This window comes from Cinclus cinclus, chromosome 7 (assembly GCF_963662255.1).
Source record: "Cinclus cinclus chromosome 7, bCinCin1.1, whole genome shotgun sequence".
NCBI classification, from domain to species: Eukaryota; Metazoa; Chordata; class Aves; order Passeriformes; family Cinclidae; genus Cinclus; species Cinclus cinclus.
In genome coordinates, this window is record NC_085052.1 from 33,458,226 (window position 1) to 33,527,328 (window position 69,103).

Consider the following 69,103-nt stretch of genomic DNA (forward strand, 5'->3'; position numbering starts at 1 on the left):
ATATAAATCCTGATCTGTATTTTGGGTCAGTTAAGTGAGCCAAGATGCTGCAAGGAGCTCTGTTTTCCTTCCGTTTCTAGCAGTGGCATCCCCATGGATTTTGTTTCCTCCCAACGTGTTTGCGGCCGGTGGGATTGTCCTGGCAGCCCTGTGGGGTTTAGGGAGAGCCCTGAGCTGAGCTTTGCTGGGCAAAGCCAGGCCGGCAGGCCAGCACCAGGCTGGGAACGCTGTGAGGTGAGGATGCAAGGGGCTGTGTGGAGTCTGAGGAGTTCATTACAGCAGATGTCAGTGCCATAAAGCTGCAGGTTCCTGCTGTTTCCTATTCATTTATATCTTCCCGGCTTTAGCGATGCTAATGCGAGTGAAAACATTTGCTGGAGCAAGGTGGGGGGGTTGGGGAGAGGAGATAAATCATCAGCCCATTCCTTCTGCCCCCTCCTGCCGTCCCACCAGGAGTCTCACGGGGGAAGGGGGCATTAACAGGGGTGCCTGAGCTGCTCAGTGACTGCCATCAGCTCCTCTATGGCATTTGAAGGCCCACTGGCTCCAATTTTGGTTTTCCACAATCTGCAAAGCTGTAATTCGCTGTAATCAGTTGTATTGTGCAAGCCACCCCTGCCTGTGAGTCAGAGCACGGTGGCACCGAGCGGACACAGCCTGGCCCTTGGGATGCTGGGCTCTGTGCAGGGAATGCGTGTCTGCTGGCATGGAGGAGGCTTGTTCCTCCTGGGAGTGTTTGAGGCTGGGCTGGATAGGGTCCTGGTCCAGTGGAAGGTGTCCCTGCCCGTGGCAGCAGGGCTGGAACGAGGTGAAGTTTGAGGTCCCTTCCAACCCAAACCAGTCTGTGACTCCCCCCCGTTCATCTCGAGCTGAAAGGAGCCTGGATAATCCTTCCCCGACTCTGCCAGAGCTCAGGACCTCAGGGAAGTGTTCCGTGAGCCGTGTCTCCTTTTGGAGAGCAGAGCCTTTGTGGCATCCCAGGAACAGCTTCTGACTGACGCCTCTCCCCACATCAGGCTGGAGCACTGGAGAAAATCCTGGGTGACCTGCAGTGGGGCTGGGAATTGCAGAGCTGTGCCTTGTTGAGAGGCAAGAAAGGCCCGGAGAGCTGCTCTGATGTCTGGTTTCACACCCTCTCCCAGGGACCCCTCTCGGTGGGAGCCTGGAGCCCCCTGGCTGGATGCAGCACCCTCCCCAAACCCTCCCTCTCCCTGTCCCCGCAGCCCTGCAGGCTTGGCTGGCGCTCGGATTTTTACAGTCGAGGCAGCTCTGGAGTGTGGGTTTGCTTCCAGCTTCACGCTGGGCTCCCTGCACGGAGGGTGATGCTGTTCTGGTGGGTCCCAGCTGGGTTTTGGAGATAAAGCAGCTCTGCTCCCGTTGGGGAGCGAAGAGCTCAGACGGGGCAGAGCCAGGAGGCAAAGCAAAGCATCCCAAAGGCTGCTGCACCGAGTATTATTTTTGAAGCCTCCTGGTTTTTCGGAGGCCTGACTCACGGCACAGGAATGCGCTGGGCTGGCAGCCCCAGACCTGCTCCTCAGCGAGGGGAAGAGCTGCCGTCTCCTCCTCCTCCTCCTCTTCCTCCTCCTCCTCCTGGACCTCCTCCTCCTCCTCCTCCTCCTCCTCCTGCAGAGCCCGTTCCCCATCCCAAACCGCTGGGCTGGGGTGGTAGCAGCCACATGTTTGCTGAGCTTGGATTTTCTTCTTTTCCCCCATTCCTCTCCTATTTGATTTTTTTTGGTTGTTTTTAAAGGGGCTCACCCCTCCCCCCTTTTTTTCTTGACTATTATTTTTAATATTTTTTTTCCTTTTAATTTTTATTGGGATCGCACCTCTGCTGAGGGAAAGGCCTGAGATCAAACGCCAGCCAGGCTGGGAAAGGCTGGGTGAAGCCACGCTGGAAAACGAGGAAAGGGAAGGGAAACAGGAATTATTTAGCACGGGGCTTGCTCCAGCGTGTCCTGCACTCTGCCTTTAATCTCCTGCGAGTCCCTCCCTGCTGCAGCCTGGCCCTGCTCGGGTCTCCTCTGCTCCTTCCTGCCTTGGGTGGCTTCTCCCCCTCCTAGGGAAGCTGTTCCCAGTTTCTTCCCACCTTCTTCTCTTCTTCCCACCTTTCCATGGGCTTTGCTGGGCCCCCTTCCTTGCCTGCCTGGCTGGAGCATCCTTGGAGGTCTCGGTGTCTGCTCTCACCGTGTTTCAGCCCCTCTCTGCTGGGGATTGATGGCCATGCTCTCACTCGTTCAGAAACATCCCCTTTTCAGCTAATTCCTTGCTGCAGGGAGGAGGAATTGCCAGGTCCTAAGACTTGGGAATGGCTGTGAATCCCCGTGAGGCACGAGCATGGGCATGGCAGACATGGCAGTGGCACTGGAATCCCAAAATTGGACTGTGAGCGTGGCACTTGAGTTTATCCAAGTGGTACACAAATCGGGAGCTGCATCCCACTGTCTGCCACGCATAGCATGATCTGGGTGGATGTGGCTGACATAACACCCCCAGCGTTTAAAAATCAAATGTTTTTTGAGCTATTTTTCCCCTTTGGCTTTGCTTGCTGTGTAAGTTTAAGGCAGTACTGCTGTGTTGTGTTGTTTGTTGTCATTTTTTATACCCTGGGAGGTGAAGGGCGCGAGTTGAGACGCTTATTACTTATATTATTACTTAAGGGTAATAATATACCTGGTTATACAAGGAGAAAAGTGAGCAGAGCTTTCCTCTCCTGAAATCCAAGGTCTGGGCTGTTCCTTTCTCCAGGGAAGTAAGTCCCTTCAGAAAAGGAAGCAGACCCTATGGATTTGGGGAGCATTTATGTGGGCCTCTCCCTTGGCCCCACAAGTCCGTAATACCTGTGTATTCTCTCCCCATTTCATTCCCACATCTTATGGGAATACCAAAGGAGGAGGAAAAGGGCTGGTTTGTACCACAAGCGATCCCTCCCCAGGGCTGTCAGCCCAATCAGTGGAGCCAGACACAAAAGTCAGATCCCGGCATCTCTCCTGCTTCCGGGGGGTCCTGCCGGTGTGAATTCCATGAAGACCCCATGAATGACCTTTGCTGCCCCTCCTTCACAAGCCTCACACCCAGTGTGAAAGCTGAGGGATTGTTTCCCTTTGAAAGAGCGTGGAAAATCTCATTTTGAGACGTTTAATGCGTATTAGATCCATCTGCCTCCCTCTCGAGTGGGGGCCACCGCAGGAGGAGAGACATCCCAGTGCAGATGGGTGGGCTTGGGGGCTCTGTGGGAATGATGCTGTGGGCATCAGCTGAGCGTCCCTGCAGGTCGATAGCACAGGATGCTAGAAAGAAGTGTGGGGAGTGGAAAAAAGCTTCCACAGAAGTGGAGGAATGCTCTTGGAACTGATGCTGCTGCCCGTGACATCATTTTTGGATGTGTTGTCTTGTCCTAGGGATGAGTTTCAGCACACCTCGATGTGTTGAACCAAAGGTGGTGCAGGTAAAACGTGCGTGAGAGGGTTTGAGTGCAGGATGGGAAATGGGGAGTGCTCCTTCCTGGAAGGCAGGATGATGCTCCTCCCCACCGGGTATCCCTCCCTGTTGGATGTGGTGGCTCTTAAATGATGGGAGGTGAGGATGTGAGCAAGGTTCTCTGCACCCAGATTTTGTGCTGCTGTTGCTTTGTGAGTCCTTCCTTTTGTACAGCTCCTGGGAGCTGCCACTGGCATGGAAGTGACCCCTGCTTGCCCCCTTCTCGCCACACCAACAGCGTTTAAATGCCTCTACAGGTCCCTTTCACCACTCAAACAAGGCTGCCCACCTTTGGGAGGCTCCTGGGTGTAGCTGCACCTCGTGGGGCAGTGGCAGGATGGAGGGATGGGACGTTTCCAGCCAAACCCAGGCTTCCCAGCTGGGTGGCTTGCGGAGGAGGGAGGCTATTAAAGGGTTGTGTTGCACTGTACAGCGTGGGAGTTTTCCTTAGGCAGGAGGTTGCAGAGCCCCGAAATTCCTCGGGACAGATTTAAGTGGGAGAAGGGACACGCCTGGGATGCAGCATTGCTGTCAGCAGTGCTTTCTAGGCTGGGAGGTTCGGGGCACACCTGAGGGCATCCCCAGCAGTGGCTGAAGGCACTGAGGTGAAGACTGCTTCACTGACACTCCAGTGCACTCACGGGATGTCCAGGAAACTAATTCTTCCTGACTGCTAGCTGAAGGGCTGGGAGCAATTGGGATGGAGGACAATCCCACGGCCCGCAGGGTGGTGTTTGGTCAAAGGCTGGTCTCGGTGATCCTGGAGATGTTTTTTAACTTTCGTGATTCATACCAGGACTTTGGAGGGTTTTGTAGAGATGGTTGAACCAAAGTTCTTCTGCTGGGTTGATGGGCTCTGCCTCCCTGCCATCTTCAGGGGGTCTGGTTCCCCCTCTTGTGGTCTGGGAGCAGGGGCTGCTCTCCCCCTGATCACCATCCTACGCCATCACCCGGCTGCGTTATTGGCTCCATCTGTTTGGGTTGGCTTGGAGAACAGAAGGGAGGCTGTTTTCCAGCAGCCAGAAAGTGGTTGCTATTTAAAACAACCGAAAAAAAAAAAAAAAAGTATGTATGCGGTCTGCTGCTTGCTTTTCATCCGTGGAAGCCGAACAAGCGTCCCCACCCTCACCTGGAGGGACATCTCTGAGGGCTTCTCAGGGCCCTGCAAGCAAAGGTAGTAATTAGTGCTGGTCATGAGGGTGGATCCTGCAGTGTGGCCCTGCTGTTCTGCCCCTGGTCTGGCCTGGGGCCGCTGCTGCCTTTGGGATGGTCGCTGCCCAGGTGTGGGATCCCAGCACCTCCCTCCACCCCTGTTTATCCCAAACAGGCTGGGGGTGCAGCCTTTGCCTCCCCACTGCCACAGCAGTTGCTACGGTGTTCCTGCACTTGGAGTATTATTTTTGAGGGTTTTTCTTTCCCCCTTTGACAGATGTGAAATGTAAAGGCAGGCTTAAAATGAAAGCACGGCTCCCAGAGTCCAATTACACAGCAATTAAAAGTAATCAGTGGTCTGGGTTGTTGTGCTGGAGACAGGGTTCATGGAAGGGTTTTCTCTTCTCCCTTATCTTGGAGAAGCTTGAATGTCCTGGCTCTTCTGCTGTCTGGGCCCTGGCTGAGGGGCATCTTCACAGAGTGGGTCAAGCATTGCTGGAAATCTGACTTGGGCTGGGATTTAGCTGTTCCCAGTGCCCCCAGCTCCTCGTTGGGGCTGTGGCATCCCTGTGCTGCTCCATGGGGTCTGCTGTGAGTTCCCTCAGTCCGTGTTTTGGGGGATAAGCATTTGGTGTCGCTGCTGGGTGCGCGCCTGGCTCCGTTGTCATTGCTGGGGCTGCTCTGGGCTGGAAAGAAGGAGAGGTGGCATTTGGGGCTCCCCTGCCAGGTCCATGCAAGCGCATCCCCCAGGCCTGCAGTTCCTCCTGTCTTCCCCCAGTCTCCAGGAGGAGATGCTGACTCAGTCGTGGAAGCAGGTTTTCCTGCAGGGTGCCCGATTCCCCTTGCACATCATTTTGGCTGCTTTTCTGCAGCGAGAGCCTTGCGAATGCCTCCTTCTGCGCCCCGGCGTCGGCACTAACGGGATTTGTTACAGGAGAGGGGATTTGGCTGTGGAGCTGCTCGGGTGACTGGGATCCTGAGTGTGATGAAGTGGGGTGTGGGCTGCCAAGGGCTATAAAACTGTTTCCCTCCCCCTCTTCATTCCTTTTTTTTTTTTTTTTTCCCCTCCCTATGTGTGTCTATGTTTAATGGATTGCTGCTGGTGAATGACTAGGTTTGGATTTCAGGACTTACAGCCTCGTGGCTAATCCCTATCCTGGGTTGTGGATCCTTTGGATACCCTGATATACATAAAATACATGTCATATATATGTGTGTAGATATATAAAACAAGGCATCAAGGCACATATTTCATGTTTCTAAAATTTATACACCAAGATAAAAATGCTGGCTGTGCCCAAAGCTGGAAAAGCAAGATCCAAAAGCTGGGAAGAGGGTTGGGTTTTGCTTGGGCTGAAGAGTGACTAACCAGAGCTGAGCTTTTAAAACAAATGCTTGGTATAAACTGGTTATGCAAACTGGGGCGAATTGGGCAGGATCCTTTGTAGTTTATAGCAAAACCCCGGGAGTCTGGGGCGTGTTGGGGCCGGTCCTGCCAGAGATGGAAAAACCCACGCTCCGGCTTTGCCGATGGGGTCGCAGCCGACGGGGAAGGATCCTGAGGGATGAGGAGCAGGGGAAGCCACAGGTGATGGCAAGGCCTCCTCTGCTCAGCTAAAACCTTGAGTAACACCAATCCTAAACACAGAGCAGCTCAAAAACACAACTTTTTTTTTTTTTTTCTTTTGAAGTGTGGTTTTTAATACCTGCTAAGAGGAATCCATGCTGCAGTTGGCTCCAAGGAGCTGTTGGGCTTGCTGGTCCTGTGCTGCTGAAAATACACCAATTCAGAGGATTTGGGGTTGTTTTTTTTTTGCCTTGGACATGGCCTGGAGGCTGGTGTGGGACATGCAGGTGTGCCAGCAATGCTCGGCATGCCTTGGGAAGGCTCAAAGACCACAAGGCTTCTGGTTTCCATCACAGCCACCACTGTTTTGGCCAAGGGCATCCATCCATCCATCCATCCATCCATCCATCCATCCATCCATCCATCCATCCACCCATCCATCCATCCCACAGCCTTCCCAGGCTCCACAGGGCTCCTCTCCAGCACGGTGCTTTGAGGACACTGAGAAGAAGAAGGGGGTACAAGGGCCCTGGTGGATTTTTGACTCCAGGGTGATGCCTGGCTGTTTGGGAAGGCAGAGTAATGCTCCATAAGAATCCCACCTCCTGCTTCCCACTGGATCAGGCTTCTGGGCTGAACAAAGACTGGCTTAGGCTGCTGTAGTCATTTTGAGGGGGAAAAGCCTAGCTGCTGGATGAAGCAGAAAATTAGATGAAAACTGCCTAACAGGGAAATAAAAGATGATTTTTGAATGCAGGGAGGGGAAAAGAGGAGGTGAAGTTGCTGCTTAACCCTGAACATCCTCTGAGCACTGCTGGACCTGGTTGCCATTCCTGCATCCTAAAGGATGCTGTTTCTGGCTTTTGCAGGGGGATGAGGTTGGATGTGGGACCCCAGTGGTCCCGGGCTGGCTGGGGAAGGAAAAGCTTCCCTTGCAGAGCGAGTTCTTGCTGTGCTGCTCCCTCCCCTTTCCATCTCCACATCACCATGACACACTGGCTCTGTTTTCCTCACTATTTATGGCCTGGCCGGGGAGGGACACGGCAGATCCAGCCGGGTTGTTAATGACCCCTGCATGGAACAGCAGAGCCCACTTAGCGGTCTCGGCAGAGGGGTTTTGCTGCAGCCTCATCTCCTTCCCTTGGAGAGGGATGGGAAGGGCTGCCCGCACCATTCCTCGCTCACAGAGGGTTTGTGTGCCACGGGGAGGCGGGGAAGGAGTCTGTGGAAAGTTTACGGGGGAGAATGCAAACCATATGTTTCACCAAGGGTCGAGTTGCAGAGCTAAAAGCAGCAGGGAAGCCAAAGGAGCCGGAATCCTGCAGTTTGGCTGGGCTTTGCATCCCGGTAGGTGTTGGGGAGGGGGATCCAGCGTGGCCTACTGAAGGATGATTTCATAAAAGAAACCCTTCCTAAAAGATGATTTGGGTCCCTTGCCTGGCGTTCTGCTGTCCTGTGTGTTTAGGACTGGGCTCCAGGGTTGCTGGGGTTCCTCTAAATAAACGACAGGGATGCTGGGAAGAAGCTTGTCTGGGTTGTCCTGAGTTCATGGTGTTTGCAAGTTTGATAGGAAGTCGAAGGAAGACATTTTTTGCCAGAGGGGAGTGCCTGCAGCTCCCTGGAAAAGTGAGGGCGATGTGCCCTGCACCAGGGCTCTCCTTGTGGTCTCTTTCCAGCTACAGAGAGGAAAGTCAGGAAAAGTAGAAAAAGTTATGTGCAGGCATCTTGTAGAGCTGTACAGACACCAGACCTGAGCGATCTGAGCTGGTGAGAGTGCTTTTAAAAAAAAGAAGCCCAAAAGCAGCAGAAGCACCGAGGTCTCCCAGCAAACTTTTTTTAGCTGGGAGACATCTTTTGTTCCTGAAACTAAAGGCATGGAGACAATATCTGATTCCCTGGCTGGCTCCACGGAGCTGTTTGCAACCTGCCAGCTTGGAAACCATCTGCTCACAGCCCATGGGGACGGTGCTGCATGTGGGACACGGGGGGAGGGAGGCACTGCTGTGACCCCCGTGGGATCCAGCCCCTCTGGACTACCTTGTCCCCCACCACAAGAGGAGCTTCTGTGCCTAAAATGCCAACAATCTCCATGGATTTATCTTTGGGCTTGCTGGATTGTTTGTTTCTTTCTGTTGCTTGTTTGTTTGAGACTGGGGGGGCGGTTCTTTTTTTAGCTTCATTTCCTAAAAAAAAAAAAAAATAAAAAAAAAATCCAGACTTTTTCTTTTTTTTCTTTAGCTGCCGTGCTGGTTGTATGTCTGCATCCCTCTCCCTCTGACTCAGAAGTCGATGTCTCATAATTAAGCGACTGCCTGATTAGGAAATTAGCAATAAAGTTTTTATCTAGGCTGCTCGACCAGTGAGAGGGATTTATTAATATTCCATAAAAAAAAAATAGCAACAGCCACTTGCTACCTACTATTGGGGAACACAAATGCCACATGGGAGAGAGTATTTGGAGCAGCAGATCCATAGGAAAAGGGGCTTTGCTCTGCTGCTTAGGGGACCACAGTGTATGAGCAGAGATGAGGCACCTGGAAATAAATGAAGGACTGAGGAAAATGCTGGGAAGACCTTTGGCAAGGTGAGAGAAGTGGTGAAGGCTGCTCTCAGGGCATGACAAAAGGTACTTTTTGTTGGCAGGTGACCTTTATTTGAAGGAAATGATCCTTTGCTGCTGATGTTTGAAATGGAAGGGGAAGCAGAAGAACATCCCACGCCTGGGTCAGCAGGGAGAGGCAGGGAGAAGCTTCCTTCCAGCTCTGGAAGAAATCACTTGGCATGTTGGATGTGGGGCGTTGATGTCAACCACTGATGTCTAAAATTTGGAGGAGTTTGGGTTATTGTAGACTTCTGGGCCAGGACTGTCCTGAAGCTTTGGCTTCCCGTGGTTTTGGGGAGCAGCGGTTCCTGGCCCCTCCTAAAAGGGAGCACCAAGGGGAAAGGTGGTGGGGGAAGAGCATCTTCCACTGGGATGGTTTCTGCTGCTGCTGCAGGTGCTCAGGGTGTCCCCAGGGTTTGATCTGGCTGGTGTTTGTCCCTTGGTTGGTGTCACAGGAAACCTGGCTCTTGCCTCACTGGCTTGTCCCAACAGAGCTGCCCAGGAGATGCTTTAATCCAAGAGGAGCTGAGCCTGAGGGAGGACTGGGGTCACTTGGGTGGTGAAAGGAGTCCTTGTCCTGTTGCAGAGTCCCCTGGGTTTTAAAATGTGCTATTTGCAGAGACAGGCTTTTAATGCAGTGCAGGAGAAAGGCTTGGAAAAGCTGGAAGAGCTTCTCAAAATGCTGGTGGAAATGAGAACCTGGAGCTAGGAAGGCTGAAGTGTGCTTTCTTCCAGGACCAGGATGTTTATTCCATATAATGCAGAGAGATGGCATCTCTTTTAATTAAAAAAAAAAAAAAAAAAAAAAGGAAAAACAACCTCTATTTTGAGACTGCTGAGAAAGTGACTGCCCCTTGTGATGTTTCACAGCTGAGATCATTTCTGGCTGAGTGAATCCACTCTGGAGGTTTTAGGCTCAGTGTGTATGGGTGAGCTCAGAATCTGAATTTTTATGGGGTGTGAGGTGGGGTGAATCTCAATCACTGTGGACCAAAAAAAATAATACAATAAAACTGTGAAGATGCATCAGTGAAGACTTTCATCCACTGCCGGGGTGAACTGTGATCTGGAGCTGCTCTGGTGTGAGGGAAAACAAGAAACGAGTGTTTGCTGAGAGCACATTAGCAAAAGCTGGAAGGAATTACTCTTCTTTTCAGAAATAGGGAATGGACATCATTTTGGGAGACACTGAATTTCACGGGTGCTTATTCAGGACCAGATTCAGTCCTTTCCCTGTACTGGAGGCTTTGGGAGAAGAAATTAAGTCCAAGGCAAAGCAGGCTGCCTGTGGGAGGGACTGAGGCTCGGAGCAGGGCTTTAATTTCGGCGGTGTAGCAGTGTAATAGTGTTGTTTATAAGCTTCTCTTGCCACATGAAAGCAACGTTGCATTATCCTGGTTGGCCCTAAAAGCAGGGAAGCAGCCAGAAGAGGCCTGATTACAGAGCAAGCAGCTCTTTCTTCCCATCACTACAAAAGAATAGACAATAGAAACCAGGATCCAGTTTTAGCCCCAGTAATGCAATGCCCTCCTTAAGCTGGTGGTCATGTCACATGCTGCCTGAGTAATTCCCATCCTTGTTTTGCCTGGAAAACCAGCCTTGGAGGGAGGCAGGAAGCAATGGTTTGGGCTGGATGATGCTGGCATCAGTGCCCAGCTGTGGGTGGACCTTGTCTGTGGCCACCTTTGGGGAAGGTGGTGGCCTTCAACATCTGTAGGGGCAGCAGTGAAGCTGGTGGGCTCTTGTTTTTTGGGTCACCAGCCCTAGTTTGGCTGGAGGCTGAGCCTGAGGCGCTGCATTAGGAACTTACAAAAGCAGCTATGTGGTTGCTATTCCACGAGCTTCCCATCCCTGTATGAGGGGGGGATAAGGTGTGGAAAACATGGATTTATTTTTTTCTCCCCTCAAGAATAACCAACTTGACCGTTTTAAGGTGGTTTGGAAGCAGGATTGGGGGGGGGGGGGGGGTGTGTGTTTCCATCTCATTTTGTCTTGCTTGGCTTCCCCAGGCTGGGTGATCTGGATGGGATTTAAGAGGTAGGTGATTGCAAAGGAGAAAGGGGACCCCTCTGAGGCTGTGTTGTCATCTCCATCGTTGCAGGAGGTGTGGGTAAAAATTGCAGTGGCGACAATTTTTTTTAAAGTAGCTACAGGTCACAGCTGGCTTACTTCATGCTTTGGCATTCCCAAAGAAGCTGGATGGGAATGCAGTACAGAAAGAAACCCACAGCAGAAACCTCACAGCTCTTTGTGCCCAGGACAAAAGGCTGGTTTGGAGTTACAGGGAAGAAAAGGAGCTGTGTTTGTGGAGGGAAAGGTGTTGTAAGATTGGGACTGGGACTGGGACACAGCAGGGGAACCAAATGAGGCCAGAATGAGAAAATACATTGTTGAGGATGATTGAGGATGCTGGCCCTGGGGAAATCTTTCACCAGCCTCGTGGTGCTGTGGATACTGATTTTCCCACTTCTCTGCAGCTTTAAACATGCAGGAGACAAACTGTCCCTGGACAATTGTGTGGCAGGAGGTGGGTGCCCACTATGAGCATCATCCCCTCAGGAGTGTGTGCTGGGGATGCCACCGAGCCTCAGAGCTGCTGCTGCTCCCCAGCCTTTGGCCTCCGTGAGTTTTTAACCCCATTTCCCACTCCTTACTCAGTTTGCAGTGAGGGGCACCTCTTCTTACACCTTTTCTTTTATGCCCAAGACTAATGGTTCAGCCTGAATGTTATCAGAGCAGTGTCTGATAAGTTTTCTGCCTCGAAGCCCTGGGGAAGTGCTGCGTTCAGGGTCACTGCAGTAGATTTTCCTCCTTTTCCCCAGCTGCCTAAAAGTGCTGTGATTTTTTACTTACTCCTTAACTGAACATTATTACTTTAATCAGTGGGAAGAAAAGCGCAGGGCCCAGCCAGTGTTGTCCATAAAGGCTTGCAATGCCCCTTCCTGCTTTCATCAACCCATAAAGGTTGGCAGGATGTGCTGTTAGGAAAGAATGAATCCCTTGATTGCTTGGACCATATGAGGAAGGTGGCAAGGTGGAGGGTTTGGCTGGCTGGGTGGTGGAGCTGGTGGCTCAGTTTTGGATGTGGAGGTGATTGAGGGTGGTGGTGAAGAGGGTTTTGTGTGGATGTGGAGCAGTGGAGGCACCAGGACGTTGTGTTTTACAAGAGGAAGGGGATGCAGAGGCCCCAGTCCCACATGGAGCGGGATGCTGAGTGGGAAGTAGCCTCGTGTGCATTAATCCAGGAGCTGCCTGCAGCTCCCCTTTGCAGCTGTAATAGCCAGAGCCGGGAGAGTCAATCCATATCTATTTAAAGCACTTCAATAAATAAAGATACTAAATAAAATCACAGCGGCTCTGCACTCTCTCTGCACTTCTAGGATTTCCCTTTCCCCTCCCTGCATTTGCTGCTGGATGCATCCCGAGGTGAAGGAGGGGAAGGGACGGGAAGGACCAGCAGTCCTGCCTCGTGTGGGTGACCCGCACCTCTCGGCCGTGGTCTGGAGCCAGACACCAACCTGGGCATCTCAGGGTGGTGGCAGCGAGGATGTGCCCAGCCCCTTCATCACCCCTGATGAGGATAGGAGAGGGGGGACGCATTTCCTCAGGGGTATTTTATTCAAGGCAGAGGAGTTCCGGTGGCAGAGAGGTGACAAGTGGGAAGCTGTCTCTGCAAGCCCTCTGTAATGCTAATGGAAGTGCGGGTTGGCTTTTAGTTGTTGTTATTTGGGTTTTTTTCCTTCCCGGCGCCCCTCCCTTGCCAAAGACTAACCAAGGAACACTTGTTGGAGGATAAAATTAAAAAGCCCGTGGTGGTTTATTTTGAGGGCAGTGTGTTTGCTTTCACTTCATGCTGGAGGGAATTGCTCTGCTGCTGTCAGCAAATAAATAAAATAAGAGCTTTGTTTTAAATTAGACTTTCTTCTGGTAGCTAATTAGGCGAGCTGATACCTGCAGTTGCATTACCTAGGCACCGACTGTACCCAGCATATTTGAAGCATATGGCTGCTGTCGGCAGCTTCTAAACTTCATTAGCCCCTCATTATGATTTTTTAAAATATCCCCTTAAATGCCTGCGAATTCCCTGGGGTTCTGACGGCATCCAGAGTCCTCCTGGAGTGGCAGCCCCTGGCAGGGACGTGGTGCCTCTGCTGCTGCTGCGATGCTCTCCAGCCACCGAGGGCAAAGTTCTGGGCTCCTAATTGTGAAAATAATCTCTTTTTGGGTGTTAGGAGCATCCAGCCCTGAAGCAGGGAGGGAGCGCCAGGCTGGAGCCGCGGCTCCTGTCCCACCTGGCAGCAGGCGGAGCAGAGCCAGGAGCTCTCCTCTCCCTCTCCCTCTCCTTCTCCTTCTCCTTCTCCTCCTCTCGGAGTTCCTGTCGGTCCTGTCGGTGATGGAGATCAGCCCCGGGCAGCTCCTGAGCCGGGGGCTGAGCAGAGCTCCTCTCCAGGGAGGAAGGCTCTGGGGTCCCGTCCTCCTCCTCCTCCTCCTCCTCCCAGGGGAGAGGGTCCCCAAGCTGAGCCCCGAAGGGTTTGGGCTGTTTTGGGAATGGCTCACGGTGGGAGGGATGGAGGGATGGAGGGATGGAGGGCTGCCAGCCCCGCTGGCACGGTGGCTCCCCGGTGTCGCCTCGTGTCCCCCCGGCTCCTGCCCCGGGCGTTCCCAGCACCCAGGCCTTGCCTTTGCGGGGAAATGGGGCACGGTAATTATCCCCGGGGTTAATTACCGGCCCTTGGCAGGGCGGGGGGTGCACCCGAGCCCTGGGGCCGTGCCGGGAGCCGGGGCTGGGCACCGAGCCCTGCCCGCCCCTCGGGGTGCCCGGTCCCCTCCGCTCCTGCTCCGTGGCAGGGGCCGTGGGAGGGGGTTCTTCCTCCCCCTCCTCCTCCTCCTCCTCCTCCTCCTGCTGCTGCTGCTGCTGCAGGGGCAGCCCCCATCCCGCATTCCTGCTCGGGAGGAGATAAGGATCCAGTCTGGCGCCGGGGTTTCAATGCGCTCCCTGATTATCGGCAGGCGCCGGGCAGAGCCCCGGGCAGCGATAAGTGGGGAAGGGGAGCGGGGAGGGGGCTGCGCTCAGGCTCAGTCCCACTTAAAAGGCTTTTGCTTTACTTTCCTTCTTTTTTTTTTTTTTTTTTTTTTTTTTTTTTTTTTTTTTTTTCTCTTCTTTAGCTGGGCTCCTGTGGGGATGGAGGGGGATGAGGGAAAGACGTCCCAAGCTCAGCAGCTGGGTTCACAGAATCACTGGCATGGTTTGCGAGGGATCTTAAAGCTTAAAGGCCATGGGCAGGGACATCTTCCCCTATCCCAGGGTGCTCCAAAGCCCATGCAGCCTGGCCTGGGACACTTTACGTCTTCTCTGGGCACTCTGTGTCAGGGTCTCCCCACCGTACAGGAAAGCATTTCTCCCTAATGCCCGATCTAGACCTGCTCTCTGGCAGCGTGAAGCCATTCCCCTGTGTCCTGTCCCTCCATCCCTTGTCCCCAAGTCCCTCTCCAGCTCTCCTGGAGCCCCTTTAGACACTGGCAGGGGCTCTGAGCTCTCCCTGGAACCTTGTCCAGGCTGAACCCCCCCAGCCTGGCTCCACGCAGAGGCTCTCCAGCCCTGGGGGCAGCTCCAGAGCTTTCTCTGGGCTCTCCTCAGCAGCTCCATGTCTTTATGCTGGAGGCCCAAGAGCTGGAAAGCCACCAGAGATCATCGAGTCCCAGCATTTGGGCACAAAGATGTGACCACCAAGCGCTCAGGGAAGTGGAAAGGGGGCATGTGCATGTCCAGCACCACCTGCAGCAGTGTCCCGTGGGATGCTGCTGTGGCACACGGCTCCCTTCCCCTACCAGATGTTGCACTGCACATCTGGGCCTTCCCTACCAGTCTCTGGCAGCTCATCTCCTGGGTTTTAGGAGCCCGGGGAAGGGTCTTTATCAGCTGGGACAAAAAGCTCTTATCGTGTCTCTGTCAGGGCCGTGGCATCTCTGTGTGCAATTAAACTCCATGTGTCTCCTCTCTGCCGAGGAATCTGGAGTCGAAGGAAGAGCCTTATCTTCCTGCTGGTGGCTGGAATGCTCTTGCAGCCCAAAGGCATTTCTCTGCTGTGCTAGTGCTGGGGATAAAAACAAAAACAAAAACCACGCCACCAAAAAAAAAAAAACAAAAAACAAAAAAAAAAAAAAAAACCACCAAAAAAAACCCAAAAAACCCCCCATCAAAGACAGGGAGTTTTGCCCTCTCTTTTCACTCTTAAGCTTATAAATAACAGTGCAGCATCCTGGGGAAGGGTGGTGGGGTTTGGAATTTTTTCTTCCTTCTTTTTTTTTTTTTTTTTCTCCTCTAAGTGTAACTCTGGGCTGATATCCCAGGAATGTGATCCCTCGTGCTCGTAAAAGACCAGCTTCTGGCCTCCTCCTTCCTTCCCAAGCATTAAAGAGCCAGGCCTTGGGGATGAATTGGTGGGATCTTGCATCCACTGGGATACTCCACAACATATAGGGCCTCTGGTTTCTGGTGTGATCTCTCTGAAGCTTCCCACATTAGTATTTGATGCTTTTCCTTGGGGTGAACATTACCAAGAAGTGAGCACCACCAAAAAAAAAAAAAAACCCAAAAAAACGGTGCTTTTTGGTTTTGGTAGAGGAGAGAGAGAGAATGCAGGAGTGGGGGGAAAGCTGCAGTGCAATCGTTTTTTATGGCTTTCCGGAATGGCTTGGATGTGGGTTGGATGGCATCGGGTCAGGAGCAGAAGGAGCAGATAGCCCCTGATCCTCCCTGCCTACTTGCATCTTTCCCTTTCAGGTCGTAAATATAAAAACCACTACTTGAAAAACAAAAAGCTCGTTAAGCTGTCAGCAGGGCTGGGCTCCCTCTCGGAGGGTCGTAAATGTGTCTCTTAGCAGTGGCTTTTGTTCCTGCCATGCCTGGGCTTAGGGACTGGGGCTGGAGGGAGGTCACTGCCCATAGGAGTGCTGGATTTGTGACTCCCCATCCATTCTTGGTCTTCCAGGTGGACCTCGAGGTGCTCGGCCTGGAAAGATGGGTTCTGATGTCTTTACAAACAGCTGGGTGGGTGAGGGTCTTTAGGAGGAATGGGTGCTAATGTCTTCGAAATGGGCTTTATGTCTGTACCCAAGTTTGTTACTCGGAAACCCAGGCAGTTTGAACTCCTGAGCTTTAGGGAAGTAGGCAAATAGGCTATGGCAGAACCAGAGGGCCTGAACTTTGGGGGGAAATGACATGTTCAAGGGGAAAAATGCGTGGTAGGCTGTACCTTCCTCGTACCTCAGCCAGCAGGGAAAGGAAGAGGGCAACATGCAGCCAGGAGAAATCTCCCGGCACCCTTGGGTGGTGCAGTTCCCATCCCTGGAGGTGTCCAAGGAACTCCTGGACGTGTCCAAGGAATGCCTGGACGTGGCACTCAGTGCCCTGATCTAGGTGACAAGGGGTGGGGCAGCCACAACTTCTTTGGGCAACCTGTGCCAGAGGCTCCCCTACTCTCACAGGGAAGATTTCCTTCCCAGGATGTCGCAGGCTGGTCCTGGAGGTCTGATTCTGCCAGTCTGTGTAGGGTTGTGCTGGCAGTGACAGCCTCAGTGACTGTCCTGGCAGGGCCGGGCACCAGGGGCAGGGGCTCAGACTTCTGCCTCTGCATCACCTCATTGATCTCATCACGAGCAGCTCGGCTCAGCTCCTTGCAGCTCGCTGACACAGGTGTTAGAGATGATCCAAACAGCCCAGCAAACAGCAGGGAGGAGGAGGAGGAGGTGGGGAGAGCGTCCCGCTGCCTTCTCCTGGGAGATGCTCTGCAAAGGGGCAGCCAGGAGAGTTGGTTGCTGTTAATTGGACTGAACTAAACTCAGGTTGCTTTGGCATGTCTTGTGCTGGTGGGGTTTTCCCTTTGTCCCTAGATAGCAAAACAGCTTCCCATGCACTGGTAGAGACTGGATGTGGAGATGGATAGGGAGGGATGAGATGCAAAGCTGGCACCGGTGTGACCCGTGAGTGTCAGGTGAGTGCAGGAGCAATCCGTCCTGGTGTGGAAAGGATAACAACCTTTTATTTTGCTCCCAGGGGGAGATTTTCCATGCTGAGCATAAGGACCCCCGTGCCCGTGATCTGGTTGTCATTTAGGGCCCCGGTGATTTTTCCTCTTGCTGACACCACGTGCTGAAAACTGCAGCCGCTCCCGCATTAACATCTAATTAGCAGCAGCTAAAAAACCCCAGTGCCTGAAACGGGAGGAGAAAGAAAATGTTGAGGAATTAAAGATGCAAAAGACCTGTTAGATCATCTGGTCCTTCCTTTGGGATTGTTCCAGCGGTGTTTTGTCCAGTCTTGCTCAAAAGTCTCCAGGGCCATTACTGCTTCCCTCAGAGGGCTGCTGCATTGTGTAGGGAGAGAAACCTTCATAAATGTAAAAGCTTTATACAATTGAGGTAAAAGAAACAGATTGAGTCATTGTATTGTTCTTTGTAATCAGCTTTGCTTTTCATTAATTTCCTCCCCAAAGCCTTATTTAGGCTGGGAATTTGAAAGAAAAAGCACGTGTGAGGGATGGTGGGAACAGGCTGCCTGGCTCCGGTGGGTTCCTGTGCATCACCCTCCTCGCCCCGACAGCCTGGATGTGTTCAGACACCTTCAGCAGCCGCTCTGCCCTTGAGCTCGGCCAAATTTAGCAGGAGATGGGGACGGGTTCGGTGCTCTCAGCACCTCCTGCAGTGGGATCTGACTCCTCTGGGCAGCTCCTGATGCTGGAGCCTTCTAATGTAGCAGTTTTTAAAGTAATAGCACAAAAGACAAGGCTACAGGTTGGCATCAGCTGGTGCAGAAATGACCAGAAATGAGAAAGCAAAATGCTCCCCCTTGTGCTGCAGTGGCTCAGGAGTTTGGGAGCTGTGCCCTTTGCTGCAGGGTGTGCAGTGACACGGGATGGGACACGCAGCATCCCGTGTCTCTGTCCCTGACACATCGGATGCTTTTTGCTGGTGGCATGTTCTGGGTGAGGCTTCTTTAATTAGGTCTCCCTATCCTTCCGTGTCGCAGTGTTTTTGCTTTTTTAACCTTGCCAGCCTGCTGGATAATTTTTTCCTTTAATGTGTCTTGTTGTTTCCCTTTCCAAACACTGTCCTTCCTCCTCTGGTATTTTAGTGGAAGCTGTCCCTGCCCTTGGCAGGGGCCTGGAATGAGTTGTTCTTTAAGCAAGCTCTTCCAAGCTAAACCATTCTGTGATTATTTTCTTTCCTCCCTGTTTTTCTCCCTGACATCCCCATCCTCATCCCTAATGCTTCCCTTCAAGTCCCCTACATCGTGTCTGGGCTCTTCCAAGGGGAGATGCTCCACGTTCAGGCCAGGTGCCAGCGTGGCTGCACCACACCCCAAACGACGTGTCCTTGTCCTTCCTGTCCTTGTGGGACACCTGGGCCATGAGCAATGTCCTTGGTGGCCCTTGTGAGGGAATAGACAATGGGGAAGAAATGAGCAGCAATGCCAGATGTTGTGCAGCCAGCTGCTGCTCCCTCTCCAGCGTGGGCCTGCCTTGGACCAGCTCTAATCCTCCCCACTGGAATACCCCAAGTTCTAATCCTGGTCTCTGCCAGAGCAAATGGCAGAGGAAATGCCGAGGAGACGTTTTGGGGAGAGCTGAGGCTGCTTTGGGGTTATCTGGTGAGCTGGGGAGATCCCAGCTGGCTTGCCAGGGGTTTGGTGTAGCAGTGAAGGGTCAGCTCCAGGTGTTCTGAGTGTGGCCGTTCACGTTTCCTGGCTGGAAATGCAGCTGGAGTTGCACAGGGCAGGGGGTGGGGGAGGTAGGAGCGTTTCCTGCTGTGATCCAGACCTCTCCTGAGCATCCCTGCTCTTTTCATTACACCTTCCCTTGCTATCTAAGAGCTCTGTGGGGTCTCCTGGAACCCCCTTTTCTTGCCCCCACGTTGGCTGGAGGTGGGTGGATGTGGGCTGGCAGCTCGGGCTCGCAGCCATGGGGGAATTCCCCGGTGAGCAGAGCTGGGCAGGGATCCTGCCAAGCCAGCTCTCCTCCCTGGAACCTTTCCAAGCATCAGGCCCTGCAACCTCCCCAGGTCCGTGCATGGGGCAGTGCTGGGAGGCTCTTACATAGGGCTTTTGCAGGAGTAAGAGCAGGAGATGAGACCCAGAAGGAAGAAAATACCTCCAGCCCCTCTGGCTGCTCGGCAGCACCTCGTGTCTCCTGTGGAGGAGGATGTGGGGCATCTCTTAGGGCTGGGAAAGAGTGCCCTGGTGCCAGCTTGGCCAGCCTGCCTTCCTCCTGCAGTGCTCAGAGCCCTGGACCAGAGAGTCCTGAAATTCTCAGGGTGTCCTTTATTGCTCAGAACCTTTCTCAGGGCCAGCCTGTGGTGCTCAGAGCCCTGGACCAGGGTATCCTGCACTGCTCAGGGCACCCTTTTAGCTCAAAGTTCTATTCAGGAGATGTTCTGCAATGCTCAGGGGGTGTCCTGAGATGCTCAGAGCCCTTTTTGGGAGTGTCCTGTGATGCTCAGAGGAATATTGAGAGCCCTGGATCGGTCTTGCCCTGTTTAGGGCATCCTAAATGCTCAGAGCCCTTCTCAGAGGTTCCTGTGCCAGGCAGTCCTGTGCTGCTCGAGGCATCCTTTCCCCCAGCACGTTTTCCCCTTTTGGAGCAGAGGTTCTGGGGGCCTCCCCTGGTTGGGAACTGCGGGAGCAGGTACCCGGAGCTGTGCCGGGCTTGCGGCACAGCCGGGGCCAGATGTTTCCCAGATGTTGCTCACTTCCTGTCTGGCTTCTCCGCATTTAGCTTTTTATGTACTTGTTTGTTTTGGACTACAAACAAAATAAAAGGGGTTTTTATAACCCTGTTCCCATGGGGCTGCGAGTTCAGGATATAATCTGGAGTCTATTCACTATTGTCTCGATTCCCCCCTCGCCCTCGGTGTCGTCCCCGGGCACGCACAGACTCACACAGACTCACGCGCTGCTTTTGTTCAAATCCTGGTTTTTCCCACATGACGTCTTCTCCCCACGGACCATTTTTCCTTACGGCCTCTTCCAGCTCTCAGGGAAGCTCTGGGAATATCCCAGGCCAGTTTGGGATGGAGGCTGGAGGAGGAAACACCGCGTTTCTCAGCCCAGACCTGTTCCTTGCTGTCGCTGTTTTGTTAGGAGGGCTCTCCGGAATACCTGAGGGTGGGAAGCTCACTGCCCTGATCGTATCCAGCATCCTGCTGGATTGCCTTTGTGAGGGATTGTAAGCATTTTGCCTCGCTGTGGATGTTAGGAGAGGGAGGGGGGCGGGATGCAGAGAGTGACACAGCGGTGCAGACCACCTGAAAAAGAAAAAAAGGAAGTGAAAACGCTTGAAATAAATGTGTTTGTACGTGAATCAGGTTAAAAAAGGAGTCAGGAATGGTATTACAAAAGGGAATACTGTCAGCTTAGGGGTAGGGAGGGTGAAAAATCTTATGTAAAAGTATTGCTTTGGCATGCCAGGAAGATCTGTAGGTAATCACTATATCCAAGAGGCGTTACAAACAATGCCATGGAGTTTTTCTCTCTAGAACAGATGTGGATCAGAATCTGTCCTGCTCCATGGCCTTGTCTGATGGATGGTCCTCTCCCTGTCCCCCTGGATCTGGGGGCATCCACTGTTAACACCAGTGTGGCTCAAACAAAATGAACCTGGCAGCTTCACTTTAAAATGTGTATGTTCAGCTCTTTCTGCTCTCCTCACACTTCATTTATGTTTCTTTCTGCCTGTTGGGGTTAAGGCCCCTTTCCCTCTTTTTTCTTTCTCCTTTGCTCTTAATTGCCTGTTAAATAATTTAAATATTTAGGACTAAAGGGCTTCAATTATCCATTAATTTACATTAGTAATTTATATATCAGGCTGAATGGACACACTGTTAGTGTAATGGGTCCCTGTGGGCTGGCAGGAGGGGGGCTGTAGTGCATTTTCCTGGAAGCATGGATGTTTCCTTACACCTCCCAGCCTGGATGTCAAGTGTGTGAGAGGGACCCCTGCTGTGGGGTCTGGGGTCTCATCTCCTTGGGATGGAGGTGTTTGGGTTTCAAAGGAGAGTTCGTGGGGGTTTTTTTCCCATTTTTAGCTGGGCTTCTAGGGGATGGGATGTGTTGTGTGTTGGTGGACGTCATGGAAGCATGGAATGGTTTGGATTGGAAGGGACCTTCAAGTGATTTTCCAACCCTCCTGCCACTATCCCAGAATGCTCCAAGCCCCGTCCAACCTGGCCTGGGACACTTCCAGGGATGGGGCAGCCGCAACTTCTTTGGGCACCCTGTGCCAGAGGCTCCCCTACTCTCATAGGGAAGAATTCCTTCCCAATATCCCACCCAACCCTGCCCTCTGGTAGTGTCCTGGCACTCCGTGCCCTTCTCCAAAGTCCCTCTCCAGCTCTCTTGGAGCCCCTTCAGGCCCTGGAAGGGGCTCTGGGTCTCCCTGGAGCCTTCTCCAGGCTGAACACCTCCAGCTCTCCCAGCTTGGCTGAATACAAGACATCTCCCTGAGCAGGGACAGGGTTAATTTGGGAGCTGCAGCACGGGGCTTCGAGGGCTTCCTGGGGCTAAGCAGAGCTATCCATGGGTGCTTTGGGAATGCCAGGAAGCAGATCCAGGCATGGGGCTCAGCCATAGAGCCCAGTGTCCCCTGGTCAGTGACAGCTGGCTCTTCCCTCCCTTCCCAGGACTTGGGATGTGGCAACACCTTTTTTTTCCTGCGTTCAGGAAATGTCTCGAGCGGGGAGGTTTTGGGGCTTGCACACCTTTTGTTTGAATCCAACCCAATCCCCAGCAGCCAGTCCAAGCAGGAATCCTCGGGATCCATCCCTGGGGGGCTCAGGAATAGGGCAGGACAGAGGCCGTTCACTGATGGGGCTCCAGGGAGGTGTTTGTTGGAGCCAAGCTGCATCCCAGAGCAGGGGTCACTTAATGACTCTGATGAACCCACGGCAGGGCCCTGGCTAAGGCAATTAGTGCAAATCGCTGATGGAAGTGCAGAGGAAAGTAGGAGGCTGGGGGGCACCTTTTTTTTTCCCCCTGCTTTTTCCATGTCGTTCAGTGTGGGTGATCCTTTGCCCCTGCTCCCTTGAGAGCTTTCTGCATCACCCCTGGTCCCTCTCTCTGGCTGCACATCCCTCGGAGGTGCCTCTGAGCCCTGCAGCATTCCACTGCTGTGCCTGGGATGTCCTGCTCCGCTTTTGGAGATGCTCAGTGTGTTTGTCACCGAAGCATCTCCGAATTCAACGTGCCAAGCTTCATTTCGCTTGTCAGTACTGTGTATTTGTAAGGTCAATTGTCATCAATACCTTGGGCTCTTGTAGCACCAGGAGAGGGAGAGGAAGGTGTGGGAGGAAGCGTTGACTTGGTGCGTTGGACACAGGTCACAGCATCAGTGGGGATGCTTCCAGGTGGAGTCCCACCTACACAGGGTGGCACAGACCCCCAAAATTGGGGCGTTTCCAGCTTGGGTACCTCTAGCACCACGCTGAGACAAAAAGGATGCTTGTGGGAGTTTGGGAGTTTAGTTTGGTGCACGGGGGCAGGAATGTGTGTGCCAGAGGACAAAGGGAGGAAAGAGAAGCTCGGTGGTGTGGGAACACAGGCTCTGTCCAGAGAAGAAAAGGTGGAAATTCCCAACGGTGGGGAAGGAAGAAACCTATGGTGACATGGGGTCCTGTGGTATTGAAAGTATTGAAAAGGCAGAGAGGGGAGGAGGGTGCCAGACAACGGTAGGAAGCTCCTGAAGGCTCTCCACCTCCATGGAAATGGGAGCCTGAAGGGAAAAGGCTTTGTTGGTTTTTTTTGTTGGGGTTTCCTTCTGTCTTCCTGCTCCTGCTCTGGATGCCAGGCTGAGGCCAGCAAGGGCAGGCATTGAAAACAGGCACCCCCCAGAAAAACCCCAGAACCTCATGGGTTTATCAAACCACAGCTTTTTTTGCTCTTTGTTAAAGCAGGTGTGAGGTGCTGGGAGCCCAGCTGGCTGCGGGGTTTAGAGGGAAAGGAATAAAACTAATCAAGGTAGTTGCTAAAATCCTTTTGGCACCAGCTGGACACCTCTCTCTGTATCACAAAGGGCTTGAGGTACCAGGTAGCTGCCCTCCATCCCACCTGCTCCTGGCTTCAGGGATCAAATCCTAACACAGAAAAGGGGATGGGAAGCTTTGTCATCTAAGCTGGTCTCACTGATAGTTTGGGGGCTTATTCTTTAATAAGGATATAACTGAAAATCTTAATATTTGACATTCAGCATCAACAGGGATTATTTTTTTTTATTTATTTCCATAAGTCTTTTTCTATCCCTGTTTCTCTCCCTCCCCCCATTTTTTCCTTCTGTTTGCCCCTGCAGTAAAATGAGAAGGGAAGAAAAGGGCAGAGAAAGGACAACGAAAAGTAAAATATTTCCAGCCTCCATTTGTGGTGGTTATTTTGTTGTTGTTGTTGTTGTCAGGTGGTTGTGTTGTGTTTTTTTTGTTTGTTTGTTTGTTTTTTTAATCGTAGCAACAAATCTGAAAGATTAAGGGCAACTTTAAAGACTGTTTAGTAAAGGGACCTTAATCAGCCTCTCCTGTGATATGTCCCTCCCCCAGCTGAATTAATGGGGAATTTGAGGCACGTGAAGATTTTCTCTTGTTTTATAATGATTAAATAACAATAACACATTGATTGAAATTATTTCAGATCAGGGCAGCGTTGCTGGCAGCGCAGCTCTCTCTGCTGAGCTGGCCTGTGCTGGGGCTGGGAGGTGATCCTGGAGGGAGGTGATCCTGGGTGGAGGTGATAATGGAGGGAGGTGATAATAGATGGAGTTGATCTTGGATGAAGGTGATCCTGGAGGGAGGTGATGGTGGAGGGAGGTAATGTTGGATGGAGGTGATATTGGATGGAATTGATCCTGGAGGGAGATGATCCTGGATGGAGGTGATCCTGGACAGAGGTGGTGTTGGAGGGGGTGATCCTGGACCTAGGTGGTGTTGGAGGGGGTGATCCTGGTGGGAGGTGGTGTTGGAGGGGGTGATCCTGGAGGGAGGTGGTGTTGGAGGGGGTGATCCTGGACCTAGGTGGTGTTGGAGGGGGTGATCCTGGACCAAGGTGGTGTTGGAGGGGGTGATCCTGGCAGGAGCCCAGCACAGGGAGCAGGGCCCGCGGGTGCTGCGGGTTCCGGGGCGCTGCCACTCCCAGCCCACGCCTGCATGGAGGGAGCTGTGGGAGAAGAGTGGGAAATGCGTTGGGAAAAGTAGGGCAGCAGCTGGCGAGGGGCCTGTGGAGAGGCTGCCTGGAGGCGGCGGCGAGCGTCCTTCCAGCCAGCTTTGGCTTCCCAGGAGGAGAGAGGGGGTGAGAGAAGGACAAAAAGGATGGGGGAAAAAAACCACCCCCCAAAACCAAACACGACCCCCCCCAACTTAGCCTTCCTTTTGTGCTGCTGTTCCCTTTACAGCCAGCTCCCTAAACTTTTTGCTTCACCTTACTGAGCTTGTGCCGGTGCCTCAGCTTCCTTAGGGTCACCTTCTCTGGATTTTGGGACAGAAGTGCCACCACCCATGACTGCCAAGCCTTGTGATGGCCTGGCTGGGTTGTCCCCACCTCGATGTTTGGCGCTGGGGTGCTCAGAGGGTGAAAACTGCTCCGCTCCGGCCCGTGGTCCTGTGGGATGTGCGTGCCCAGGGAGGGATGCTCCCAGCTGGGATGCAGAGCGTCCCTCTCTCTTCCCAAGGGGCAGTGTGTGGTTCACAGTGGTGATGCTTCACAGCCCTGCTTGCTGCTGCTGCTTTAAAGTCGCTTTTTGTACCCGAAGCCAAGGCGGTCGCCTCCAGATTTGCACGTTCAGGGAAAAAAAGAAAACCCACCCATTGCAAAACAGCCGCCTGAAAGTTGCACTCTCAAGGGGAACGCTGGGGAATTTACATTTTGAAATATGTATGTAATTTGGGTGAAGGGGAAATCGCTCTCTGTCTGCAAAACCGTCGACTTTCTTTCTCCCAGAGTTAGCATTTTCCAAACTGCAGTGCTCAGGAGACCCTTTTTATTTTTTTTTCTTCCCTTCTCTGCATTTTCCAAGGAGAGCTCGCAGCTTCCAGTTGGTTTGCTGCAGTTTGAAGGATAATTAATAATTCTTTTGACTTTCTGGCATTAACCAGGGCAACAAGTCCCTGTTTGTTCCTCGTTTTCTTCTCCCTTCTCTCTTTTCTTGTTGAAATGATTATTCTTTTCACAACAGGAGCCCGGCACACGCCGTACATGTGAATAAACAGCGCGTTGCCGCCTTCTCTGCTGCTGGCACTTTTCTTTCATGGGCCAAAGCAAATAAATAAAAAGTTCATATAATTATTATATCCATTAAAAGCAACGTTGTAGCTCAGTAAACAGAACAAACTCGACAAGAGGACCGTGACAATGGAATTAAAATAGCACAATGGGAAGTGTCTGTGCCCGTAACAAGAACCAGCGCTAGATGAAATTTGGAGATAGTTTTCCAACAAAACTGCTTCCCTGAAGGGAATGTATAAAACAGCACAAAAGAAGCCAGCACAATAGAGTGTAACAGGGATTTGCTACATAATTCCTCCTCCTTTTTCTTTTTTCTTTCTTTTTTTTATTTTAATTCGCTCTCTTTTCTGTGAGTGTTTGCGGGGACCCGCGCAGCTCATGGCTCCGCTAAAACCAGAAATAAGGAACAATTTACTCCGATCTGCCTGTGTCGTGTTGTAAATCCATATAATGAAAAATGAAGAGATTTGTACCATAAGGGATCTCGGCTGTTTACACTTCTCAGGAGGCTTCGCCTTTGATTATCATAATCATAAAGATAAACAAAAGAGTAGTGGCTCCATAAATACTCCAGTGTAATGCATAATCAACGAGATAAATCTCTCTTTTTCCAGCTCCCAGGATGGGAGGTGCTGCCAGAGCCTGGATGTTTCTCCTCTGGGGATTGGGGATGGTTGGAATTTGGGTTGGACTCTCTTAGCCGAGGCTGGCAGGGGCACAGAGATGCTGTGGTGAGGGTGTGCAGGGATTCTGTGGAGAAACCCAAGGATGTGCAGGGATGCTGTTCCTGGATGCCCTATGCAAGGGCACCCTGCCTTAGTTTACTTCTCAGGCTGCTTTGCAAAAAACCTGACCTAAGGATTTAGCTAAAAAGTCCATTTGTTTTTATATTTATTTATACAACTGAGGTGGGTTTTGATCAGTAAGGCCATTGCATGCAGAAACATCTGTGGGGCACCCCAGCTCCTCCTTCCCACCCTTTCCTCAGCACAGACTTTGCTTTCTTTATTCCTTTCCTTGTCCCCATCCAGTCCTGGTTTAATAAAGGTACTCAGCAAGGGAGGCCAGCTGCAGGCTCTTCCTTTAGCTGGGAGAGGAGGAATCTGCTTATTTTTTTTTTTTTTTTCCAAGGGTGTAATTAGGGCTGGCTGGGTGCACCCCCTCATTACCCACGCTGGGGAGGAATGCTCCCTAATTATGAAGTTTGCCCATCGCAGGGCGGGAGGGACAGGAGGGACTCCTGACCCGCTGGGAAATGCCTGTCTGTCTGTCTGTCTGTCCGTCCCTCTCGGGCTGGGTGGGCTCTGGGAGGAGCTGGAGGCCGTGGGATGGAGGGATAGGGCTGGCTCGGGGCTGGATGATGCCAGGTTTGGCAGGAAGGGACTGTGAAGCTGCTGGGAGAGGGCAGGCAGAGGAGGAAAAGGAGCCAGGTTGTCAGGCTGAGGTGCTTGGGGGAAAGGTTAAGTGGTTCTTTCCAGATTTAGTTATTAATATAGAGAGTGGTGAGAATGGAGAGATGTGGATTCCAGGTGCTTTCCTGGCTGGTGGGAGCAGGAGGGGATGGGCTCCTGTTTTTGGGAGGACCAGAGAGGTAGAACACCACCTTCTGCACACCCCTGGACACAGCAGCACTCTGGGTGCTGAGTTTCTGTGGTCCAGCCCCTGCTGAATCACCAAGCTTGGGGGCACGAGGGTGGTCACCCCACGAGCATGGCATCCCCCAGTGGGCTTTTGAGCTCAAAATCCAACCTTGCTCCACACTGGAGGTGAGGTAGACTCATGGAATGATTTGGCTTGGAAGGGACCTTTAGAGAATGTGGACTTCCAACCCCCACTTTGGGCAGGGACACCTTCCACCAGATTGGGATGCTCCAAGATCCACCCAGCCTGGCCTGACACTTCCAGGGATTGGGCAACCACAGCTTCTCCAGACAAACCTATTCCAGGGTCTCACCACCCTCACCAGGAAGAACTGCTTCCACAAATTCCCCCTTTCACTTTGAACCCAAATTAACTCGGGTGCTGCGTACCACTAGTTATCCTCTAGCCCTGAAGGTTCCACGCTCACTTCTGTGGCTTCTGCTGGCAGCCTGGGGATGTCCCATCCCGGGAGGGAGAGGTTAATGAGCCACACTGAGTTAATGAGGCCGGGGGTTACATCAGCCAGCTGCAACCCTGGGGACCTCTTACATTCCCTGCATCTCACATTCATCAGCACTTCCCAGCCTGTGTCTGAACAATCCCAGGCTTTCAAGGCATGGGATTTTGTGGGCTCTGTGAGAGGAGGCAACAGGGAGAGGCTTGGGTGCAAGTGCCTTCAAATTCTCTCAAACCCACGCTGAGCTACTCCCTGTATCTTGGGCTGTCCTCCTTTGTCCCTGCTGTGTCTCCAGTGGGATGTAGTCCTGGAGAAGGGGCAGCGGGGCTGTGGCTTGGTGTGGCACTGCTCCACCTCATGGAGGATTTGTCTTTGAAGGTGCACCTGCTGGTGTCACCTCCTCAGAGATGGGGCTTCGTGTTGGGGTGTGTGGGAGGCTGAACTTGGCAGGGCAAGGGTGACAAGGGGGTGTTTGGGGAAGAGAGGATGATGTTTGGAGGAGAAACGACGCTCAGGGTGCTTTTAGGAGGGAAAGTTTGGGTACGTGTTACCACTGGACACAGAGTTGTCCTAAAGGCAGTCTGTGATGAGGAGCCCATAGGAGTAGGACAGGCCTGGACTGGTGATGCCAGTTTTCCCTGAGCAGACTGGAACGTGGTGGGATGCCTTTGTGTCCCTGCAGGGCTGGCAGCAGGGATGCCCTCAGTCAGGCAGGGATTCTGGAATGGCAGGGAGCCACATCATGACTCCAGCATCAAAATTTGCTGGAGTTGAAATGGCAACAGCACTAATCTCTAAATGAGCCTGTTCATACATTTTCCCTGGAGGCAGTAGGAGGGGGGATTTCGGGTGGGGGGACTTGGGGCAGGGGGACAGCTCTGCTCCAGCCTTTCAGACACCTCCTGGAGCCAGGCCGGGCTGGAGCATCTCCTCCATCTCTGTCTTTGGAGCCAGAGCCATTCCCATCCCTGCTGAGGGATTGGGAAGGGGGATTGGGAAGGCAGATGACTCCTCCTGTAGTGCTGGAGATAAGCTGTCATATATTTTTTCATTTCTACAGGAGGATTTTAACCCACCTGGCAGGTTTAACTATTCCCTGCCAAGCCTTCCGAGGAGCCAGCGCCTGCCCTGAGGCAGGCAGGGACATGGGGAGGTGGAGACAGAAGGGGTTAAAGCATCCACCGAGATTTAGCTGGAGAAACCCAGGCATCCCAGCCTAATCCCTGCATCCTTACATTGCATCCCTGCCTGCCTGGTACCGGGGAGGAAGGATGGTGGTGGCCGTGGGTGATGGGCAGCCACTAATGCTCCTGTAATCTTCCAAATATTTGGAGGGATAACAATTGCAGGAGAGAGGATTTTAACGCTTTCCTGGGGAGGTTTGCTTGGCCATTGCTTCGTGGGGAGTTGTCACCCGGGCTCGCCATCCCTGGTGCGTGTTTGGGGTGATGGGGGGGTAAAGGCTGGATCCCGGCTCCGGTGCTGCTCCCTTTGTGGGTTGGGGTGGGTTTGGGGTCACGGATCTTGACAAGTTGCAAACGCTGGCGGCAAACATCTGCAAATCACCCCCCAGGGAACAGATGCTGCAGATAATCCAGCTCAGCCCCAGCAGATTAAAATGTGTGATGAGGGATGGGGAGAGGAAAAGTAGTGCCTGTTCCCCTCCTCCCTTTTCCTCCCATAGCTCATACTACCCAAGGCTATCCCCAAGGCTTCAGGATTTGGTCCCGTGGGTCAAGCTGGGAGCTGCCCTCAAAGAGCTCCAGACACCCCGTAACACCGTGCCCCAAGGAGTGCGAGACTGTGGGATGGCGACAGCCTGGGACTCTTCAAAGAAAAAAAAAAAAAAAACAAACCCAGAAGAGATCTGGGAAGCAGGCACCCACCTCCAGCAGGAAGGAGGGAAGCCGGCAGATGGGAACCCCCTGCAGACGTCTGCCAGGGAGATGATTACAGGCAGCGGAGCGCGCTCTCAAATATTTATTAGTTTGTCACTGCTGGGAGTTTTATTGCTGGTGTGATTGCAGGACTGGAAATCCCGGCTGTGCAGGGCTCCTTTCCTGCTTTCCCATGCAAAAACATCTCCCGTGCCTGCTGCTCCTGTGGTCACCGGGCCGGTTGTCACCTGGGGTGGGACCAGAGCCGCTGTGGCCTCTGGAGGTGATGGCACCAGTGGGAAAGTGCCTTTTCCTAGGGGCGGATTTTGCAGTTGTTGCTGGGCAGTCGGGGCACACAGCAGCAGCAGTTTTTCCTGCAAAAGCAGCCGTGTTTCTCCCCCCACTGACTGGGTGGGGATTTTTGGGGGGCCCTCCATGAGCGTCGGCAGAACGAGAGGTTTCCCATGCGGCGGGTGGCCGGGCGTCAGGAATGGGGATGAAAGGCTGGCTTGATGGCTTATGATAAATGTGCCCAGCATGGTTCTCCTCCCTTTTCTCATCCCAAGTCCCCGTTGTTCCTATGCCTTAATTCTTCCCCAGTGTGTTTAAATAGCAGCCACCGTTTCATGCTGGAGGAAAACGCCCTGCCCAGCTGCAAATGTTTTTTTCCCAGCTAATTTCTGAATGGAAAAAAAATCACTCTTCCCCCACCCTTGATTTGCTCTCCTCTGTGAGTCTGGGGAATCTGTGGGGTTAGGGCTCCATGGCATGGCCCCAGTTGTGAGGCTGCCATGAAAAACCCATCATCCTTTTCCCCTGTCTACCGTTAGAGCTGCTTTTTTGGCCCCAGATCTTTCCTGGCTAGAAACAAAAAATCTCACAGCTATTGTGAGTTTGCAGGATTTTAATAACTTTCCCAACATGCTCCTTGCTTTAAAGGTTCAGGTGTTCTGGGTTCAAGGTTTTTGTAGCCACCAAAAGCAGGTGTCAGGTCTGTCTGGTGACACCATCCTACTCCCTACCCTTGTCCCCAAAGTCACTGTGCCCACGCGGAGAAGAATCTCGAGGACCCAGCATTTATTTGGGTAGACCCCCTCTTGGAGCAGGGTCTGGATGGGATTTTTTTGGTGCCACCAGGACTGTGCTGGGGGCCCAAGGTGGTTCCCACTGCAGTGCTGCAGATGATCCCGGTGAGTCACAAATCCAGCATTTTCCTCCCCATCCGGCCGTGACTCATCCCCTCCCAGCTCCCAGATCCTCTTGGATGACCTAAAGTCTTGTTTAGCATCACCCCAAAGTGGTGATGAGGTGGGAGAAAACAGATCCTTGGTGTTGGCTGTTGGAGAAGGATCTCTCCTTCTGCTCTGTGGTTTTGGATCAGGGCCGCGTGCACTTCGGGGTGTCCCCTCCATGGGGAAGATCCTTCCCAACACTGGCTCTTTAGGACATCCCTGCCAATTCCCAGCTGCCAGGCTCAGGTCTGACTTTGCCACAGGGATGCAGGGAGCATCATATCAGGGAGGTTTGCCCACAAGCCTGTGAGTGAAGTTTTGTTGGCTGCCTCTGTTGCCAGTTCGATTATCTCCTGCCTGCCCCCTTTGCCAGGGAATTTAGAGCCACGGCGTGGAACAAAACAAAACGAAAAAACAGCCCAACACACAACCAACAGAACAACAACCCAGTGATGAAAAATTGAGTAGCAAATTAAAAAAAGGGTGGGGGAAGAAAAGGGGATGTTTGCTGCTGTGACAGGTAAAAGGCTGAGGGGAGGAGGAGCAGTGGCTTGGGAGCAGCATGGGACCGTTCAGGGTGGGGGTCCCACACCATGGCATTCCCTGTCTCCCTGCCTGCCACCGGGCCTGGGAAAATTACAGGTCTGCAAATGAGATGGGGGAGGAAATAACCAGCAGCTGAGAGGTGGGGAAGAGCCAGCCAGAGAGAGAGAAAGGGAGAAATTAGCCCGGAGTTTAATTCATTGTTTCCAAAAGAGCAGTTAATGGATTATGACAAATGTCCTACCGCTCTCCCTTAGTGCTGTGTTAAATGGAAATGGAAAGTCAATTTTCCTAAATGGATTTTAAACGACTGACCTCGTCCGTTTTTGTTTTGTTTTTTTTTTTTTTTTTCCCCTCACTGATTTTTGCTCAGGAGGAAGCTTGGTCATCTTGTTTTCTTGATGCATCTGATTATAATTTTTTTTTTCTCTTCCTCCTCCTCCTCCTCCTCCTTACAGCTTAGGATTCTGATTCTCCCCATGCAGCACCACTCTTTGCCAAGGGTGATGAAGGGAGTGGGCTCCTTTCTTTTCCCTGCCAGCTGTGGAGATGTTATCACAGGGCTGGGGATATTTACTGTTTTCGTGCACGCTGCAGTGCCTGGAGTTGAGAATCACAGCTCTGGCTGGGGGAAGAGAGGAGGAAGCAAAGCTCATAACTCCTTTGAGTGTAAAGAAAAGCCTGGAGATGTGACCTGACTGCTAGTGAGATTCCCAGGAACAACAGGTTAAGCAGCAGCATCCCTGTGCACCTGTGTGGGGATTTTATTACTCCTGTGATATTTGGGGTTGATCTTAATGGGCTGGAAACAAGTCTTCTGCAGATGATGTTCAGCTTCAGTCAGAGCATCTTCCCAAGCTGCTGTTGGGAATGAGCCACCCTGAGGATCCATCTCTCAAGGGATAACATTCCTGTGTGAGCACTGAGCTGCTCACCCCTTTCCAAGATTTTTCTTGGCCTGGCCTGAGCAGACGTGACCTCCAGCTGTTTTTGCATTTAGATGGCTTTTGAAAGCAAACAAGCAGGAATATGGAGCTCCCCAGGGCACAGACCACCGTTTTCTGGGATAGTGTGAATCCTGGTGGCACCTTTGGGTGATGTTCTCTGGTGGTGGCTGGGCTGGAAGTGACCAACAGCTCACCTCTTGGGTGATGCTGAAATCCAGGTGTTGGCAGGGTGTGAGATCCCAAATGCAGCTCCAGTGAAGGTGTGGATGTCTGAGATTTGTGCCGGGGTTATGTTCAGCATTCCCAGCACAAGCCCTGCCATCATTTTTCTTGGAACATGTCCATGCATTCCTCAGGGCCGTGAGGAGGAGGCTTGGGGTGGGGGACACCAGCCCCCTTTGGAGCCTCTCTGCGTCCCCATCACTATCCCTGGACCTGTGTTTGTCTTGCTTTTCCCCTGGGTGAGATCACCCAGGCTTTGGGCTCGGGGTATGGACAGGGTGCGGTAGCCAGGCAGTACAGGATGGATCCCACAGCTCTGCAGCTCACAGGGCTTTGCAGGGTCTCCAGGCAGCAACTGCCAGAACGAGAGGACACAGTCTTAAGCTGCAGCAAGGGAAATACAGGCTGGATACCAGGAAAAGGTTTTTTACGGAAAGAGCGATAAAATACTGGAATGATCTGCCCAGGGAGCGGTGGTGGACGTGTTTAAAAAAAGACCGGATGTGGCACTCAGTGAGGTGTTAGGGCATGGGTTGGACTTGATGATCTTGAAGGTCACTTCCAACCTCGTGACTGCGTGCGTGCGCTCTGCCGGTTTTTGGGGACCCTCTTTTTGCTTTTCCACGCATCCTCGGCCGTTGCTGCGTGCAGGGCAGGGAAGGAGCAGGGGCACGGGGACGTGGGGCAGCTCCTGACCCTCCGGGTGTCCTGGCAGGGCTGGAGTACAGCGAGGTGCTGCCCGACTCCTTCCCGTCGGCGCCGGCCGAGACGCTCCCGCACTTCCTGCTGGAGCCGCAGGACGCCTACATCGTCAAGAACAAGCCCGTGGAGCTCGTGTGCCGCGCCAACCCCGCCACGCAGATCTACTTCAAGTGCAACGGCGAGTGGGTCAACCAGAACGACCACGTCACCAAGGAGAGCCTGGACGAGGTCACCGGTGAGCCGAGCCATCCCTCTGCCTTCCCTCTCTCGCTCCTTTTCCCTCTTGCCACATCCATGCTGCCAGTGGTTCTCCTCCAGGCAGACTTCCCAGACCCACTGTTATTGGGAAGGATAAGGATTTCTACGGGAAGGTCTCACAGATGTGTGTGTATAGCAGAAAGATCTTTGAATGTGGAATCTGAAGAAGGAATAGAAATGATAGTAAGTTTTGATATGGAAGAAAAGAATTGCTGAGCCAGTCTTGCTGGGTAACTAAGAAGGCCAAAGGTGTGTTAGTATGTGAGTTGGAAGAGGCTTATAGCTCAGAGCAAAGGATAAATCTACCTCAAACAAAAGATGTTTTTTACCAAGCAAAAAGTTTTTACAAGCAAATAAAAATGCCATGTTGCAAGTACAAAGAAAGGTCTCAAAGTTTTCCACTGCAAGGAAACTGAAAAACAACTTCTAGCTTTAAACTGTGACATACTGACTTTTAGTGATTGGGAAACAGTAACATGAATGTGGTAATGTTAGTAGTTATGATAGGCTATAGGTAACAGTAAAAGTATTGATTGGTTGTTATGTGTTAGGATGTTCAGCAAAGAAAAGTATATAATGCATTGTAACCAGAACTAGAGCTGGCTTCAGATTGAAGCACGGCTGTGGCTGAAAAGGCTGTGGGCTGGGCTCTTGTCACCCAGGACCCCTGAATTGCTGCATCATTTGGATACAATAAACAGCATTTTAAAGTGCCAGTCTGGAGTCCCACATTCCTGCATCCCTCCTTTGGGCTCTTACACACCATGATGGTGCTGTGGCCCTCACACCCCACCCCCCAGAAGCTTGGGGAAGTCACCCTGCCTGATTTAGCACTTACGTTCATGCAGGACTTGGGGCTCTTAAAAGGGATTTTGAAGGCAGCGTGTTTAAATCCGATAAAAAAGAGGGACTGCTCTCCTACAAAATGCCTAATCAACATGTAGGAGTCATTGCCAGGAGGGGTGGCAAAGGCTGGCAGCTTATGCAGGTTCGCAGAGGGATTAAGTGTTTAATGGGTAATGAGAGCAATTGCAGGTAGGATTTGAAATGCCTGTTGATGGCAAATGAGCTCTTTTCTGCCTCAGAGGATAAGTCAGCTTCTGGCTGCCTAGAGTGGGATGAGAAGGTAGCTTAGGCATTTTAGGGAGAGGGGTCTTACTCCATGGGATAGGGCTCTGCACAGCTGCTTGGTCCATGCCTTGAAACATCCTGGCATGAGAACAAGATGTGGGGTTGGATATATCGTGTAATCAAGAAGATTTGCTAAGATTGGGATGCTTCAGCTCAGCTTTCATCTTTTCTGCAGCAGTTTTGGTACCTGTGGCTGATCAGGAGTGGCGGAGAACAGTCACGTTTTCCCCTGTAGGATGTGCCCGCTGCAAATCCCTGTGCATGTGGAGGGCTTTAAATCAAGGCAGCCTTTTGAACTGCACTGGTGTTGGTCTTGGAAGGCAGGCTGGGCTTAGAGGAGAGACTTCACCAGCCTGGAAGAGCCATCAATATTTGGACAGAATCTTCTTTTGTCCCTGTGATTTTCCCCACTGCCTTGCCCTTCCCTGGTATTGCTTGCTCTCCACCCTGTAGTAGCCGTGAGCTGGTCTGTGCTCGTGTGCATCCCTGTAAAGGGAACATCCTTCCTTTCCTCTGCAGCTTTTTGAGCCTTTCCTCCTCAAGATGCTTTAGTCATTCATGGGGTGTTTTCCCTCTAGAGGAAAAATAGTCAGAGATGCCCAGGCAGGCTGTCCCTTTGCTTCTCTGGAGGCTGACAGGAGCAGGGCACACTCTGTTTTCTCTCTTTCAGGGTGCATCTCCACCTCCCAGCTCTTGCAGAGACCAGATTTGAAACCCTCATCACTGTAGGGCAGAGTCAGTGCTGGTCAGTGACCGAGCAGCCTTTGCCAAGGGGTTTTAAATTTATTTATAACATCTGGCCACACTGGGTTGAGCCAAAGGTCTGTGTGCCCTGCGTGCGGCAGTGGAGGATGCTTAGGGGAAGATCATGGAACCAGGACAAAGAGGGAGCAGTGGAGATGCCCTGTCACCCTCCCAGCTTTCCACCTTTCACAGTCAGGGACTCCCAGCTCTGGTGGCAACATCTGAGTACTGTGGTCCAGCCCTGGGTGGAATCCTCCCCTTGTTAATTTATCTAATTGCTGTTCGGACTCATTTCACGAGCATCCTGTAGGAGGGGGGGGTCTCATGCCTTAGTGATGTGCAATGTGGAAAGAAACACTCTATTTCATAGACCTGTAGGATGGTTTGGCCTGGAAGGGACCTTAAAGATGATCTAGTCCAACCCCCTGCCATGGGCAAGGACACCCTCCACTAGCCCAGGTTGTTGCAAACCCTGTCCAGCCTGGCCTGGAACACTCTCAGTCATGGGGCATCCATCTGGCCAACCTGTTGCTGTGGGAACTCCTTTGCTTTGGCCCAGCATCTCCCTCTCAGACTGCAGTCTGCTGTGTGCAGGCAGTTTGGGAAGGAAACAGCACACACCTCCTTCATCCAGGCTCCAAAGATGGCATTGCTGCTATCAGGGAGCAAACCCACAGCGCCTGCAGGTGATGCCATGCATGTAAAACCTGCTGGTGTGGGCATCTCTGCCTGGCAGCCTCCCTAAGGAAAACTGCAGCCAAAGTGGTTTAACGTGCTAAAAAATCTGCATTTGCAGCGCCCAGCGTTGTTCAGGAAAGCTGCTGGAAAGGGCACGAGGGAGAGCCGGGCACAAAGGCACGGGTTAACATGGTTGGTTTTTAAGTGTCCTTGGTTAAAAGCTTGGAAAAAGGGACCTTTAAGAAGAAGAGGGGGAAAAAAAGTATGAACTTTTAAGATGACGTGTCTTGAATGAGCCTGGCTCAGTAATGCTCTGACTGCGTCTGATCCAAAACATTTCATGCGGAAGAAAGGAAAAATAGGCCAAGTCAGAGAGGATAATTCAGCTGGGTGAGGAGAACAGGAGCTCTGTCTGGGTGCCTGCAAGCCCTTAGGAAGTCACTCCTGTGTGCCATGAGCTTGGTTTTCAGTTTTGGGTAATCACTGCTTTCAGTGAGGGCAGAGGTAGGGCATTTGCAGGATGATTCCCACCTTTTCCAGGGTGCTCATCCCACCAGAGCTCCCCAGATAGACAAGATGGATTGGAGCCATATCTCCATCCTGGGTCCTTTTAAAATCCCTAAGTTTCCCAAAAGTGGTTGGCCCAAATGCCTTTGCTTTTGGGGTTTTCTTGTGGTTTTATTTTTTTTTTTATCCCCTGAATAGTGACAAAATAAATTGTATTTCCTTGTCAGCTCTTCTGCAGGAAGGTGGCAGGGAGACAGTAATTGCTCCTCACAGCACTGGGAGTGAGCTGTAACAAAATTACAGCTGGGGACCGTGCGGCTCTCGATCTCTGTGAAATTGAGGCCTTTTTAAAATAGAAACAGAAAAAAAATGGGCAGGTATTGCTTAAAATAAGGAAAAGTAAGGCCTGAGTCCCTCCTGCCCTTGGTGATGGTCACTGATGCTTCAGCATCCTGCAGTCCAGGGGACCGTGTCCCTGTTGTGGCGGTGTCACCTTTGTCACTGCCCCCCTGCCATGGCCAGGCTGATTTCTTTAAGGTTTTATTTGCCTTGTTATATTTGTATTCAAGTGGCACAGACAGGAGTCGTTTCTCCCCACAACAAACATCCTTCAAACCCTGGTGGGTGGGAAGGGGTCTGGACAGGGATGTTGGCAATGTGGGAGAGAGCTGGTGGAGGAGGAGGGTGACGCCTTGAGAAACGTTGAGGAGATTCTGGTCCTGCTCTGCTGGACTGGGTGGGGGAAAAGAGGCACTTCCACGTGATCCACTGCCCTGGCTTCATCCCCAAAACATCCTTCAGGGGGAACAGTGATTTTCGAGGTGCCAACCCCCTGTCCTCCAGCTTTGCCCATGCCACCGCCCCTCTTGGGTGCTGCCTCAGTTTCCCTGCTCCCGGCTGCTCCCAGCCATCTGACACCGTGCCTCTGTCCCCGTGCAGGGCTGCTGGTGCGGGAGGTGCAGATCGAGGTGTCCCGGCAGCAGGTGGAGGAGCTCTTTGGCCTGGAGGATTACTGGTGCCAGTGCGTGGCCTGGAGCTCGGCGGGCACCACCAAGAGCCGCCGTGCCTATGTCCGCATCGCCTGTAAGTGCCGCTCCCATCTCCAAAGCCTCTGCTGCCCGAGCACTTTGGGATGACCCATCCTTGCTGGATTACCCCAGTTTTCTCTCCCCACCCCAGCTGTAGCTTTGTTTCTGCCTGCCGGGATGGTGGCACCTCCCGGGGTTTTATTATCCTTAATAATTATCCAACGGGTGGCACCTTGCACGCTCTGCGTCCTCTGAGTGCCACATGTCACTGCCCTGAGCTGCTGTTTCGGGGGTGTCAGCCTCATTAAAGGTGAGCTAGTCCCGCCTGGATTTGCTCACTTAGCAGAGCTACAGGAAGACAGCCAGGCTTTCCCCATCACAAATGGATTTTGCTAATAATCCAACATGTTATCCAAAACAGAGAGGGCTGATGGTTCAGCTGTGCTGCTGAGGGGTTTAGTCTGAACAGGGAAAATCAGAGAATCACATAGAATCACAGAATGTTTTGGGTTGGAAGGGACCTTAAAACTCACCTCATTCCAACCCCATGCCATGGGGAGTGACACCCTCCTCTAGACCAGCTTGCTTCAAACGCCCTCGAGCCTGGCCTTGGACACTTCCATGGTGTTTTTGGAGCAGAGGGTTCAGGAGACACACAGAGCGGTCTGGCAGCTGTAGCAGAGGATTGCAGCACCACCTAGTGATGCTCCTGCTCCTTCCCAGGCACCGGAGCAGGCACTGCTGTGTCCTCCACATCCCGAGGGGTTCTGCTGGGAGGGATGGAGAAACAGCAGATAAGCTGAGGTTAGCCCCAGAAGGAAAAGACAGAATTTGGTATAAGCTTGCAAGCACATGAAGGAGGAAATGTATCATCCTTGAGCACCATGTGCTGCCCCAAATCCATCCTGGAAAACGTGGTTCTTCAGCTCCTTCCTCCCAGGGCACATTTTGCCGTGGCTATCTATGCCAGAGAGACTTCCTGACTTGAGGGTGCTTGGTGCTGAGGTGCTCACCGAAGCCTTGGAGGCTGCCCTGTTCCTGCTGCAGGCTGGTTACCCCTGGCTTTTCCTCCCCTTCCCAGACCTACGGAAGAACTTTGATCAGGAGCCACTGGGCAAGGAGGTCCCGCTGGAGCACGAGGTGCTGCTGCAGTGTCGCCCACCCGAGGGGGTCCCACAGGCTGAGGTGAGTGGCTCCTGAAGGAATGCACAGTGGGGTATCCCATCCCATCCCATCCCATCCCATCCCATCCCATCCCATCCCATCCCATCCCATCCCATCCCATCCCATCCCATCCCAGATGATTTCCTGTCAGCTCTCGTTCAGCAGAATGGTTTGTTTTGGGCAGCACCCACTCAGTGCACTTCTCCCACGCTTCCTGGGGTGCCTCAGAGGGAAGATCTGACAAGGAGGCACCCAGTGAGTTGTCTGGATGGGAGCAGTCAACAGTGGGAGCTGAGGGCTGGGAAAATCAGTATGGATGGGTTTTCCTACCATGGCAGTGGAGGTTTCCTTGCCCACAGTTCCATCAGCTGCTGGGAGCTGTGTGTTGGAGGGAGCCACAGTGTCTCATCCTTGGCCAAAACACCAGTTACATGCCCCAGTCAGGCCTGGCTTGGCCCAGTTTTCCAGGAGAAATAAATCCAACCTCCAGAAGCGAGGTTGTCCACTCGGTGGTTAAAGGTATGAGGACACCTTTGGTCTTGGTGATGGCTTAATCCCCATCCCTTCCTTTCGTGCCAGGTGGAGTGGCTGAGGAACGAGGACGTCATCGACCCCACCCAGGACACCAACTTCCTGATCACCATCGACCACAACCTCATCATCAAGCAGGCCCGGCTGCTGGACACTGCTAATTACACCTGCATGGCCAAGAACATCGTGGCCAAGCGCCGGAGCACCACGGCCGCTGTCATCGTCTACGGTACCTCCGTAGGGAAGGGACCTTTGGTGCTGGCCATGTCCCCCAAGCCAAGGGGGAACAGGGGCACTTCCTGGGGGTGAATTAGTGCATTACATTAGGTGATAACCAATATCTGCAGAACAGGAGCCTCTAATTGCTTCCACAGGCACTATGAAGAGGTTTGAGGTGTAGGGGTGGGAAGGTTTCCGAGCATCCTCGCCCGAGTAGGAGGGTGGATGGAGGTTGGATCCAGATGGATTGCTCTGTCAAAGCAGTTAGAAAGCTGTATTTGGCTGAACTTTGCTATGAAGTCAAAGATCTCCTGACCCAAAAAGTATTTGCCAAGTGGAAAAAGGACCAAAGCGGTCCTGAGCATCTCGGGCATGGGGTGGTGACACAAGAGGGAGTTTTGTGGTTTGCTGTTCATGGGGCTGAGCTGTAGCAGGGGGTCACAGAAAGCGTAAGAACTCGAGGCTTAGCTGATGGATTGGGCTCCAGAGCTAACTGTGCTCATCTCCTCTGCAGTGAATGGTGGCTGGTCCACCTGGTCCGAGTGGTCTCCGTGCAATAACCGCTGTGGCCGGGGCTGGCAGAAGCGCACCCGGACCTGCACCAACCCCGCGCCGCTGAACGGCGGCTCCTTCTGTGACGGGCAGCCCTTCCAGAAAATCACCTGTACCACCCTCTGCCCGGGTAAGGAGCGTTCAGAAACTGCCATCCCCACACGGTGATTGGGATTGAGGGGATTGTTCAGCCTGGACAAGAGAAGGCTCTGAGGTGACCTAATTTCAGCCTTCCAGTACCTCAAGGGAACATGCAAGAAACACGGAAAGAGATTATTTACAAGGGCCTGGAGTGGCAGCACAGCGGAGAACGGCTTCACACAAGACAGAGGGCAGGATTAGATGGGATATTGGGAAGAAATTCTCCCCTGTGAGGGCAGGGAGGCCCTGGCACAGAGGTTGCCCAGAGAAGCTGTGGCTGCCCCATCCCTGGGAGCATCCAAGGACAGGTTGGATAGAGCTTGGTCTAGTGGAAGGTGTCCCTTCCATGGCAGGGGGTTGGAACAAGCTGGTCTTTAAGGAGTGCTGGGACAACACTCCCCACAGTGGGAAGGTTTTCCTGACGCTGCCGTGTCCGGTGCCCGCAGTGGACGGCGCGTGGACGGAGTGGAGCAAGTGGTCGGCGTGCAGCACCGAGTGCACCCACTGGCGCAGCCGCGAGTGCGCGGCCCCCGCGCCCCGCAACGGCGGCAAGGACTGCAGCGGCGTGCTGCTGGACTCCAAAAACTGCACCGACGGCCTCTGCCTGCACAGTGAGTACCCGGGAGGGTGGCCACGGGCATGGGGACGTGCCACGGGAGATGCCACTGGCCGTGACGCCCCGGAGTTTTGGCCGCGTTTTGTTGGCTGCGCCTCCGAGCTGCTAGAGCAGCCGCTGCCGCCCGTGTTTTAAGTCGTGCCTTTGAAAAGGTGTTTTCAAGCAGATTCGCCCCTTCCAGAGTTATTTCTTGCCTGGAGGAAGAGATATTGGGAATTTTGGGGGATCTAAATGTGCCCCTGTCCCCCACCTCCCTGTAGGTTTGGGGTCTCTGCTGGAATAAAGCTGGTTGTGGGTAGCCAGGGCAACAGGAGGGGTTGCTCAGCCACACCGTGAAAACACCTTCCCTGTGTCACTGCTGGGAGTTCTGGAGGTGGTTTGTTAAAGAAAAAAAATAAAGTAGTGGTGCTGCTACCTGTGAGTGGGTATGCTGAAGGCAGCCAATGCTGCCACCTGCTGCTGTGTGACACCAGTGTCCCCTTCGCTGGGCCTGGGCGCGGGGATGTCCTTGTCACCATGCTTCTACCTGGTTTTTGGAATGCCCCAGGGAACGATGCTGATCTCCCACACCATGCCCCCACCCCCCCCCCCGCCCTCCCCAGGCTGGCTTACCTCCCACTTTCTGTTTCATCTCATCCCCATCATCACCTTCACCTTTTTCTTTTCTAACTTTGTTTTTCCTAACAGATAAAAGAATTCTAAACGAGCCCAAAAGCCACCGTAAGTGCTCATTTCATGGCCATTCTTTTTTTTTTGTTCGTTCCTGTGGTTTTGTTCTGTTGAATCCATGGTAGGGGTCCCCTGGCAGCTGGGCAAGGACAGGGTGGGAAGATGGAACAACTAAAGCCCACTCCAAAACTCCAGTGGGCTCCTCAGAGTTGCTTCTGTTAGAATGTGAGGGTTGATGAACCTGAGCTGCACAGACCTAAAGTTTCTGGGACCCTTGGTGCTCAGGTGAAGTTTGCACGAGCTGTGGCCGGGTGTCCTCTGAAGGTCTGAGGGCTTCACCTCCATCTCATTCTCTGGCATTGCTCTTGACTTCCTGCTCCTTGAAAACACCTTCCATCCTCTTGCCAGCCTTTCCAGCAGGCCCAGGGCACGTCTCTCCACCCATGCCCGAGTTAGTGGTGGGACTGGGGAGCGATGGTGGGTCTTGACATGCTTTTCTGCTGCCCCTTTTCTCACCTCTGTGCCTTTAATCCCTCTCAGTGCTGGAGGCCACGGGCGATGTGGCCCTGTACGCCGGGCTGGTGGTGGCCATTTTTGTCTTCATCGTGATCCTCATGGCCGTGGGGGTGGTGGTGTACCGGAGGAGACGCCGGGATTTCGACACAGACATCACGGACTCCTCGGCCGCTCTGACCGGAGGGTTCCACCCCGTCAACTTCAAGACATCCCGGCATGGTAAGAACCATGGAGGTCCTCCCCAGCTTTAGGTCAGGCAGAAAGAAAGTCACCAAAGGAGAGGGTGGATCCTCACTGGGCTCCCAGTCCCATTTTCCCGAGGGAATATACTGATTTTTGAAGGCTCCGTGGAAGTGATCAGGTGTTGATGGTGGGAGTCAGGACAGCCTGGTCTGCTGGAAGGTTCCCCATGGCAGGGCTTTGGAATGAGATGGTTTTGAAGGCCCCATCCAACCCAAATCATTCTGGGATATCTTCCACTCCGGCAGTACTTTGTTCCCAGTGCTGTCTTCATCCCGGCTGTGTTTTCTGGTCCTGCAGACAACCCTCAGCTGCTGCACCCATCGATGCAGCCAGACCTGACGGCCAGCGCGGGTGTGTACCGTAGCCCCATGTACGCCCTGCAGGACTCCTCCGACAAGATCCCCATGACCAACTCGCCCCTGCTGGACCCCCTGCCCAGCCTCAAGATCAAGGTGTACAACTCCTCCACCGCCTCCTCCTCCTCACCGGGGCTGCACGATGGCAACGACCTGCTGGGGGGTGTCCCCGCCACCGGCACCTACCCAGGGGACACCGCCAGGGACGGCCACTTTGCCAACGTGAGGAGCAAAGGTCTGGGCTCCCAGCACCTCCTCAGCCTGCCCCGGGAGCATGGCTACAACGCCAGCGGCACTTTTGGCTACCTGGGGGGAAGGCTCACCGTGCCAGGCACAGGTAAGCCCCAGGTTGGGATTGTGCGGCTGCTGAACCGTCAAGGAGTTGCGTGAGCAACCCTTTGCTATCCCAAACCTGGCTCAGGGAAGGGAGGCAGAAAGCCATGCCTCTCAGGCTGGAGGTTACAGCCTCCTCAGCCTCGCCTTGGTCTTTCCCTGCCATCAATCCAGGGCTGGCACCTTGCAAAAAAACCCAAAGATTAGGATTTTCCTTCCCAGTGAAGAAAAAGCATTGGCCTGGCTCATCCTTGCAAGCGGTGCAGCCGTGGGACGTCCCAGAGAAGCTGTGGCTGCCCCATTCCCCCAAGGTTAAAGGTCAAGATGGACAAGGCTTGGAGCAGCCTGGGGTAATGGAAGGTGTCCCTGCCCAAGGCAGGAGGGCTGGAACTGGATGATCTTTAAGGTCCCTTCCAACCCAAAGCATTCCGTTTCTGTGATCTGGAGGGGTTCCTCTCTGTGCTGCCCTGGCTCCCCACTCTCCTTGTGCTCTCTGGCTGGGGTGGAGGGTGGTTTCTCCCTCATCCCCCCCTCTTCCCGTGACTGATGCGTGTGTGTGCCATTCTAGGGGTCAGCCTGCTGGTGCCCCACGGGGCCATCCCCCAGGGGAAGTTCTACGAGATGTACCTGGTGCTCAACAAAGCTGAGACCGCCCTGTAAGTCACCCCGCCGGCCACCCGCTCCTCGCTGGCCACCACGGAGTTCCCTGTCCAACCTCTGTGCCCTGTCCCTCCCCAGGCTGCCCTCGGAGGGCACACAGACCGTGCTGAGCCCGGCGGTGACCTGCGGACCCACGGGGCTGCTCCTGTGCCGCCCCGTCGTCCTGACCATTCCCCACTGTGCCGACGTCAGCTCCTCGGATTGGATCTACCAGCTGAAAACACAGTCCCACCAGGGAAACTGGGAGGTGAGGGGGAGGGGGACCGCAGGCCCTGCAGCCAGCAGAGACCCCTTGGATGAAGGGCTGGCCCTCAGTCTCGATGTGATGTCTCTTTAGGAAGTTGTGACTCTGGATGAAGAGACCCTCAACACTCCCTGCTACTGCCAGCTGGAAGCCAAGTCCTGCCACGTCCTGCTGGACCAGCTTGGCACCTACGTCTTTGTGGGGGAGTCCTACTCCAGGTCAGCCATCAAGAGGCTTCAGCTGGCCATCTTTGCCCCCACTGTCTGCACCTCCCTGGAGTATAGCCTCAAGGTCTACTGCTTGGAGGACACGCCAGATGCTCTGAAGGTAAATATCCCCTTTGCAAAGCTGTTTGTGCTGACAGCAGAATGCTGCCTGGTGCCTCTCAGGATGGCCTGGCCCTGGGGAGCAGACAACCTGATGCAACTGCCTGCAAAGTGACCACAGTGAAATAATGAGGTGTTTACTGCTCTGCCTGTCCTTCCTCGTCCTCTGCGAAGGAAACAGGGAAGGTGTTGCATAGCTCCTCTGCTGGGGACCCCTCCTGCAGGCATTCCACAAGAGGTTTGGCTGCTGATGGGCGGGTTTTGCATAGATCCTGTTATTCCTGCATGGACCCATGTCTCTCCATGCCATGGAAGAGTTTTGTGGTGCAGATAACATTCAGTGCATCATGGGAAGCCGGAATTCAGACGCTTTGGCTACCCAGACCACTAGTGCTATGGCTGTTTGATTCCCTGTGACTTGTGCAGTGGATCCTGTTGGGATTGACGTGGCCCCCCTAGGTGGGGGTGTAGGCAGGGCTCTGGCTCTTGGCTTGTCTTTTTCTCCTAAAAGCTGTTGGTGTGACGAAGGAATGGTGTTAAAAGCAGATAGAGTGGTACCCTTCAAGGGAGTCCCTGACCCTTGTGTGGGAGCTTTGGGTTCTCCAAGGAGTACCGAGGCATTTATGGATGCTCACATTAGGAAATTCAAGTTTTACGTGGGGCTGGGAAAGATGAGATGAGCTGGCAAGTTCTGTTGGGGTGGCAAAAGCTGTTCTCCATGGGCTTGAGGCTGCTGCTGGCTCTTCTTGGCAACTCCTCTCCCTGCTCCATCCTGGCTTTGGGCGTGGAGGTGGGCAGAGGAGCAGCCCCTGCCCTTCTCCTGGGTCTCACCCTACCTGTCCTGCTGCTCCCAGGAGGTGCTGGAGCTGGAGAGGACACTGGGAGGGTACCTGCTGGAGGAGCCCAAGCCCCTGCCCTTCAAGGACAGCTACCACAACCTGCGCCTCTCCATCCACGACATCCCCCATGCGCTGTGGAGGAGCAAACTGCTGGCCAAGTACCAGGTGAGGAGCTCATGTGGGCACAGCTGGGCTTCTAGCCTGGGAGCACCAGCTCCAGCCAGGCACCACAGGGCTGTGGGTGCCTTGGGCCTGTCTCCCAAAGGGAGGAGGAAGGGTTTTCTGGTCTTTTTGGTGGGATGCTCTCTGTGAGGCCCTGCTGTCCCATCTCATCCCTCACGGGGATCTCCACGGGAGCTGCTGGAGCCTTTGCTGAGCCCGTGCTTTGGTGGCCCACAGGAAATCCCCTTCTACCACATCTGGAGTGGCAGCCAGCGAGCGCTGCACTGCACCTTCACGCTGGAGAGGTACAGCCAGGCCTCCACCGAGCTCACCTGCAAGATCTGCGTCCGGCAGGTGGAAGGGGAAGGGCAGATCTTCCAGCTCCACATCACACTGGGAGAGGTGAGCAGGGAGGAGGTGGGGAGGACAGCACGCTGGGACATTTCAGTGACGTCTCACCCTGTCATTCCTTTTCCAGCACGGCAGCTCCTCCGACACCCTCCGCTCCCACCACAGCGGTGCCACCACCACCACCACCACCCAGGTGGGACCCTACGCCTTCAAAATCCCCCTCTCCATCCGGCAGAAGATTTGCAACAGCCTGGATGCTCCCAACTCCAGGGGCAACGACTGGAGACTTCTTGCCCAGAAGCTTTCCATGGACCGGTGGGTCTCCCCAGGCTTTGCTTTCCCTTCCTGTGCCCCCAGCAGGGAGGAGGCTTCACTCCGTGCTCCCTTTGAGCTGTAGACATCCAGTGTAGGTCCATCCGTAAATGGGGATATAGCTCTGCATAGTTATATCCATCTCTATCCTTGGATATGATTTTAAGCTAAAAGAGGAGAGGTTTAGGTGAGATATTGAGAAGAAATTCTTCTCCTGGGGGTGGTGAGGCCCTGGCACAGGTTATCCAGAGAAGCTGTGGCTGCCCCATCCCTGGAAGTGTTAAATCCAGGTCGGATGGGGCCTAGAGCACCCTGGGATAATGGAATGTGTCCCTGCCCATGGCAGGGGAACTAGATAACTGTGAAGGTCCCTTCCAACTCAAACAATTCTGCCATCCATTTGTGCCACAGTCCTGCATCTCCTGTCACTTTGAATGGCCCTTATTTATCTGGGACAATGGCTATGCCATTCCCACCTGGATTTGTCCCAGGACCAAAGGGAGAAAGGGTAATTTCAGCAAAGCAAGGCTTACATTGCTTTTGCATGGATACCAGCTCTAAAAATTGCAGATGGTCTCTCTCTCTCTCTCTCTCTCTCTCTCGGGCTTTGGCATTTGCATTACAGCATTCCCATCGAAGTTCGTGTTCCAGACAAGTTTGCTGCTCCAGCATCCTCCCTCCTGCCATCTCCAAAGGGCACCACAGCAGCCCAACCCTCTTCTGCTTCTCCCTTTCAGGTATCTGAACTACTTTGCCACCAAAGCCAGCCCCACCGGGGTGCTCCTGGACTTGTGGGAAGCCGAGCACCAGGACGACGGCGATCTCAACACCCTGGCCAGTGCCTTAGAGGAGATGGGCAAGAGCGAGATGCTGGTGGTCATGGCCACGGAGGGGGACTGCTGATGGTGCTCCCCACGGCTGGGGGGCTGGGAGGATGAAGCAGGGGGTGAGGAGGAGTCCTCCCCCGATGGCAGGGGGAGGCACATCCGTCCTGAGCAGGGAGGGGCCGAGGCCGGTGCTTCTCCCGCATCACTGTCAGCCTTAGAGACCCATCCTCAGCGTTTACAAGCAATCCAAGTGTTACACAGCATTCCTCCTCATGGCACGGGGAGGAATTAGGGCTTTCTCAAGTCAGGATGGGGGCTTTCCTTTTCCTTCTTCTTTTTGGGTTCCCTTCCTCCTCCTTTAATAGCATTTCTGTGTTGAAGAGACGAATGCAATCCAGGCTTAACTTCTGTCAAAGGCTTCAGGCAGCGTAACGAGGCAAATAGGAAAGAAAAAAAGGAAAAAAAAAAGTTTCTTAGGAAACGCAAATAATTTATTATCCAGATCTTTGGATGTGTCCTTTATAAGAAAAACAAAAGGAAAAAAAAAAAAGAAAAAAAGACAGATTTATAAATCTCTTTTTTTTTCTGTGTGTGAAAGCAAGAGTGTCGCCGTGGTCAGGGTGGCAGAGAGAGATTTCTGTGGACACACTCCTGTAGGGAAAAGCGTGTGATCCAAGTTGAGCAAAACGTGTTTACATGTCCTGGGACCCCCAGGGAGTCCAGAGGGTGAAGTGCCTCTCCACCCCTCTTGTTCAGGGCCAGCTCAGACCTTTCCCAAGGCTTTTGTCCTTGCAAACTCTCTTTTCCCTGGCAGTGGGAATGACTGGTCCCGCTCTGCCTGCAAGGAGGGACGAGGGATGCTGCCCTTTATTTAGGGTGCAGAGTGGGGAGAGTACATCCAGATATGGGTGTTTTTAATGAATTCTTCCCTGGCATGGTTTGGGGGAGCTTTTTAGGATGACTACGCCTTCATTTCTGTAACTTCAGTAGAAACCAAAGATTTCAGTCCTGCGCCGACCTTTGGACTTGAGGCTAAAGGGTGGGGGGGATGTTGTAAACCCAGCAGGATTTTGCAGTGAGCACCCCAAACCTGGGCTTGGGGGTCAGAGGGAGGTGATGAGCGGGTGTGGAGGGATCGAGGGAGAGCAGAGGCTGGCAGAGTGGCCACTTCAAACCACCTCCACTTTAGGTCTGTGCACTCCTGCCTGGATTTTGATGCAGTATTTCAGCATGGATTCAGGGAGGGATGCTCTGGTATTCCCAAGCTGCAATCCAGGCTGAGCATTTCCACATGAGGGACAGCACTGTGAGAAGCGCTCAGGTTCCCATCCTCCACTGCAGCTCCTGTTTTTCCCTGGAATAGGCTTTCTATAACAATGGATAAGCTGCGGGGTGAATGAAAAGTAATCAAGTGGTAGGCAGGAACGAGGTTCCTCACACAGATAATGGTGTCTTGATGAAGGTAAAAAATTTAGGTTGCCTGCAGGTAGAAATAGTTACTCAACGAGTGCTGTATCTTAGAAATTTGTCTGTTTAAAAAAAAAAATAATAAAAAAATAGGGAGGGGGTGGTAAGCTCAGGATTAGACTAGGTCACACAGCCAGGCTGTGGGTTCTCCATGAGTGGAATTATTAGGAGCATGTCCTGCTCTGGGCTGCAGGGTCCTGGATTGTTGTTGTGGAATCCCACAAAGTGCTGGAGCACACTCCGGGAGCCTGGAGAGCATCACCTTCACAGGGCAGCTTGGGAGGAGCTTTCAGTATTGCTGGGACGTGGTAGAATTCCTCTGGGCAGCTCCTGAGGCACTGATGGAAAGCACTGAGCTGCTCCCTGCTGTGTCTCGGGGTCCCTGGGGTTCACTTCTTGCTGGGTTTTCAAGGCTGTGGGAGAGAAGGGATCTTTTTCCCCTTCTGCTGGATGGGAAAACTGCTGCTGGGTGAGGTCTTGTGTCACATGTGAAGGGGTTTATCCATCCTTTGGGTTGCATTTGACCATTCCTGAGACCCTCTGAGCTAAGGAAAAATAAGCAAATTTGGAGAGCAATAAAGACTCGATGGATCAATCCAGATGGATCAATCTTGCTCAGTTCCAGGGTGTTCTCTGAGGGATGAGATGCTCTCTCAGGTTTCCTCAGAATCTCTCTCACTCCCATTCTCTGGTTTATGGTCTGTCTGTCTATCCATCCATCCCTCCATCCTGCCCACAGGTGCCTCTCTCCATCCCCATCCCTCTCTTGTTCATCCTCCCCTTCCTTTGGGCAGGCAGCTGGCTTGGCTGAAGTGCATGTTTGGGGAGATTCTCCCCATTTTTCTGACCAGGGAACCTGCAGCAGGAGCAGGGCAGGGGGAATGCAGGGTTTGGCTCCAGCTCCCAGGAGCTTCCACGCCTCCCTCCACACCCAGGGGTTTCTCCAGCCAGGCATTTTGGCAAAGGCAGCCCTGTGGCCTCTGTCGTGCTGGCAGCGTCCATCTCTTGCTCCAAAATGTTGTTTCCATATTTATATGTCCAGGGGATGGGCCTGGTGGCATCCTCTAAACCTGCATTTGTTTATTCTGTAAACTAAAGGACTGTAAATAAAGTTTAGCATTCCTATTGTAACAAATTAATTTTTATGCAATAAATTATATTTCCTAGTCTAATAAAAAAAAACCAACAACAAAAAACCAGAACAAGCTGCTCTCTTCTCTCCTGTTTGTCACTCACCAGTTCCTCCTGTGTTTGACATTTGCAGGAGATTGATTGATGGTTTGTTTTGGGCTCACACTGGTGCTTCCAAGGTGGCAGATGACGGCTACAGCTGTGGCTCGTGGGCTAAGCCACCCTCTTAAGCAGTTCAATCCCTTCCCCAAGGAATATCCTACAGAAAGCAATGCCCCTTCCAGCAAAGACCAGGACTGGGGGGGATAATTTAGGAGGGGGAATGGAGCACGGAGCTGCAGCTGCAAGTGAGGCATCCCACTTCTGTTACTCTCCTGCCTGGGGATTAGTGCTGCTCCCCTGCTTCATTCCCAGCAAAGAAAGGAAGCCAGAAGGGTTTGCAAGGAGGTTCGAGGAGCCCACTGTCCCTGCCCGGGCCACTCACCTCGTCCAGCTCACCAGGACGTGGCAACACTGTCCGTGCTCTGGGCAGGAGTGGGGAATCCTGCAGCCACTGGGGGAAATGGGGAGGAAATTGCTGCCCTGCCACCACGGTGTTCATAACTCAGCCACACCAATGGGCCCAGCCTTGGCAGCTCCAGATGGGATGCTGAGGCAGATGCCTTCTCAGAATAGGTAACCTTTCCAAAGAGTCCTAGAATGGTTTGGTTTGGTTTGGTTTGGAAGGGGTGTTATGGACAGCCTTGTTCCACCCCCCTGCCATGGACTGGGACACCTTCCATCAGACCAGGTTGCTCCAACCTGGCCTTGGACACTTCCAGGGATGGGGCAACCACAGCTTCTCTGGGCAACCTGTGCCAGGGCCTCACCATCCTCACAGGGAACAATTTCTTCCAGATATCCTGTATAAACTTGCCCTCTTGTCAGCTTAAAGCCATTCCCACTTGTCCTTTTCTTTACATCTCAATTCCTTTAACCTCCACCTCCCACATTGCCTTCCCTGGGCACTTTTTGCACTAAACCACCTTTCCAAGGGCCCACACCTATGGATAACTTCGACCAGCCGGTGCCCAATTCCACCTTGTTGCTCTCCTGTTTGAAACACACAGTTTGCCAATTCCCCTTAGAATTCAACCAAATCCCTGCAGTGACACAAGGAAAAACCTCTGCAGTGAAACCCCACGTGCTCCTCTCAAGCCTTTCCATTCCTGCTGCTTGATTTCGTTCACAAAAGAGGAAAAAACACTGGAATGTGTCCTGGGTTGTTGTGACCATTTCAGGACCTTGTGAAAAAAAAAATTTAAAAAAGGAGAATATTTTGGTATTTTGCTTTGATGAAGGGTTGGATACACGTGCACGTCCCTCTGTGGCTGCTGAGGAGCCAGACACAACTCTGGGGAAAGAAACAGGGAAAAATAGAGATAATGATGTTTTCCTTCACAGTCACACCATGCCCTCAAGGTGAGTGGTGTCAAAGTGTAGTTTGGAGGGAATCAAGGACTTTACAGAGGAATTCATGCTGATGGGGCATTGCAGGGAGCACATGGAGTAAAGGAGGAGCTCATATCCCGTCCTGCAGAAGATGCTCCCCATTCCCCACACTCCCATCTTCAGGAGCTGGTGTTCTGATGACTTCTGACAAAAATCAAGCCCAGGCAAAAGCTTTTATTGTTGCCATGCAGTAAGCCAGGCTGTGATTAACATAGATTTTCATAGAATCATGGAATGATTTGGGTTAGAAGGAATCACCTTTAGGATTATCTTGTTGCTTCCCTGTGCCATGGGCAGGGAGACCTTCCAGCAGGCAAGGGTGCTCAAAGGCCCATCCAGCTTGGGTTTGGACACTTCCAGGGATCCAGGGGCAACCACAGCATCTCTGGGCAACCTCTGTCAGGGCCTCCCCACCCTCACAGGGAAGAATTTATTCCCAGTATCCCATCCATCCTTGCCCTCTGGCAGAGGGAAGCCATTCCCTGTGTCCTGTCCCTCTCTCCCTTGTCCCCAGTCCCTCTCCAGATCTCCTGAAGCCCCTTTAGGCACTGGCAGGGGCTCTGAGCTCTCCCTGGAGCCTCCTCTTATCCAGGTGAGCATCCCCAGTGATGTCTTGGGCTTTAGCTTTTACATTTTTCAGAATCTCTGCTGCTTAGTGTGTAACTCTAGAACTTCATATCAGGTGTGAGTAAGTTCTCTTGACGGGGTAGTTAGACAAACATTTCCTTTCTAGATTGAGAATCAAGGACAACCAGTACCCAAAAACCATCACCAACGGCGAGGGAAAGGGAGCAAGCCAGGGGGCTGAGACTTTTCCTAGCCTGGGGCTGTGCTTGGACAGTTGACCCCGAGATGTAGATGAACCAAAACTTACAAAAGTGTAAAAACTCGTGACCGGGATCCAGCTTGGATTTGGTTTGGGTGTAGCCCTGGCCGGGCTCTTGCACTGCCCAAGCTGTATCCTTTCAATAAATACCTGTTTTATCCCTTTAGCTCTGTCTAGTCTCTGTTCCAGCTCAGCCTTTCCAGGCAACACCAGCTCTCCCCACCTATCTCCATACAGGGGATTTCCAGCCCTGGGAGCATCTCCGGGGCCTCCACCGGACTCTCTCCGCGCCCTTCCCGTGCAGGGCATGCCAGGGCTGGACACAGATGGGGTCTCACCTGAGCGGGGCAGAATTTGGGGGAGGGGGCGTGGCAAATACAGCGTGGGCGTGGCCAATCTGTTTCGCCCGCCTTTTCCTGCTGGGGCGTGGTCAATTCAGGGGCGTGGCTCCAGGTGAGGGCGTGGTTATGGGATGGATGGGCGTGGGCATAGTGGGTGGGCGTGGCTATTGTGCGGATGGTAGTGAGCGGTGCGGGGGCGTGGCTATGGGTTGAGTAGGCGTGGTTGTGGTGCGGGTGGGCGTGGCCTGCCCATAAAAGGCGGGGAGGGGCAGGGCCGCGGGCCCTGAGGCCGTGGAGGTGGCGGCGGGATCCGACTGGGCCGGGCTGAGCTGGGCTGGGTTGGACCGGACCGGACCGGGTCCCCGTAAGTGCTGTGGGGCCGGGCGGAGCGGGACGCGTGGAAGGCTGCAGGGAGGGAGAGAGGCGACGCTTCCGAAATTCCCCGTTTTGTTTGCGAAATCCGCGGTTTCCGGCATTTCCGCCTCCCCCGCGCTCCGCCCGGCCTCTCCGGGCCGGGGTCGGCTCTGGGGCTCCCGGCCCGGCCGGTCCCGGTGCCTGCGGCCAGGGCGCTGCGGCGGCCACAGGTGGTTTTCCTGCTGTTCCTGATGCCGCGTGTCTCCGCGAGTCATTTTACACGGCCGGTGCCGTCGCGTTGGGTTTGGGGGCCGCTCTGGCGGGCCCCGGTGATGCCGCGGTGCTTCCCGAGGCGTTTCGGACAGCCCGGCGGTGTCACCGCGAGTTTGCACTTTGCTCTGCAGAGCACTTGGATGCTGCTGGCTTGGCGGCTGTCGGGATCTTTTTGGAGCCTGACGTGAGCTAAGCGAGATTTCTTACCCTTGCAAATCTAAGGGGACGGGTTAATTATTAATTATGGACGGAAATACGGGTGGAATCTGCTGAGTCTCTGTCCCTTTGCATCCCTGGCTCGCTCCTCCGATATTTGGCTGCTGAGGCCGTGGCACAGGTTGCCCAGAGAAGCTGTGGCTATCCCTGGAAGTGTCCCAGGCCAGGCTGGACAGTGCTTGGAGTCACCTGGGTTAGTGGGAGGTGTCCCTGCCCATATGAGCGAGATGGGCTTCAAGGTCCCTTCCAACCCAAACCACTTGGTGATCCCACGATTTGCTGAGGCCAAGGTGGGGCGATGGAGCCACAGCTTGTGAGTAGCACTGTGGAACAATATGTAAGTGTGACAGTTTCCTTGTGGTTGTTTTTCCCAGCGTGCCAGCACGATGATCCCGGCAGCCAGCAGCCTTCCCCCGGACCAGGAGCCCCTGCTGGAGGATCCCATGGGGAGCAGGTACAGCCGGCAGAAGCCAAGGGACCGCTGGCATGGGGCCTACGTGATATTTTTCCTCCTGGGCATCGGGTCCCTGCTGCCCTGGAATTTCTTCATCACGGCCAAGCACTACTGGAGGTACAAGCTGCAGAACTGCTCAGATGAGCCAGGCCCGGAGGGGCAGGTGGCCTCAGACCTGCGGGTAAGTGCTGCTTTTGAGGCAGAAAAAAACAATCTGTTTTCCTCCCTAGTTTGTTTGCTTCCCCCCCCTCCGCTTCCCCAGAAGGTAAGTGAACATCTTCTAGGGTCTCACCTACTGCAAACCAGAGGGGAAGGTTTATCTGGTATTTATTTACAGATAGCTGCAGGGAATATGCTTCAAATCATTGTGTGCTCTGCCTTTTACCTATATTTGGACTGCTAAGTGTTAAGGTGAATCTAAAATAATAGGGCTTAACCTTTCGTAGGGCAATTTCTACCAGTGCAAGGTGTCTTTGTGGAGGTCTTTTTTGTGTCCTTCATGATCTGGCAGGTGTGCTATGAGTATCTCCTTGCAGTGATGAACCTCTGGCTTGTGGCATATGGAGTGAGGAGGTTGTCATGGGGTGATGGATGAGGCAGGTTAATGGCCCCTTTCTGTCCCAAAAAGGCTGCTTTCTCTGCTCCTCCCACCACAGCAGGATTATTTCCCCATGCCTCCCTGACAAAACTGTGGGTTGGTTTCTTCGTGGCTGGAAAAAGTGTTGGAGAGGTGAGGCTGAATCACATCTTCCCCTCGTGGCAGAGCTTGTTCAGGTGGTTTGGGCGCTTTGTGTTTTTCTATAAATACAGGGCCAGGTGTGATGCCCATGTTTCCCCTCAAATTTCTCACTTCAATACACCCACAGCTCTTAATTTTCATAGCTGTTAAGTGCCAGCTGTTTTTTTTGATGGGGAGGAAGGGATGTGCTTATGCCAGGATGCTACAGGTGTGCTGCTGTAAAGCAAGAAACTGAATTAAACTGGTGGTGCTCCAGCTCCTGCACTGCCTGAAGAGCAAAATTATCTGTGTCTGTGCTAGTGAAGATACTCAGAGAGGGGTGAAAGATGCTTTGTCACCACTTGGTGTGGTGTTCTCTCATATTCCCTGCATCCCACATGTTCCTCACTGCCTCTACATCACGCTGATCCTCTTGAAAAAAAGCTGGGTTTAAGTAAAGTGTGTTGAAGAAGGTGTTTGCACAGCTTGCACAGCTGTGCTCCTGGCTGGATCAGCCTTTTCTTTGCTGTAAAGGTGTTTCTCCTCTTCCTGCATGGCCGTGGAGCAATGTTTTTTCCTTTCTCCAGGGAAAAGCTGTGTGGCTGTTCTGTGGCAGTCGAGTGTGATCAACATCAAACCAGTCAGCCCAGTTTGTGCCCTGATGCTGCAGCAGGAGGGTTTACCTGCACAGGGAGCTGGGCTCTGGAAGGATACCCCTTTGACTGGCAAGCTGCTCCTGACTCCAGCCTTTTCACTGCTGCTGATTTCATGCCCCATGCTTAGTTACACGCCAGTGCCTTCAGCCACCATCAGGGGCCTGGATTCCTTTCCCAGGCTGGCAGGAGCTCAACTGCCAAGTCTGGGCTGGAGCAGAATAGAAACTACTTTGCAAAAGCATCTTGTGTCAGATTTGCCACCACGATGCTTCTATGTCCTGGTCTGGGGCTTTTCAAGGCATCGTGGCAGTGTGTCTGAAGTTAATACGGGGTTAAGCACTTCCATTATGTGCCTCAGCTCCATGGCTGAGGGACCTGGATGTGGGAGGAAGATGTCAGGTGTGCTTTGGGGTTCATTTTAAGAGCTCAGCAGAAATGGAGGAGAACTAGGTGTATCTTGCAGTACCAAAAATGAAAGTGTATCTTTCATGTGAATACCCAAGGAGGGAGAAGAGTTGCCATTGGAGGTGGATTAAAACCTAACAAGGAGGACAGGGGAGTATGGAACCTGGTATTTTCCACTGGTCCAGGCATGGATTAAATTTGCCACCCACCATTCTGCAGCTGCATTTAACACGTGGTGCAAGGGCTCTTAAGTTCTTGCCCAATTCTCTTCTCACTGCTGGTGGGAGCCAGTTTGCTGGGAATGAATGAATATTTCCCCAGGATGCTCAAAACACAGCATCTCTGCTGGGTTACTTTGACTGCACTTCTGCTTGGTGCAAAGCACTACAAAGTCATTTCTCCTCCCCAGAAGCAAATTAAGTTGTAAGTCTACTGAGTATCCCCCCAGGATGGTTTGGAGGTTTGTTTCAAGTAGGTGGGTAAATAAGCTGGAGTTTTAGCACAGCCTGTGCATTTTGCTTTGTCTTTTCTCCTATGATTCATCATGTGGCCACAGAGCTTTGAGCCTCCTGCTTGGCTGAGCTGATGCCATAAGCACAGGCATTTAAATCTCTGCCTGTCTGGACCCTCTAGGAGTGATTATTAGATTTCCTGTTGCTTCCAGTGAAGCTCCTGATAGGGAAGAAGAGAACGTGCTTGTAAACTGATTAAAAGTGATGCAAAGCTATAAAAAATAATGAACTGTGCAGAGAAAACCTGCTAAGTGCTTTCTCCTGGTTGGACATGATGAGACCCCATCTCTGTAGCTGGATAAGTGCAGAAAATGGAAACCTGTTGTGACAGGGATGGACATGTAGGTCCTCTGGGTGTGCATCATCCTACCTGCTTGCTGAGATTCCTGCAGCATAAAAATGGGATTAAGCCCCTCAAGGGCAGGAGAGGGAGCAGACACACTTTGATGGTGCACAGCAACATGGCAGCTATTTCTTTCACTTGTTTGTTTTCTTTTCCTTCTGAATTCATGTCCCTGATTTCCTGAAATAGCCCAGGGCTTTGGGAGGGCAAATCCCAGAATTCCCATTGCCCTGAGCAATTTGCAACATGGGCTGCACTACAACAAGGTGGACGCCTACACCATAACTCCCTGTTGTGTCATATTCAAGACCTGAAATTCATGTGTTGTTCCCCCCTACAGTGTTTTTTACTTTGATTTGGGATGTATTTTTTTTTTTTCCTGGCAGGACTATTTTGAGAGTTACATCTCCATCGCTTCCACCGTGCCCTCAGTGCTGTGCCTGATTGGAAACTTCTTGCTTGTCAACAAGTAAGTGTTACTCTGATCCGAAGTAGTTCCTGATCTATATTTCTCCCTGGCTTTGCTCCTGTCTTCTTTCCAGCTTCCCGGCTCAGGCTGCTCTTCCCATGGGGCATCCTGAGCTCAGCCTCCTTGTGGAGCCAGAATTCCCCTCCTTGCCCCTGCCTGAGTTGCAGCCAGCTGAGATGAAGTGGGAGAAGCACCTTGCTCCACACATGCCTGCTGTTCACTTGAGTAAATAAATTCCTAATGAATTCCTTGGTTAATTGCTTGGAAACAGTCTTCCCTCTTAAAAATACCTTTATTGTCATCAACAAAAGCCAAACTCATGCAGATAGGAGCAACACCTTGCCCTGATCTTACCAGCCCTTGAACTGGGAAGAGAAGTGGACCAGCTGCACCTTGTTGCAAGCTTGGCTTAAATCTCAGATCTTCATTTGTACCCTTCCTTATCCCACATCAACCTCCTGCATGCTTGCAGGCACGGGTTTGCGTGCCTAATCTCCAGATTCCAGCTCCTTGCCTCAATGCTTCTTCATCTCCTCCCACCTCTCTTTGTTTTCTTCACCCCTTCTACCTGCACAGGAGCTGTCCTCCCGTGTCAAGCCTTCACGCTGTGGTTTGAAACTCAAACTGCTTCCCCTTCTCCCCAGGGTTCCTGCCAGTGTCCGGATCCTGTCCTCCCTCTTTGTCATGCTGGTTGTTTTCCTGGTGATCACTGTGCTGGTGAAGGTGGACACCTCCTCCTGGACCACGAGCTTCTTCGCCCTCACTGTGGGCTGCGTGGCCGTGGTCAGCAGTGCCTCCACTGTCTTCTCCAGCAGCATCTTTGGCCTGAGCAGCTGCTTCCCCATGAGGAACCTGCAGGCTCTGATCTCAGGTTGGGTGATCCCACTGGCATAGAGCTCTTGGACTTTCCCTGCTCGCCTCCGTGGTTTTCTCTCCCCTGCCTCTGGGCTTTTTGTCATGTGGGGGTTGTTTTAGAAGCTTAACTTTGTCCTAATGATAAAGGGAAGTTGCTGGAGGAGAAACTCGCTTGGTCACGTGAGCTTTGGTTTCTGTAAATAGCCATAAACTGACCCTGGCGAGTTGCTGGGTGCAGGGAGAAAGGAGGGGAGGAGATGACATCTCCCTGCCCTGCCATTTCCAGCAGAGGGATCTGCAGCTTTGCCTTGTCTGCTCCTTTCTGATCAGCTTTTCCATGAGTGATGAGCGGCAGGTTGGGAGCTGTGAGTGATGAGCTCCCTGGAGCTTTGATAACATTATAAATGTGCTGTGGAATGGTTGACAAACCAAGAGGAGAAGGGGGGGAAAATCAGGATGGTGAGATTTTTCCTGGGGCCAAGACAGGAGTGTATTAATGAGTTTATCTCAGAGAAGGAAAGCACAGCATTCATGCCTCTGGTGGCTTGAGTTCCCATCTGGGGGAGTGCAGAAGAGAGGCTGGTATGTGTACCAGTGGAAAAGCCAGGTTTTAGGCTTTGGAAAAGGTTTGGACGTTTTCTGCAGGACTGGGCACCTGCAGGCTGGGGCCCATCCTGACCCCTGCGTTTTGGAAGGGGATGCAGGATGGCACCTGGGCTGTGCTGCAGCCCCACCTGAGGTGTGCAAATGGAGAGGAGCAGCACCCTGAGCTGGGCTTGGGGCAGGACCCGAGCTGTGTCACCTGGAGACCTGTGTGTGTCAGAAGAGGAGCTTCTGGGCTGCCCCTCTTGCTCTCTCTGTCCCTCACTGTGCCCAGCTCTGTTCCCACATGCAGGCCAGGCCATGGGTGGCACCATCAGCGCCGTGGCCTCTGTGATAGACCTGGCAGTGGCAGCCAACGTCACCGACAGCGCCCTGGCCTATTTCCTCACGGCCGACATCTTCATCGTCGTCTGCATCGTGGTGTACCTGCTCCTGCCCAGGCTGGAGTACTCCAGGTGTGTGCTAACCTGCCAGGGGCATCCCATGGGGGATAGCTGGGGGATCCACGGGCTGCTTGCTGTGCTGGTCCCTGCCCCGTCACCGCCGCCAGCCACGCTTCCCCTTTCACCGAAACCGCAGGCTGAAACCGGGTGCGTGCTGAGTTTCTGCCAAGTTCTCCCAGGGCTGTTGCTGCTCCCAAATGTGTGGAGTCAGCAGAGAGCCCTAATCTGGAGCCAGCCAGCCAGGAGTGTGTGTGTGTGCGTCATGTGTGTGTGACCCACTGGTCTGGTTGGTGCTCGTAGCTCCCAGAGTGGCCTGCCTGCCCCCAGGTAGGGTCCCCTCTGTGAACACTGAGGGTGCAGAGCGATGGTGGGTCTGCAAGGGTCACTTCTCTCCTGCTCTTTCTCCAAATCCCAGTTGCATTCCTCCCCGCGCTTCCCTGTCTCTCTCTTTCTCCAGGTACTACCTGAGCAGCCAGAAGGAGAGCCCCTCTCTGGTCACAGTGCCCCCCGACAGCTCTGTGGAGGATGAGGCACAGCTGGGAGGCACCGTGAATTCCTCCTTCCTCACAGGAAGTATTGGCGTCCCCCCACTCCGCCCCATCCTGCAGAAGACTGCCCTCCTGGGCTTCTGCCTCTTCTATGTCTTCTTCATCTCCATCATCATCTTCCCTTCCCTCTCCTCCAACATCGAGTCTGTCAGCAAATCCTCGGGAAGCCCTTGGAGCACCAAGTACTTCACGCCACTCACGTGTTTCCTCCTGTACAACTTTGCTGACTGGTGTGGGAGGCAGGTCACTGCCTGGATCCAGGTGCCTGGTCCTAAGAGCAAACTGCTGCCTGCCCTCGTGCTCCTCAGAACCATCTTCCTCCCTCTCTTCATCCTCAGCAACTACCAGCCCCGGGCTCGCATCCAGACTGTGGTGTTCAACCGGGACTTCTACCCCGTGGTCTTCACGGCGCTGCTGGGGCTCAGCAATGGCTACCTGGGCACGCTGGTCATGGTCTACGGCCCCAAAATCGTGCCCAAAGAGCTGGCTGAGGCAGCAGGGGTGGTGATGACCTTTTACCTCATGCTGGGGCTGGCTCTGGGGTCGGCCTGTGCTGTTTTTGTGGTGCACCTCGTGTAGAAGGGCAGGAGGAGGAGGATGCCCTCGGTTTGTGGAGCTGCTGTTGGGTATTTAGGGTTTGGGTTTTTTACCCAAAAAAAGTCAGGTATCCTGTGGTTTTGCCTGTCTTGGCAGGGGGGTAGCTGCATCCGGGGGGGATGCAGAGGGAAAGTCTCCTTTCTGTGAAGGGCATCCCCTGTGGTTGGGAAGGTTCTGTCAGACAGTGTCACTCCCCAGTTTAATGGAGCAGAGACCAAAACAGCTTCATCCTCCCCAGTGACCTCAGGGAAGCACCAGGGACACACAGGGATACCATCCCTTACCCTTGTGCCAGTGATTTTTAAGCTGAACCCAGGGCTTTTGGGGGCACCTTGGGTTTTACTGCTGCACTGTTACAAGTTCAGCCCTTCAGGAGCTGGGTGGTCTTTGGGGGGGACCACCCCTCACTGAGCTGTGATGGTGTTGAACTAAAAGGCATTTGAGCCCTGGAGCACCTTCACACAACTTAGGGAAGTGAGTAGCAGCTGCCCCAGGGATCAGGGCACAATTTTGCACAGATTTCATAAAATCATTGCACACAAAAAAATAAAACACCAAAACATATATATATAAGGGAAACCGCTCCACTTGGAATTTTGCTTGCTTTAATTTTTCCATGCAAAATTGAATTGAGGGATCATCTACCTCCTAGCATGGTGCCACTGGTGTTGGGGACTGTTCCTGGCCAAGCTGAGAGGAGCATTTTTCCTGCTGTTATTGTGGTGTTACTCTCAAAGAAAGCGAAATGCTGAGTGGGCCTAACCTGAGGTTTTTAAGGTGCCTTCAGTCTGTGTTCAGAGCTCTGTGAGAGCCAGGGAGAGGTATGAGAGAAGCCCTGGTGTGAGGTTCACAGCAGAAATCTGGTTGATTCATGTAGACAGGCACCATATGGCCTCCAGATGTTTTCAGAGGGGTGAGCTACTGTGACACCCAAAAATATGACACACCCAAAGACAACTGGCTTTTAAAGTCATTTAAGCTCCCATATGCCAGCACAGCCTGGGCTAAATCTGATTATTGTATTTATTTTCTCAAATTGGCTGGATTTATGGTCTAGAAGAAGTGAACTGATAAACAAGGGTGTAATGGCAGAGCTTGGCAGCACAGTGATGCCTCAGAGATGCTGTCTGTGGAAATTAATTCCTTTAAGACTGGGTTAGGAGCAGCTGCTCCATTACTGGGAGGTTCTCTCAGCACCTCCTGCTTGCCCACGTTTTGGTGGAGCTGCTGGATGTGGGGCTGTGCTGGAAGAACAGCAGGGTCCATGGTGGTTGCTGCCCGTGGTGGGGTTCTGTATGGTGGACATTGGGTTTTTTACATAAATCCTTTCCAGTGTTTAGTTTGGGCCCCTTGGCAATAGACACATACGGTTTTGTTTTACAGCTGATTTTTATTTCAGTGTAAAATCGGGACACGAGTGGAAAATCTGTTGGGTGTGCAATAGTGAGGAGCAGCTTTATGGAATGTGTGGGCTCTTAATCCTGTCCCTCTGGTAGGTTTGGAGCCCTTTGGCCTCCAGCACTTGGCCAGGGACTACCCTGAGCCAGGTGAAGGCCCACCAAAAGGGTTGAGGGTTGGGATGCTGGGGGCCCCTCCTGGGGGTCAGTGTTCCCATCGCATCCCTGGTGCTGGAATAATGCAGCAGTTGGTTAAAAAGCTCAACCCAACTTGGTGTTGGCAACCAGAAAGTCCCTTTGTGGCCTTCAACCTGTGCATTTCCCCCCAGTCCAAGGAATGATCAGGTTCATCAGCTTGGTTTTTTACTGCTTTGCATCTCTGCTCTTCCTCTCTGTGTTACAGACCAAATTCCTCTGAAGGGAGAGCTTAATTATCCGGTACTGTTGCTAATAAAGATAATTCTTGATCCTGTGCAACTGCTGATGTTTGGAATAATTTCTGTTGGAGATGTACTGATGCATGCAGTTTCAGCTTGTGTTTTTCCTTCTGGTCATCCTTCTCTCCCAGCTTGGATTGTAAACCCAGAGAAATTCCTGGCACAGGCTGGGTGAAGGAACCCTGAGATCACTGCTCTGAGAGCACAGTTATTCCAGTGGAATATCCCCAAAGAACATGCAGGTAGGTGTGGAGAGCATTCCTGTGGCGGGGGGGAGTGAGCAGAAAGGGGATTTATCCTTTGATTTTGGTGGCATGCAGCTAAGGAAGATTAATACTGAGGGGGGGAAAAAAATCAATACAGATGCAAATTGGGCAAGAGACAGGTCGGGACATAAAGTAGGGAATGCTGGTGGGAATGCCACTAAAAAGGGGTGGATGCTGCCAGGCCTCTGAGCCATGAGCTGTGGGTGATCCCCCTGCAAAAGGGGAGGGGTAATTTATAGGGAATTGCATATAACAGCAGGGAAGTAATCACAGTGCCTGGGAGAAGCCACATCTGGTGCTCAGCGTGGGCTGTACCAAGGAGCTCAAGGTAAGGAAAAGTGGGATGAGGAGGGAAAGGATGGTGAAGGCTGCTGGGTCTGGGACGAACCACAGTGCAGCCACATCTCGTGTCTGGGAGGGTTGAGTTGGTGTCCCTGCCCCTGGCTGGGGTTTTGGAGCTCGATGATCATCACTGTTCCTTCCAACCCAAACTCATTCCATGATCCTACCTATGGAAGATGTACCTGTGACAACAAAAGGAGCTAGGAAGCCCAGTTCCTGGGCCTGGAATGATGCCCTAGCTAGGAGGAACACTGCAGGGATCCAAACCTACTTCACGACACGGAGCTGGGAGGGCTACACTGCCTTCTAGTTCTCCAAGAGGAGCTTCACAAGAGGGAGCTGCTCCCCAGAACTGGGGTGTACCTGAGTTCCAGAGAAAGATCCTGGGTGTGGGTGGGGCTGGAGCTGAGCTGTGTCTTCCTCACCTGCCTAAAAATTCATTCCTAGATTTTGTTTCTCAGCCAGCAGGGTTGTTTCCCCATCTCCCAGCCAAGGAAGGGAGGTGTTGATTTGGCTGGCATGGGAAGGACCACTTGCTTTCCACAGGGCTTGGTCCTCTCTCATCTGTGGGTGTAAAACGAACCATGCAGAATTCCATTGCAGAATTCCTGCAGAATTGCAGAATTTCTGCTTTGCAGAATTCCTGAGTGTGAGCCTTTGATGTGAAACGGAGTCAAAGACACAAATCCCTCTGTGGTGCCCAGCACTGCTGGCACTGTGACTCAGGGTTTGGAGAGTCCCAGTTCTGCCAGGCCTGGCAGCTCAGCACAGAGGGGATGCTGTGCCTGCTCCACACTGCCTTTTCCAGCAGCATTTGGAGTTAAATCCAGCTGACCAAGAGGGAAGGATAGCTGGGAACTGGCAAAGCAGCAGCAGCAAAGGCAGCAGGGTGCAAGGGAGGAGGAGAGGAAGGGATGAAAGGGCACAAAGTGGAGGAGATACATCTGCTGCAGCCTCTGCTTTAAGGAAACCAACTGAGCCTCTGCCTGACCTGCTTTTGTCCCCTCTCACCTCTGTGGTGCCATCTCCCTCTCCCTGCTTCTGGGCTGGACCAGGTTAAGTTTGCTACTGGGGGCTTTGAAGCAAACAAATGTGCTGGAGGAGGAAAGGGAATTTTTGTTATGGAGCTACACACACCTCACATTAGTTGCAAGTGACTTTTCCCTCTTTCTCTCTGAGTTGCAAAGCCCTGTCCTCCCTCAGTGGAGTGCCCACAGTGTAGGAATGCTGCCCCCTCTCCATCTGTGGCAGCAGCCTTTGCATTTCAGAGGCTTTGGAGCAGCCCTGTGACCGACTAGGAGTTGGGAATCACCTCTGAAAACCACTCGCTGTCCTTCAGCAACAGCTTGGTGGTGGCCAAAGAGCAGCAGGAACAAGATGGTCTTTAAGGCCCCTTCCAACCCAAACCATTCCGTGATCCCATGAAACACAAGTGGTCCCTGGGGACTTGGGAAGGGCCACCATCCTCAGCAGATGAGCTGAGCTGATCCTGCCCCTTCCACGGGTGCCCCAGAAGGAAAAAAGGAACCTTGGCTTTGAAACTTTGCCAGCCAGCTGCAGGCTTGCCCGGCTGCTGTTCTCCTTTTGCATGTTTTATGGAGTAATTTGTACTATATTTACACAGCAGTGATAAACAGTTTTTAAAATGGAAGCAAAGAAAATGCTGCTGGATGAATTGTTACAAAAAAGCCCTGTTTGCCATTCCAGCAGGGGGGGAAAAAAGGGATAAAAATCACCATCCTAGGGACATGCTGTTCATCAGATCTGGGTATTTTTTCCCTTGATTTGTGTGCCTAATGTGAGCAGAAGAAGTCGCAGATGCATGCTGAATTCTGCAGGGAACATATGCATGCATTTAAATCATTTACAGCATTTACTGGTGCAATTGTAAAGCACATTATTTTTCTGCATTTGTAATTAGGCTCCAAACAGATGGTGAAGGACTGTAGCTCCTGATTAGACAGCCTTGTGCTCTGTTGGACGGCGCTGCGAGAACAAACTGAGATGAGAAACTTTTCCTCCTAATTTATCACGCCAGGGCGGGGGAGCGCAGGAGCCGGGGCTGCCTGAATTTCCAGCGTGCCTGGAGCAGGGGCTGGGCAGAGCTGTGCGAGCCGTCCCCCCTGCTGATGGATGGGATCTCTTTCCCAGCTCCTCTTCCATCCCAGATTTTGGGACCCCGCCTCGCTTCTCGGCTCAGGACACCCGGCAGGGCGGGACGGAGCGGTGACAAACGCCTTCAAAATGAAGCAGGGGCTGGGAGGTGAGAAGGGTTCTCAAAGCAGGAGCTGGAAGGTGAGAAGGGTTTTTAGAGCCAGGAATCAAGCTCAGGGATCGTGGCTGTATCACAGGAGCGATCCCACCTGCCCGGCCTCTGCTCTGCTCTTTCTGCCAGCCGTGGTTGGGAGAGATGGGGAGAGCTTTCCTCCTCTCCTGGGGACAGCCTTGAGCCTTCAACAGCATCAATGCTCCCTCGCACTCACCCTCGTCCCAGCAGTCCAGAAATCCCCCTTTTATTGCCACCTCACTGTCCCCTACTCACACCGGGGACGATTTATCCGGTGTTATTTGCTCTTCTTCCTACAGTTTCTTCTTTTCCTGGCTTGCCTCCTTAAATCACAAACGTGTGGATCAAAATGGGTTAAAACGAGAGGCAGCTGGAAGAGCAGAGTGAGGCAGAAGAGGAGCACGATGAAACCCGCGGGGGCTGGAGTTTGTGACCCTGTGTGAACAGCACGGGAAAGACCCAGGATTCCCTCAAGGCAACAGCGTGACCGAAATTCCTTCGTGTCCCCTTTGCTGGTGTGCCCCAGGGCTGGCCAGGAGGGAGCTCACCTTCCCTCTGGCACAGCCCTCCGGTGTCCCCCGGCCCCGAACAGGGAAAAAGCAGCCCCGACACCGCTCTGCAGGGAGGGTGGCCCAGCCCAGGGTGTGATGGCAGGGGACAGGGGACAGGGGAAAGGCTGCGCTGAGGATTCTCTGCGCCCGTTCATGGATCCTCTGTGCCTGTAGATGGCACCTTTTCCTCTGCTGAGGAGGGAAAAATAAACCGAGGGGAAGGAAAAAAAAAGCCAAGCTGGTGAGCTAGGGCTCGCAGCGAGGAGAAGAAGGTGCTTCAGATGCTTGGCATGAAGTGCCTCGGGGCAGTCTCGCAGCTGTCCCCTGTCCCTTCGCTGCTCTGATCCAGATCACCTGGGTCGTGGCTGAGCCCTCCCCGAGTTTACAAACATTCCCCATCACCAGGAAATCACAAGGGCTGAGGGAATAGTGCTTCCAGCTGCCCAGAGAGATGTTCCAAAGGTGGGGTTTTTGTTTGTTTGTTTGTTTGTTTTTCCTGATTAACCCTTTGTGAACCTAACAAGCCCAGCCTGAGGCTGCAGGGTGCTCTCGGTGCCAGGTCCTGTCCTGGCTCCACCTTGGGGTTGCACAGGGAGACAATTCTGCAAGCAGGCTGCTTTGGGGTCTGCAGAGTGCAGAGCTTCAGGGCTTCAGCCGGGTCCTGCAAGGCTTTTATCACTTTTGATCCTTCCTGCCACCAGTTATCACCACAGGAATACTCGCTCCAGGGATGGCTCACCTGGACCCACCTGTAAGCACAAGCTGGAAGATCCCTGAGGAATTCCACAGAATTAGGTCTGTGCTACAAAGGTGAGCCCAGTTTCTGCCCCTCCTGCTGTGTTCATAAGATCACCTTACAGAGATGCAACTTGAAACCCGGTACGTCTGTATTTCTAAGGGAGAAAAAAAAAAAAAAAAAACCAAAACAAAACCAGCTGCTCTTTCAGTGCTTTTCTTCTTCACAGAGAGAATTCCAGTAATCCCTTAACTTTGCTTGGCTTTTTCACCAGCCCCCTTCACTCATACATTCCTAAACAAACACTGCGATCCTAATATTGGCCCTGAAATTCCGTGTGAAATGGACCTGGAAATTAATTTCACACCGGAAAAGCCAGCTCACAGTCAGCCACAGCACAGGTGGTCGAAAAGAGAACTCCAAGGTGGCTTTACAAATTAATTCTGTGACTCGGATGAGAGGGCAGCAGGCGGGGAGCTGCCTCCCTCACACCTCCATCCCAGCCCACGCTGCACCGTGGAGTGCTGGAAAGCTGGGGGAGAGAGAGGATACCACCATTCCCCTGGGGCTTCTGGTCTGGGGGGCAAAATCACCATGTTTCTCCCCCCAAAAAAGTGGAAGCTGGTGGGGCATGGGCTGGTTTTTCCTCAAAAACGGCCCTGTACCTTTTACACAGATCTTATTTACAGGAAAAAAAAATTAAAAAAAATAAAAAAGGATGGTAGTTTGGGGAAGCACTTCCAGGGACCTCTGTGGGAGACTCCTGGGGAAAAGCAAGCGTGAAGAAATGACTGATGGCACAATATTGCACGGGCTGGTTATCAAGCAGTGATGTCTGTGCAGACCCTGGAGCCCGTGGCAGAACGTGGTCTGTGGCAAGCAGAGGTAATTCAGTCCCTTAGCAGGGCAGGATTTTGCACGTGTCCGCATTTCACCGGCTTTCCCCGTGATATTTCATCCATTTAGAGACAAACAGCTATCCCAGCTCTGGAGCGGAAGGCAGGCAGAGCAGTGAGATGCCGTGGGGAGAGCTGGATGCAGGAATGCTCCGAGGCTGGATGGAAAGTGAGAGGGGGAGAAGCCCTGCAGTACAATTTCAAGGTTGAGTGAGTGGTGCCAGGAGGCTGTGAAGGCTTTGCTGGGCTGCTCTGCGTTCACAGGCAGGATGGAGAAGGGAGGTCATGGGATCTGCCTCCAAAAAAAAAAAAAAATCAGGTTTTCCTGTAATGATCTGTGGAGAAAGGCTGGGATAGCCTAAGGGAGGTTATGCCAGCCCTGCAGCTCCCTGCTTTGGGGTTGGTGCTAATTATGATGCCAGTAGCAACTGGGAGCATTGCTCTGCTCACAGAGCATCAGTTTCTTCTTTTCCCAGCTCGGAGCCTGTGGAAAAGCACATCTCCCACCGGCTGGGCCTCGGAATACCACGGATTTCTGCAAGCAGGAGCTTGGGAACATCAGCTCAGTGAGCTGGTTTGAGGTCCAGCCTGCACAGAGCTATTGCTGTCCCTGCCTGATGGAAACCGACCCTGACAGGGAGGTACAGATCACAAGATACTGAATTCCTGTGTGTCTTGTGAACCTGGGCACTGAAATCCCGCCCCCAGTCCTCCCTCTCCTCCTCGATGGGAAAAGGCTGCAGCCTGGAATCCGCCATGAATGGGGCTGGGAGCCCAGGCCAGGAAGAGCTCAGATTTGTTAGAGCTGACTTATGTCAAACAGGTGATCTTCCAGCATCTTCCAGCTAGCCAGGGTGTGAGCAGAAAGCCATGGTGGGGAGCCAAGGCTCAGGAACCTGGCAGAGGGGAGAGGTGTGCTCCTGTTTAAACAGAAACCCTGACCTGAATTTATCAGGAGAGGCCTCAAGTGAGACATCACCTGCTCAAAGTCAGAGCAGCTAGAGGCACCCAGGCCTGACACATGTCTTCACCTATGGTTTTGTTTTGGTTCCTCCCCTTTTTTGTCATTTCTTCCCCTCATTTTCTCCTTGATTTTGAGGATGAGGCTGGGATGAATGCAGCATGAGGAGCTGGCTGTGTGATGATGAAGAGGGCTGGAGATGGAGAAGGAATGGTAGACCCCAGGAGAGAGAAACTCTCCAGAGGAGGTGGCTCAGTTCAGCAGGGTGCTCAGGGTCTGCACAGACATCACTGCTTGATAACCAGCCCGTGCAATATTGTGCCATCAGTCATTTCTTCACGCCTCCTTTCCCCAGGAGTCTTCCACAAGGGTCCCTGGAAGTGCTTTCCCCGAACTACCATTTCTCTTTTTTTTTGGAAATAAGATCTGTGTAAAAGGTACAGGGCCGTTTTTGAGTAAAAGCCAGCCTATGCCTCCATTGCTTCCACTTTTTTGGAGGGAGAAACATGGTTGATTTTTGTCCCCTCCATACAAAATCAACACAAGCCCCAGGGGAATGGTGGTATCCCCTCTCTCCCCCAGCTTTCCAGCACCCCACCTGCACCCTTTGCACTCCCGGTGAGCCCCAAGGCTGGTACCGAGAACAATTCCTTAATGAACCTAGCCAGCCCAGGTGTGTGATGGAGGAAATGATCTGCCAGCACCTCAATTAGCTGCAGAGAGCTCATTGCGTTCGCCTGTTTGCCAGGGACGCTGGGTTTTAGCCCCAAAGCAGCTGCAGCTGTGCCAGGGCTGGCTCGGGGTGTGAGGTGCCTGCGGCTTTGGTGGAGGAATCCCCCCATCCCCAGGGCAGACCTGTGCCCAATTCCAGCCAATCAGCCCCGGAGCGGTACTAATGGGATAATTTGTAGAAGAAAGGCAAAGGCTTAATTACCCCATCCTGTTGCTGCGGGGGTATTTGCCTGCTGGTGCCCCAGGACGAGGTGAGTGGAGGGGAAGGTTCCTCACATCCCTGGAAGTACCCTGGTCGTGACAGGGAATGAGATGATTTTTGATGTCCTGTCCAACCCAAACCATTTCGGGGTTCTCTGATGGCTCCGGGATGGGCTTTAAGAGCACGAACTGGATTTATTTAGCGTTTTAACCAAAGCCGGTCAAGATGGGCTCGGGTGGGAGCAGCAGGGCAGGATCCAAAGCCCTGCCGGGATCCCTGCTGATCCCTTCCCGGGATCCAGGAACGTGGAGTCACCCCATAGGCATGAGGGCTGGTGTCACTGCAGGTGGCTTTTTATGGCTTTGTCGCTTCCAAGGCGGCACGAAATGAGACGAAGTGGGGATTTTTGGCCGTTTTCCCAAAAACCGCTCGTAGGGAGGTCTTGGACTAGAGGCAGGAATGTCTTGCCTGGCTCAGGAACGCCGGGAGGACACAGGGGGGTTTGGTGGGAGCTGTGTCTCGGCAGAAGGGCAGGTCCAGCCTGTGCCTGTGGCGAGCGAGGTTCCGGGCGCCCGGGGGAGCAGCCGGTCAGGAATATCCATCCCGGATCGCTTTCCTGCTCATCCATGATTTATTTACGTGCTCCGTGCCCTGCCAGCTGCTCCAGCGCACAGGTCAGAGAAATAACAATATTAACGATAAATAGTAATAAAAATAAACCCCAAAAAATTAAACACGTCGAGGCGGAGTTAAACTTTCAGCGCTCTCTCGGGCTGAAGTTGGATTCGAAGTTGGATTCCCGGGATTTGGGGTGGCTGGGGGTCCCCGGGGAGGGGTCAGGAGAGGGGGGAGGTGGAGCTGGTGCTGAAATCCCGGGTACCTGGGCGAGGGGCGCTGCGCCGCCCGCCCCGGCATCTCCCGCGCTCCTTGGCTTTCCCTCCCCTTCCTCCTCCTCCTCCTCCTCCTCCTCCCGCGGCTCACGCGGCTCGCAGGGTGGCGGGGGGGGGGGACATGGGGGGTCGCCGCTGACACCGCGCTCCGAGACATCCACCGCAGGTAATGCCCCGCCGCTTTCCCTTGTTTATTGTCCTTGTCCTGCGTTTGTCCGTCCGGGAGGGTTGGGATGCGGGGCCGAGGAGGAGGAGGATGAGGAGGATGTGCGGGGGGCGCGGGCATCACCCCCTCCCTTTCCCCGGGGGGCGGCTTTGAGCGGGGTCTCCCTTCCCAAACCTCCTTGGTTTGCTTTCAGCGAGACAACGCGTTCTCCTGGGAGCCGAGCCCTTATTAGTATTATTATTATCATTATTATTATTATTTCTTCGAGCGGGGGGACTCGCTCGGCGCGGTGGTTTCTGTGGCAGGAGAGGGGGAAGCCCCCCCTCGCTCCCCTTTTCCCAAAAATAACACCAGGAATGTGCGGTGGTCCCCACCGTCCTGCCCCCGAGGGAACGGACACGGTGCTCCCCCTCCTTCCCCCATGCCCGGCTCTAATTTGGAGTTCGGGCTGCTG

At 53.0% G+C, this 69,103-nt stretch overlaps 2 protein-coding genes across 2 annotated transcripts; both read left to right on the plus strand.

Annotated features, from left to right (window-relative positions):
• Positions 1–26,312: 26,312 nt before the first annotated feature.
• On the plus strand, positions 26,313–46,160 carry UNC5B (unc-5 netrin receptor B; the record flags this gene model as incomplete). The annotated part of the gene is made up of 17 exons (XM_062496916.1): positions 26,313–26,376; positions 32,691–32,912; positions 36,935–37,078; positions 38,105–38,208; positions 38,767–38,947; positions 39,452–39,619; positions 40,077–40,241; positions 40,934–40,966; positions 41,456–41,650; positions 41,972–42,367; positions 42,932–43,019; positions 43,102–43,270; positions 43,361–43,594; positions 44,448–44,597; positions 44,832–44,996; positions 45,073–45,260; positions 45,995–46,160. Coding segments are annotated over 17 exons (2,832 nt in total), but the record flags the coding sequence as incomplete, so codon positions are not given.
• Positions 46,161–51,653: 5,493 nt separating this feature from the next.
• Positions 51,654–60,590, plus strand: SLC29A3 (solute carrier family 29 member 3). Its single transcript, XM_062496230.1, has 6 exons — positions 51,654–51,704; positions 52,558–52,818; positions 55,658–55,740; positions 56,385–56,611; positions 57,491–57,653; positions 58,099–60,590. The coding sequence occupies exons 2-6, from the start codon at positions 52,570–52,572 to the stop codon at positions 58,766–58,768; spliced, it is 1,392 nt and encodes a 463-aa protein (XP_062352214.1). The 5' UTR covers positions 51,654–51,704; positions 52,558–52,569; the 3' UTR covers positions 58,769–60,590.
• Positions 60,591–69,103: the final 8,513 nt, after the last annotated feature.

Excerpts from the sequence above, each read along its gene's own strand:
- SLC29A3 (XM_062496230.1), top strand. The coding sequence starts at position 52,570 with ATGATCCCGGCAGCCAGCAGCCTTCCCCCGGACCAGGAGCCCCTGCTG. Across the intron at positions 52,819-55,657 it reads AGGTGGCCTCAGACCTGCGG|GACTATTTTGAGAGTTACAT; the intron begins GTAAGTGCTGCT and ends TTTTCCTGGCAG. Across the intron at positions 55,741-56,384 it reads AACTTCTTGCTTGTCAACAA|GGTTCCTGCCAGTGTCCGGA; the intron begins GTAAGTGTTACT and ends CCTTCTCCCCAG.